General features: G+C 30.5%; 8 protein-coding genes and 1 non-coding gene across 12 annotated transcripts; 5 read left to right on the forward strand and 4 right to left on the reverse strand.

Annotated features, from left to right (window-relative positions):
- Positions 1–10,034: 10,034 nt before the first annotated feature.
- Positions 10,035–14,712, reverse strand: LOC103828791. Its single transcript, XM_009104428.3, has 2 exons — positions 11,407–14,712; positions 10,035–10,173 (listed from the first exon to the last, which is right to left on the reverse strand). The coding sequence occupies exons 1-2, from the start codon at positions 11,603–11,605 to the stop codon at positions 10,157–10,159; spliced, it is 216 nt and encodes a 71-aa protein (XP_009102676.1). The 5' UTR covers positions 11,606–14,712; the 3' UTR covers positions 10,035–10,156.
- Positions 14,713–15,116: 404 nt separating this feature from the next.
- Positions 15,117–17,845, forward strand: LOC103828792 (GTP-binding protein ERG). 3 transcript variants are annotated; one of them, XM_009104430.3, is made up of 8 exons: positions 15,117–15,958; positions 16,041–16,127; positions 16,204–16,349; positions 16,529–16,687; positions 16,761–16,935; positions 16,995–17,134; positions 17,218–17,287; positions 17,533–17,845. In XM_009104430.3, the coding sequence occupies exons 1-8, from the start codon at positions 15,512–15,514 to the stop codon at positions 17,569–17,571; spliced, it is 1,263 nt and encodes a 420-aa protein (XP_009102678.1). In that variant the 5' UTR covers positions 15,117–15,511; the 3' UTR covers positions 17,572–17,845. The 3 variants fall into 3 exon arrangements, with proteins under 3 accessions (XP_009102678.1, XP_009102677.1, XP_009102679.1); XM_009104429.3 differs by having other exon boundaries at positions 15,119–15,958; positions 16,041–16,130; XM_009104431.3 differs by lacking the exon at positions 17,533–17,845 and having other exon boundaries at positions 15,120–15,958; positions 16,041–16,130; positions 17,218–17,451.
- A 3,220-nt stretch (positions 17,846–21,065) lies between these two features.
- On the forward strand, positions 21,066–21,836 carry LOC103828795. Its single transcript, XM_009104434.3, has 2 exons — positions 21,066–21,446; positions 21,514–21,836. The coding sequence occupies exons 1-2, from the start codon at positions 21,233–21,235 to the stop codon at positions 21,639–21,641; spliced, it is 342 nt and encodes a 113-aa protein (XP_009102682.1). The 5' UTR covers positions 21,066–21,232; the 3' UTR covers positions 21,642–21,836.
- Positions 21,681–24,238, reverse strand: LOC103828794 (peroxidase 7). The gene is made up of 2 exons (XM_009104432.3): positions 23,015–24,238; positions 21,681–22,800 (listed from the first exon to the last, which is right to left on the reverse strand). Exons 1-2 carry the CDS (start codon positions 23,306–23,308, stop codon positions 22,039–22,041), a joined length of 1,056 nt encoding a protein of 351 aa, XP_009102680.1. The 5' UTR covers positions 23,309–24,238; the 3' UTR covers positions 21,681–22,038.
- Positions 24,239–26,844: 2,606 nt separating this feature from the next.
- LOC103828796 lies at positions 26,845–30,627 on the reverse strand. The gene has a single exon (XM_033275838.1). The coding sequence runs from the start codon at positions 29,969–29,971 to the stop codon at positions 29,210–29,212; it is 762 nt and encodes a 253-aa protein (XP_033131729.1). The 5' UTR covers positions 29,972–30,627; the 3' UTR covers positions 26,845–29,209.
- A 145-nt stretch (positions 30,628–30,772) lies between these two features.
- On the forward strand, positions 30,773–31,384 carry LOC103828897. Its single transcript, XM_009104536.1, has one exon. The coding sequence runs from the start codon at positions 30,773–30,775 to the stop codon at positions 31,382–31,384; it is 612 nt and encodes a 203-aa protein (XP_009102784.1).
- Positions 31,385–36,574: 5,190 nt separating this feature from the next.
- TRNAV-AAC lies at positions 36,575–36,648 on the forward strand. Its single transcript has one exon. It is a non-coding gene; the product is annotated as a tRNA-Val (tRNA).
- Positions 36,649–36,720: 72 nt separating this feature from the next.
- Positions 36,721–38,984, reverse strand: LOC103828797 (actin-related protein 2/3 complex subunit 2A). 2 transcript variants are annotated; one of them, XM_009104436.3, is made up of 10 exons: positions 38,700–38,951; positions 38,434–38,500; positions 38,162–38,369; positions 37,911–38,080; positions 37,767–37,844; positions 37,562–37,694; positions 37,389–37,480; positions 37,237–37,293; positions 37,065–37,130; positions 36,721–36,967 (listed from the first exon to the last, which is right to left on the reverse strand). In XM_009104436.3, the coding sequence occupies exons 1-10, from the start codon at positions 38,756–38,758 to the stop codon at positions 36,941–36,943; spliced, it is 957 nt and encodes a 318-aa protein (XP_009102684.1). In that variant the 5' UTR covers positions 38,759–38,951; the 3' UTR covers positions 36,721–36,940. The 2 variants fall into 2 exon arrangements, with proteins under 2 accessions (XP_009102684.1, XP_033131559.1); XM_033275668.1 differs by lacking the exon at positions 37,767–37,844 and having other exon boundaries at positions 38,700–38,984.
- A 6,807-nt stretch (positions 38,985–45,791) lies between these two features.
- On the forward strand, positions 45,792–50,811 carry LOC117126766. Its single transcript, XM_033275814.1, has 2 exons — positions 45,792–45,799; positions 48,701–50,811. The coding sequence occupies exon 2, from the start codon at positions 48,706–48,708 to the stop codon at positions 49,702–49,704; it is 999 nt and encodes a 332-aa protein (XP_033131705.1). The 5' UTR covers positions 45,792–45,799; positions 48,701–48,705; the 3' UTR covers positions 49,705–50,811.
- The last annotated feature ends 21,278 nt before the right edge of the window (positions 50,812–72,089 follow it).

Below are 72,089 nucleotides of genomic sequence, written 5' to 3' on the forward strand. Positions count from 1 at the left end.
ATACATTTCATCGTAAGATTTTCAATATTTATTTTTCTTAACCAATACATTTCATCGTAGAATGTGTGGATAAAAGTGTATGAGGTTAAAAATTTTATCCAATAAACTAACCTGATCCTAAATTCAAATATAAATATCTGTAAACTCTCAAGGTTTTTAAAAATTTAATCCAGATTCATATACTTTCATTTTTAAGTCTTCACATATGAATCAGGTTTCTTATTTATAAAAGAAAATTAAAAAATATCTTATATGTGTGAACATACATATAAGAATCAATACTATTAAAATAGCAACACAACTGTGGACCCAATTTGTTTGTAGGTAAAGTATTTTCTAAATATACCATATAATAATTAAGTCTAACACATTAATATTAATAAATACACACTCTAAATTCTAGCCTAACTATAGCATGATATTTTATAAGCATGAATTCTAACTTACCTCAAACTGATACAATTTTTCAAACTTACCTAATTCAATTTTTCAAATGTACTTTTAAATAATAATTATTTTCTTAAATACTTTAAATTTACTATGAAAAATACAAAATTAGCCCTCTTAAATTATTTATAAATGTTTAAAAGTATTTATAGAAGTTTATAAACTAATCCCCACCCCCTAAATACTAAACTCTAAATAATAATCATTAAACCCTAAACCTAAATGTTAATTTTTTTTATTGAGTATATATATTTGAAAAGTGGTATCCAACTTAGTGTTTCTCAAGCAATTTCTCATTTTAATGGTTTCCAATGCAATTTTAGTTATATTAAAATATATGAATCGCTAAAATTAAAGAAACTAACAAATATCTAACAACTTTGAATATATATATCCATACATTAAATATCTACCGAATACTTTCCAATATCTAATCAAACATATATGTGAAATATATTGAATTATTTATTAGAAATGTACCAAAATATCAAATTGAGATTTTCTACCTTATTAAGTAGATATTTTCACCCTTTAAATGTATATTTTCTTAATATTTTACTTACAAAGTATAGATAAAAAATTTCAAACCCTCTAATATCTCAGTGCAATTTATTATGTTGAGATATTTAACCGTGTGATAACGATAACAAACTTAGAATTTTAGTTTTACTATCTCAAAAAAATATATTAATAATATGGCGACTAATATCCTATCCCAAATGTATTTTTTTGAAGTGAAATATTTCAAATACACTTCAAATATATTTAATTTTTTTTTACAAAAAATGTTGGCACTTTTATTCAAAATCCTTTAAATAAGTTTGAACGGATCTAAATTAACCAAATTAATTATCATTGATCTTAATAAAATAAATAGGTAAGAATAGAGTTCGAAGTTTAAATAGGGTCACCTTGTGTTAAAAAAAAGAGAGATGAGCTTAAATTAGACGGGTTTAAATAAAGCCGATTTGCTGGTGCTTTCGCAGTGTTGTTTTTGGCTTGCGGGTTATGACCGAGGTGGGCCGTCTATGACCTATCCTTTCGTCTCTCCAGTGCTCGCTCATCCTTTGCTATCCTGATCTTCGCCGCTCTGAAGTCGATGTGCTTTGTCTGATGTAGGTGCTGTCTGCTCCGTTGATGTCTCACCGAGGAGGCACATTGGAGCTTGCACTGGTTCTCAGTGTCTGCGAGGCGTGGTTCTCGTTTCTTTAACTGGTCTTCGGTGTTCTGATTCTGCTTTAGGAGACTCGTGTCTTGTTTGGTGTTCCCTGCTTCTTTGGTGGTCCACTTGGTCTCTGGTGGTGGACTATCTGATTTTTCAATGTGCAGGGTTGGAAGAGCTTTGTTATGATGTGGCTCAAACTGCATCCCGCTTTTAGCTTCGGCTCTTTCCGGTTTTGGAGCCAAACCTAATAAATGCGGTTGTGTTGTCTAGTGTTCCTAGCCAGTTGGCTCTTCGGGGCTGTTCTGCTGCGACTTGATGTTTAAGCTCTCAGGTTCCCATCTCCCCTACCGGTGGTAGTTGCGTAGTTTTTGGTTCACCTCGGTCAGGTTATGGCTGATATATGGTGTTTTTGGTACCATTGTGCATTTTCTTTCTAACTGGTTTTCATTGTTTTATCGAGTTATTCCAGTCCTTTTAGAGTCATTTCAGCTTTGGAGTGGATTAAAGAGTTAAAGGAAGAAGCTTGAAGAAAGAAGTAAGAATTGGAGACTTTCCCCGGGGAACAATCATGCAGAGCAGTCTGACGGTTGATCTCACCAGGAACAGCCAGGGGATTGTTCCCGACATTTATGGAAAGTCTATATCTTTCAAAGATTTGCTCTAATCACTTATTCCCTCCTCTGAAGTCGATGGCGCCTCCATATAAAAGTCATCCCTATCTTTACTTTCTTTTTACGCTAGTTTTTGCAAGAGACCTAGACCTATTCTTAGATATTTGCTATTGTAAGGGAGACGGTTCCTCTTCTTGACAGAGAAGATCATCCTGAACCCTATTGATTTATCTTTGGATTTATATGCAGTATTATTCAGTTATCATGTCTATTTCATCTTGTTTAATGGTTGAATAGTCGGTTAGCTTGTCTAGGGTTCTTGGGTGTTAATCGCAAGGCTAAACATAAATAAGTGACCTTATTGTGTCTTCGTTTATCTCAGTTCTTAACACTAGCTCTAACCTGATCACTTACTGCTAGATCTTAGGTTTAATCTGCTCGCTAACCGTGTAGTAGATTGCTTGATATTGAATAAATGAGTCGAGCATCCCTAGTCAGCGAAAGTAGATACTCGGATGCTCGGTGAACCTATTGGACTTGATCTCTATTGCTTGTAGTCGATCCTTGATCCAAACGACATTTTAGGCATCAAGGTCGAACCACAAAGGGATCAGCAACACGACAGTGGGCTGTTCTACTGGAGTGATCCGTGTTCTAGATTGTACTTCAAAACGCTTGAATAAATGTTTGGTTAAGCATTGACACCCGATTAAAAACCCTAGATCGGCTTATTTTTAATATTGAATTATATTCTTCGGAATCATTTACTTTACCTTCCCGTCACCACTTAATTCAAACTACACTTTTAGTATTAACTAAGTTAAAAACTCATAAGAATAAAGTGTAAACTGGTCATCTGGATTGAATCTCAAATATTACAATTATCACTATTAACATTGTAACATTGTAATTTCTGTAAAAAAACTTAAAATATTGGTGTAAAATTTAATATTTACATTCAAAAAGTAAAAAAAAAAGAAAAATATAGATCGTTTTTTGCCATGAATAGCAAATTTTTTTTAGAAATGAGATATGGAAAAAGAGGAGAGTGGGATAAAAGTACCGAAGAAACAAAAGAGGGGCCAAATCATTGTCCTCCTCCATTGACCATTCCCCACCTTCTTCCTCTCTCTCATCCCATTTATTTTAATTTTTCATCATTAAAAGTAATTGTATACTTTCTTCAGATGAAACCAGAAGAGAGATTAAAGGAAAAAAACTCCGATTTTTTTTTTTAAATGTGTTGCAATCTAAGAGTTCAATGATTTTTGGAGACCATTTTGCTTGGTGATGGCTTTAAAATTTAGAGCATGTCCAAACAAATTTCAAGGTTTATAAGAATTGTGTTACGTAATTCGATGTTTCAAGTGTTTCGTTGAGATTTGTTCTTTCCATTTGTTACATCATTAGAATATACTTAACGAAATAAAATAATAGTTTCACAAATAAAATAATAATTGCTAGTTTGACGAATTAATGTAAAATGACAAATGGTCTCAGTTATATGCATTTCCAGAAATTTTAAAGCCACCACCAAGCAAAATGGAATAAATAGTGCTGTCAGAGCATTTTTTTTTGTTAATACAAAATTTCAGGAAATTATTTGCTAATAAAATGATAAGAAATACTGTATCAGAAAATTAAAATTATTTATAAACCATGATACCTCATTTTCCTTTTGTATTGATTATATAATAATTAAAAAGAAATTAATATCAATCTGGAATATGTAATTTCTGTTTCACCAAAAAAAATGTAATTTCTGTTTTTTTTCTCAAATTGGTACGCTCCAATCGTAAGAAATATGATACGAAGAGAAGGACAAAACAATAAGAAAATAGAATAAATAGTAGTTTTTGTATAGAACAAGTTCTTTTTTTTTTTTTAACACAAGAACAAGTTCTTATTCGTAAATGATTGTTAGTCTTCGTACGAAGCTGTCACGGTGTAAAAAGAGTACTATACCGGTCAAATCCGGTCCTACTCATTATCTAAATTCATTTGTAGTACTGTATGTATATTTTTCTAGTCAATACTAATTAACAGAAGTGTCCGTTCGGTTCATTCAAAATCGAGGCCCCAACGAATTCATGAGCCATTCTCAAAACTGACCCGGCTCGAGTCCATCGAGCCGTTCTATTTCTGTCCAATTTTTTTTGAACATACCAGACAGGGTTATCAATACTATTAAAAGGGAAATAGTCTTAAAAAATCTACCTATAAAAGTTGTTTGAACCATTTCATTTATCTCATTATTTTTTGGTCTTACCTTAAATATAGACTAACAATATATTACCATATATTTCTCTAACAATAATTTATTCAATTCATTTATTTATTCAAATTTCACTCATAAATCCTAATCACTACTATTATTATATTTACCATTTTGATTTTTAATCGTAAAAGCATTGAAACTAATGTTTTATATTATTTTTTTATCATATAATATATGATTTAAAACAAGAGAAGTTACATGATATATATGTGTACATTCTAACTTCCTCTTTCCTTTATAATAAAGTAATCATATCATATTAAACTTTTCCACTAAAATCTCATATCATATACTAAACTTTCAACCGTCTATAGTTTGATAGATATTTTTATATTTTAAAATAAATTTTCTGAATATTTATGTTGCCTTCAGAAAAATATAGAAATTCATTGGTTGTGTTAAAATTAACCCGACTTCACGATATCAATATTGATTATTCACGATTTTAAAAATTATTGGTGTAGATATTATACTTTTATATCTAATACTATTAAAAGAGAAATAATCTTTAAAATATAATATAAAAAAGTTGTTGGAATCATGTATAACTATTTTTTTCGGTAATACCATTAATCATTCTAACCATACAATATTTTAAATATTTATAACAGATCCTAATATTATTACTTATGATACCTTTACTCAGAAAAATATTTCATCAACCATGTTTTTGTACAATAACGTTAAAAATCTATATCAAAAGGTTGTTGGACCTGATATGGATGTAATGGATCCACATATTTTTGGGTATTTAGGATCCTAAAAAAAATCGAAATGTCTAAAAAATCTTAAAAATATTCGAAACTCCAAACAAATATCCAAAAATTCAAATACCTAAAAATTCAAAATATGATACGATGAACTGAAAAATACCCAATTTTTTTTTTAATTTGAAAATTTACATGAAATCAAAAGCGATAATCATAAACCAAAAACTTAAAAAAATATCTATAATACTGGAAAAAATATTCAAAATATCTAAAAAATCTGAAAAATACTCGAAACTCCAAACAAATACCCAAAAAATTCAAATACCTAAAAATTCAAAATCTTATTCAAAATTTGACACGATGAACTGAAAAATACCCATTTTTTTAATTTGAAAATTTACATGAAATCAAAAACAATAATCGTAAACCAAAAACTTAAAAAATATCCATGTCGAAATATCCAAATATACCTAATAAACATAACATATATATGATCGGGTCTAGGGTAGGACCCGGACTCAAACAAAGGCCTGCGGTTCAAGAAAAACCGAATAGGTTATCTTCTCTGGACTTGAACTAAACCTATATTTTTGGGTTGGTTTGGTTTGTTTTTTTTTGTTCCGGATATAATTTTCATGCCTAAAAGAAACTTACGTAAAAGTGTACATATAAAATCTCAACTAAACTAATTCGTAGATTATATAACAGTTAAAAACTATATTTTTCGATATTCTAAAACTTTATATTATAATATAATCCAAAAAAATCCGCGCTTTCCAAGCGCGGATCAAAATCTAGTACCTTATTAAAATTCAAGTACAAATTATATTTGTTCGGAAACATGTATAACAACTTTAAAAAAGATTGTTTGGAAACATAGATTGTAGTTAAAAAAAAAAAGAGTTTGGAAACATAGATTGCAGTTTAAAAAAAAAAAGTTTGTTTGGAAACATAGATTGTAGTTTTAAAATATAGGCTTGTTTGGAAACATGGATAGCAGTATATTAAGAGAAAAAAAATAATGAATTTATATTTTTAAGAAAATTTGGAAGTCCATTATATTATGAGAAACTATCTATCTGATGCCTAATCCAGTTCAGTTCAGGTCTGTTTGAGTTTCGGATTTTTGGGATCAAAGATTTCAGCCTCATTCTAATATTTCTAAATTTCGGTTTGGGTTCTCTTCGGATTTTCGCGGGTTTGGTTTGAGTTCGGATAACCTACTTAAATTACTTTTAAAATTTTAAAAATCATTATATATTTATATACTTTAATTTCTCAAAAACTATAAACAAAATAATATTAAATATAAATTTGAATAACATATGTCAGAATACCTAAACTTAACATATAAATTACATTAGTTCAAATATTTGGATAGATAATCAATAATTATTTTAAGTATTTTTGGTGTTTTAAGTATACTTTTACTATTTTATATATTTACTACTGATTATTTGTATATATTTTCAAATATTTAAACCAGCTTAAAAGTATCATATATTCTAGATGTTTTATATAAATAATATATATAAGTATACAAATCTATTTTGTACATTCGGATACCTGGAATACTTAGGTTCGGATCGGATTTGGTTTCGGTTCTCAAAAAACCAGAATTTTGAATAATTCAGATATTTAATAAATTTCGGTTTGGGTTTGGTACTACTTTTTCGGATCGAGATCGGTTTGGTTCTTCAGATTCGAGTATTTTGCCCAGCTCTTATATTATTAACATGAAAGACAAATAGAAACATATTTTTGAAAAATACACTTGCACGGGCGCGCATGCCAAATTCTAGTTATGAGTTTAGGAGAACTAAAAGTTAATAACATATGTATACAATATTAACAAGAATTAGTTTAACAATTAACTACTTTTTAAAAAATTGTCGTTTTTTGAGAAAAATATTTATATATAATAAATTTTAAATAAACATATATATTATCTATTTTGTATACTATCTTTTTACTAGTTATGAGATTTTTATTTACAAAATATTTCCGGATTAAAAATTTACTATTTTCTTTTCAAAATAAAAATTACTAATTATTTAATTTAAATTGTCGAATCAATATATTTTTCTTCTTCTAATGTTAGTTTTAGACAGCAAATACAAATTATATAAAATTTTATAAAATACCGACAAATGTAACGTGAATAACCAAATTAAACGAAAAACAAAACTATTCACATTTTAGCATAATTAGACACAAGAAAAAAGTTAGTTCTATTCAGTTTAATTTTTTCAATTAAATACGCTTTAAAGTAAATAATCAAAATTTTTGAATTCTTATACCAAAAAGGCTAATTATATGTCAAACTAAGTTAACAATATAACTAAAAATTTTATTTATTCTAAAAATATAAATTTTACACCACATTGTTATAATATGTGTATGACTTCTTAGAATATCACTGATTATATAGGTTGGTGCAACTCTAATTAAATCAACCCTTAGCTCTTATTTTTCTACTTCTTCCTTAAATAACATATATATTAAATAATAAATATTAAAAATATATTTAATATATATTAAAAAAAATAATAAATATTTTTATAAAATATATTTACAAACTAATAGAATGAATCAAAAATATAATAAAAATCTGATTTTAATACATTTAAAACCAAAATAAATTATGATTTAGTAGAAGAAATATACCGAAAAATCGAACTTATGTAAATTGTTATATATGAAATCATATATCAATATTTAGATAACATTATAATTTTATTTAAAAGATAATATTATATTTGCTTTCATGCTTATAGATTATAAAATAATTAAAAATTTCTAATATTTCTAAATTTTAGTTTGTGTTTGCTTCGGATTTTCACGGGTTTGGATAACCCATTTAAATTACTTTAAAAATTTTAATATTCATTATATATTTATATACTTTAAATTTCTCAAAAAACTATAAATAAAATAATATATTAAATATAAATTTGAATAATATATGTCAGAATACCTAAACTTAACATATAAATTACATAAGTTCAAATATTTGGATAGAGAATCAATAATTATTTTAAGTATTTTTGGTGTTTTAAGTATTTTTGGTGTTTTAAGTATACTTTTACAATTTTATATATTTACTACTGATTATTTTTATATATTTTCAAGTATTTAAGCCAGCTTAAAAGTATCATATATGTTCTAGATGTTTTATATATATATATATTAAATCTAAAAATAATTAATATATATAAGTATACAAATCTATTTTGGTTACACTCAAGTAGTTGGAATACTTCGGTTCGGATCGGATTCAGTTTCGGTTCTCAAAAAACCAAAATTTTGAATAATTCAGATATTTAATCAATTTCGGTTTGGGTTTGGTAATACTTTTTCGGATCGAAATCGGTTTGGTTCTTCAGATTCGGGTATTTTGCATAGCCCTTATACTATTGACATGAAAGACAAATAGAAACATATTTTTGAAAAATATATCCGCACGGGTCAAAGTCTAGTTATGAGTTGTTGGAGAACTAAAAGTTAATAATATATGTATACAATATCAACAAGAATTAGTTTAACAATTAACTACTTTTTAAAAAATTGTCATTTTTAAGAAATATATGTATATAATAAATTATACATAAACATATATGTTATCTATTTTGTATACTATCTTTCTACTAGTTATGATATTTTTATTTACAAAATATTGCTAGATTAAAAATCTACTATTTTCTTTTCAAAATAAAAATTACTAATTATTTAATTTAAATTGTAGAATCAATATTTTTTTTTCTTCTTCTAATGTTAGTATTAGACAGCAAATACAAATTATATAAAATACCTACAAATGTAAGGTGAATAACCAAATTATGCGAAACAACAAAATTATTCACAGTTTAGCCTAATTAGACCCAAGAAAAAAGTTAGTTCTATTCAGTTTAATTTTTCAATTAAATATGCTTGAAAGTAAATAGTCAATTTTTTTGAATTCTTATACCTAAAAGGCTAAAATTATATGTCAAACTAAGTTAACAATATAACTAAAAAAAATTATTTATTCTAAAAATATAAATTTTACACCATATTGTTATAATATATGTTTGACTTCTTAGAATATCACTGATTATATAGGTTGGTGCAACTCTAATTAAATCAACCCTTAGCTTTTATTTTTCTACTTCTTCCTTAAATAACATATATATTAAATAACAAATATTTTTATAAAATATATTTACAAACTAATAGAATGAATCAAAAAATATAATAATAATCTGATTTTAATACATTAAAACCAAAATAAATTATGATTTAGTAGAATAAATATACCGAAAAAATCAAACTTATGTAAAATTTTATATATGAAATCATATATCAAAATTGAGATAACATTATAATTTTATTTAAAAGAAAATATTATATCTACTTTCATGCTTATAGATTACAAAATAATCAAAAATTAATTAACAATTGGAAACGATATATTCAATAACTATAATTTTATCATTTTGTAAAATTTTATATTTGTGTATGAGCACGGAAGACTTAGTTAATAATAAAAGAGGTGTTTGTCTTATAGCATTGTTCACAGTATTTAAGAAGGAATCAACATAATCAAAAAGACTAGAGGATCAATATTTTTTTGATCAACGAATCTCATTGCATCACTATCTTATTGGATTAACGACTCTATTTATCTACATAACGGTCGTTCCAACTAACTGTATTGCAGTTGCATTGTAGATATGATCTACTTGATTATTTTATCTATTGAGACGACTAAAATCTTTCATAGTATTCATTTTTCAAATTTGTGTGTTTCCTTTCCGCTCTTGTTCTGATGTATTGTTCCAATGTACTGTTATGAAGAAAAAAAACATCTATTTATTTAATAGGGTTACACAATTGATGCCACAAGGATATAGTAGAAGTAATTTGAAAGTCCCAAGAGTCCAACACTGATTCATGACTATTTCTTCTATCCTCTTGCTCCCGCTGCACAGAGTAAAAACCATCCATTATATAATTAATTTGTGATCGATTCTAAAAAAAAAAGTAGCAAACTTTAAAATTTTGACCAAAATTATATTTTAAAATAAAAATATATAATATGTCTTGACTAATATCTTGTGTTTAGAAAATAAATCTCTTGGGGATATACCAACATGTTATTTGTTAAAAACATTGTAGTGATTATATGGATGGAATGCAACATTTTGTATCACAGTAAACCAGACAGAATTGTAATCCTATCAAATTTTCATTCAGACTATTCATAATGTTTTCACGTTTAAAATAAAAAAGATATTCGATAATTTAAGCACTCATTTATTCATTTGAACTAGTAGATTATTAGGTGTTTTGCCCGCACATGCGGACATAACAATTTTTAAAATACTTATATGTTCTTTATATATTATTATAAACAAATATCATCATCATAATTATTATTCTCAACTAATTTTTTAATCAGTTTTGTTTTATCTAACTTTCATATCTTTCTTTATCTATTTTATTTTTATCTTCGTAAAACTATGAAACTGATCACATATCAAACATGCAATTAGATAAAGTAGAAAAGTAAACCTTCATATTTTAACTCTTATTACGTATGTAAATTACTTGTTTAACCCATCAGTATGTATGAAACTTTAAGAAAAATAAAATAAAAATAAAAACAAAGTAAGTAAATAGAAAATAAAACTAAAGGTTGATTAACTTAGAAAAAAACTTTAAAATACGGAATTGAGATAATAATACTATTTTTTGTTTAGTAGATAAACATATACACAAACTTATCTTATTGTAATTTAGTTTTTTTTTTATAAAAGAAAATAGGTGATGATGATAATATAAAAAACAATAGATAATATCAAACAATACATTATTGTCATGCGTATTCTTTGTCTTTTGATCAATTTTATTATAATCAATTCATTAATTTATGATTAACAACATAAAAATAAATATAATAATTTATTAAGTGTAACAACGACATTGACCATTTTAACTTTTAATGTGAGAGTTCGAATACGAAAAATCATTTTGTAATTAATAGTATAGATTATTCAATCTAACAATACATTCTTTGATAAAAATAGGATATGTATTTTCTATAGTTTGAAAATATCTCAGTAATCATAATAATACATTTGTTTGATATATTTCCAAAAACAAAAATCATCTTATTGTTTTTCTTTCTGCTCAAAAAACCATTAAAAACGTTACCTTTTATAGCAGGTGGTAAGCCACGGCATCCACGGTAACAACTCTGGAGGCATTGGTACGGAAGTGCGCCAGTGGTGGCACAACCTTGAATGCAATCTTCACGGCATTGTGGCAATGTTTCTCCGCTGATATTTTCCATTGCCATTATCATCGCCACCAAAAAAACTATTGCAATCATTGAGTTCCATTTTGCACCCATATCTTTTGATTTCTTTTTCAAAGATGATTTTTTTTTCTTTTTACATGTGAGAGGTAATGAACAACCATCCTCTATTTATAAAAAATATTTTTTTCTTGATCCTATCCTTAATATTTATTTATCCTTAATATTTATTGTTTGACCAAAAACAAGGAAATCAGATACTTTTTTTGTGCACAAATGGAAATCAGATACTTAGCTTCTAAATATACAATGATAATGGAAGGTTGAGTAGATTGACTAGAAAAATGACAATGATTAATGGAAGGAAATCATTATCATTTTAACAAAAAAAGAAAATGATAATGGAAGGTTGACTAGATTGTTTGACCTGAATTGTTTTCAATCCTGAGATAGATTTGAGGTGGCTCGAGCTTAAGAAAATAGCAGTGTTCTAAAATGCGCTATACGCTAGTCGGACGATTGACAACTGTATAATACACAAACGTATATACGGATGTTTATGCTGAGTGTCTACGGTAAATATTTTCTTTTGAAAATTTTATACACGCCAATTATATATGGTATAAAGTTAAAACTATTGTATGAACACAAAGCTAAACAAATTTATAACTCTTATTTGATTATATATTAAAATATTTTCGCTCATGCTATAATTATAGAACTTATGAATAATATAAGATATGTGTGTATCCCATATCGGTTTATGTGAAAAGATGAACTTAACAAGAGCTTAATAAATAAATGACTCGATGTGCATGTCTTAATGACAAATACTTATGTGGATTCAGTTGGTTTGTGAGCAAGCCGTATTATTTAAATGTACAAGTAAAAATGGTATAGTAGCCGACCGCTCAGCGCATAGGCAACCAGGGACGAATCTACAGTATTTACAACGGGGGCACGTGCTCCCAACTACTTGTTAAAAACTTAGTTATAGGTGCTAAAGCAACACTTTTGTAGCTCCGTTGGTATAAGTGATCCCGTTTGATTCCAATGTTACAAGTTCGATGCACGCATAACATGAATTTTGATGCATATTTGCTGTTCTATTTGGCATTTGATACGTTTTATTTTCATTTTTTTACTATTCTTTTCCTATTAACATATACTTATTTTCTCTTTACCTAGCTTTCTTTACTTCTTTTCATCTACTCTATTAATTTAGAGTCCTATATTTTATCTGCTATTGACAAGTCATACTATGATCATTTAATTAAGTACTTAATGTGATATATTTGATTAGTTACATTAAGTTTTAATAATCAATAAAGATGTTAATAGTAAATCAATTTTAATTAGATATTTGAATTTTATTTTTAATTATAATCAAATCGGTTGAGAAAAACTCTAACAAAATCTTACCAAACTTTTAAATTTTTTTTTATTATAAATAATGCATTATAATTTCGTAATTAGTAATATAATATTATTATAAATTAATTATAATCAAAAGTTTATCGTAAGACAAATAAATTTTATAATTATAGTCTATATTAAACTAAAATAGACGTTCTCTATAGATTAAATATAACAAGTTTATATTAAATTGCTAGATTAACAGACTTTTTATGTCAAAAAACAGATAAAAAAAAGCAGTTTCATTTAAATACATTATCATTCATCGGCAAAACGGGTTAAAATTCCTACACTGTGTAATATTTTATTTAAAAACTAAATTATTAACATATGTTAAACTTTTATATTTACAACTATATATATTATCAATTTTTGAAACTCACAGCAATATATTATCTATAAATAACTATAGACAAAATATAATAGTATATAACTTATCTTTAATTCAAGTATTACTTTACAAAATACTAAAATGATAGATGTTAAAGTATTACTTTTAAACACAACATGAAAATATAAATTATCATAAGCAAATATCCATATACAGTATAACTAAATAAAATTGAACATGTATTGTAGAAATTAAAAACTATATTAAAGGAGATTGTATATTTGATTATTTCAGATTATAATTTATGTATAAAACTCAAATATATGTTATTATTATGTAATAACAATCAATAAGAAAATAAAATGCAAAAAACAAATTATTATATATTAATAATGACGAATAAGAAGCTTAAACAATAAGATTATAGAGTTATTCCATATATAACACTAAATGTAAAGCATATATTTATTATAATATCAAAATTATATATTTATAAAATTAAAAATATCCGTACGAAGTTAAACTCTAGTTATATTTGCATTTTCAGCTTCAGATTTTATTTCCCAAACAAGATTTAGATAAATTTTCTTTAAAGTCCACATCATCTTTTTTTTTTCAACAAAGTCCACATCATTTAGACTTTGGAATGAAGCGTATAATCTCAATAATCCAAGGGTCGTTCCTGAAGTTCAAGGCAGATTGCCCTTAGTGACCACATGTAGATGGTGTTTTACGGATGGTTCTTAGAAAGATAAAGATGGTTTTTCAGGCCAAGATTGGCTCAGTACACTTCCAAGGTTTGAGAGACTGTTAGGGGCAAGAAACGTAAGGGCAAGTTTATCACCTCTTCATGCGGAGATAGAGGCACTGACTTGGGCAATGGAATGTATGAAAAATTTAAGACAGTATCAGGTTACGTTCGCAACGGATTGTTCTCAACTGGTGAAGATGGTTTCGGAACCAGAGGAATGGCCAGCATTTGGGAGTTACCTGGAGGATATCAAGCTTTTGAGAAGAAGTTTCATCAATTCAGAAGTTATTTATGTATCGAGGACGGACAATAAAATGGCGGATCGCTTGGCACGCAGTGCTAGGATACAACCGTCGTTCGTCATACACATGGATACAGAGTTACCACCTTAGTTTACGGAGTCTTTATGAATCTGTAAATTTTTTTGCTGTAAAAAAAAAAAAGTCCACATCATCAATTGCTAGTAAATAAACTTTGATTAATATTTTTTTAAAAAAAACTAAACAATCTATTCATTTTTTATTTAACATCTTAAAATTTAGTTCGATATCTTAGAATTTAGTCCGACACGATACGATAACAAAAAATATGCAGTATTATATATACTAATTTCCTTTTACAGTGTATTATTATAACTAATAATATTATTTTTTTAATAAATTACATATATATTATAAATATAATACTATGATTCCAATAAAATTTATTGTTTTATATTTATAGCTTATAATAGTGGGGAAATTACATGTTTACCAATTTCATGGTACCACTTTTCATTTTTACCACCACTAAAGAGACATTTTCAAAAATACATTCTTCATTAAGTGGCAAAAGACTCTTATGCCCTTGTTATTTATATATATAATAAATCATTATTTAAATAAAATAAAATAAATAAAATAAATAAAATAAAAAAATAAAAAAAAAGTAAAATTTTTTTTTATGTTTTCGAATTATACTTTTTCAAATTCGAACTTTTTTATGAACTTTTTTTTTGAAATTTTTTTTTCGAATTTTTTTTATTTTTTTTTTCAAATTTCTTTTTGAAAAACGAAAATTATGTTTGAAATTATTTTTAAATTTTTTTTAAAATATTTTTAAATATTTATTTATATATTTATTAGAATCCTAAATTTTACATTCCAAAAACCCTACCCCACCCCTCAACTCTAAACCCTAAGTCTAGATTAGTTAACTCTAAGGGTATAATTGTCTTTTATCCTTCATTAAAAGTGAGGGTAAAAGTGGTTAGTGTAAACATGAAAAGTGGTAATATGAATGTGGTATTTGTGGTAATTTCTCTATAATAGTTGCACTTGTAATATAATATGTATTATTTATTTTAAATTTAAATTTGTGCCCCCATCAAATAATTTTGTCTGGATCCGGCCACTGTAGGCAAACACATATACGTCCGAATTGGCCACTTTCATCCTCCGCAAAAACAAGTAAAAACCTCTAAAACCCTCCGACTCCTCCTCTGTCCCATTGTTGCTTAATAAAAATGAAAGCTTTTAGATCTCTACGAATTCTAATCTCCATCTCACGAACGGCGACACCTTTCAGTAAAACCCATCTTCCTCAGAGCTTCATCCGCCGGTCTTACTCGGCGCAGGCGAATCTAGACGAACCCACTTCCGTCAACGGAGACTCTGTTTTCGATAGCAGTCAGTACTCAATCGAAGACCCCGTGAAGAAGCCCAAACAACAACCCAATTGGGATAAAGGGTACAGAGAAAGAGTAGAGAGAGAGCTGTTCCCACAAGAGAAACAGAGTTCCGAAAAGAAGGATCGGTCAAGGATTCTCGCAAAGGCTCTCCTTGAGGCGGCGCTTGAGTCGGCTGATGACGAACTCGGTGATGGCGAGGTTCGAGAAGAAGACCAGAAGTCTCTTAACGTCGGAATCATCGGCCCACCAAACGCCGGCAAATCTTCCCTCACTAACTTCATGGTTCGATCCTTTCAAAGTTTTCATTTTTAATCGTAAAGTTGCTTACTTTGGCTGTGTGATTGTGTTCTTGCAATGTGCACAGGTTGGAACAAAGGTTGCAGCTGCTTCACGGAAGACCAACACGACGACCCATGAAGTGTTGGGAGTGTTGACAAAAGGGGATACACAAGTTGTAAGCTTTCTCTTTGTGAGGTTTGCATGAATGCAATCATTTGTAGACTGAAATATTTGATTTCTGTGTTCAGTGTTTCTTTGATACTCCTGGTTTAATGCTGAAGAAAAGCGGGTATGGTTACACAGACATCAAGGCTCGTGTGCAAAATGCTTGGACCTCCGTTGATCTATTTGATGTCCTCATTGTTATGTTTGATGTCCACAGGCATCTCACCTGGTTAGTCACTTTGCAGATCTTTTTTTTGATAAATCTATCTCCTAACTGATCTTAGTATAGTTTTAAGTATTGAGGTTAGCATTTTATTGTTTGAACTGGACTTTGTGACTGCAGTTTTGCGCTATTTTAGCAAGTAGATGTAGAGCTCTCTCAAACTTAATTATGTATGATTAATGTAGTCCGGATTCAAGAGTTGTACGCTTGATTACATACATGGGAGAGGAAGCAAATCCGAAACAAAAGCGCATTTTATGTATGAACAAAGTTGATTTAGTTGAGAAGAAGAAAGATCTGTTAAAGGTTGCTGAGGAGTTCCAAAATCTCCCGGCATATGAAAGGTAGATAGATAGCTCATTACACCTAAATTACAACGAACAGGGAACTGAAAAAGATATGGTTCCTCTGTTCAAGGCACTTCATGATATCAGGACTTAAGGGATCTGGAGTCAAAGATCTCAGCCAATATTTAATAGACCAGGCAGTAAAAAAGCCATGGGAGGAAGATCCATTCACAATGAGTGAAGAAGTGATGAAGAACATCTCTCTTGAAGTTGTTAGGGAGAGATTACTAGACCATGTTCATCAGGTAATAACCTTTTACTTTGAGTAATCTTCTTTATCGGTTTCTAACTTACACGAACTTAGGAAGTACCATATGGGGTGGAGCACCGTCTAGTGGACTGGAGAGAGCAGCGAGACGGGTCTCTGAGGATCGAACAGCATCTTATCACTCCTAAACTTAGCCAACGCAAGATTCTTGTGGGGAAGAGCGGTTCCAAGATCGGGTAAGAGCTGAAACAAGATCACAGGCTGCTTCATTCTTTCAACTTAGTGATCTCGTGACTGATCTTTATGCTAAATTTGGCAGGAGGATAGGAATAGAGGCTAATGAAGAACTCAGGAGAATAATGAATCGTAAAGTTCATCTCATCCTCAAGGTATTGCTCAAGTGAAACCACTTTCCCTCGGCGTTTTCAGAGGATTTAGGATTGGTTTTGTATACGAGAGATCTGTCTGTATATTTGATATTGTCAAAGATTAGACATATTACATTAGTTGGTTAGAAATATAAACTTAATACAAACAGAGAGAAGAACCACACGAAGTAACAGAATTTTGGAAAAAAAACAACAACAAGCAGTCTTAACGACAGATATGGAAACGACGTGTTGTCTCTTTACAGGAAGTTGAAGTGTTGACTGATCGTGTCCGAGAAGGCTAACCACCGGCGTAGTAAGTTGATAAATGAATCTGTGATCATAAACTCCACAGTGGAGATACCTTCCTCGTCATCCTAATCCTCTGTTTTGGCTCCATTATTGTCAAAAAAGAAAACTATTTATCAACTGTCAAGATTCTTTTGGTGAATTTATGTGGCTGTGATGAAATCTAAAATTAGCAGTATGCTTTTTATTGTTAGTTTTAGGGGAAAAGTAAGTTTAACCCTAATTCATTAGTTAATTACTATACTTTAATTATATTTTTTACTAATTTAATTTATGTATCTGTTCTAATTCTTTTGATATCAAAAAATAATTATGAAAATGCAATTACTCATAAACTTATTTTTTCACATTTTATATAGCCACAAACTTATTTTTATTTTTTTTGGTGAGATATTTATCTTAAATGCTATGGACTTAATTAGATTTCTTCGTTTTTTTATAATAAAGTTTTCAAGTTTAGTCACATATTTATAAAATTTTCACAGATTTAGTTAACTTTAGTTTTCTTTGCCAACAAATTTGCTTAATTTTGGACAGATTTTTATTAAATTTGATATACTTTTATTCCTTTGCTACCGATTTATCCGTTTTTGACAGATTTATTTGGTTTTCAATAGATTTATTATCCTTTGGCTGCATATTTACGTAATTTTGACAAATTTAATTATGATTTGATATATTTATTTATTTTACCACATATTTACTTCATTTAGTCAGATTTAATTAAAATTTGATTAAAATTTGATAGATTTATTTTTCTTTTGACCACATATATACTTTATTCTAACATATTTAAGTAGTATCTGATAGATTTATTTTTCTTTTACTGAACAAGTTTATTTCATTTTTGACTGATTTAATTTATTTTTTGGTGACAGATTTATTTTAAATGCTATGGACTTAATTAGATTTCTTCGTATTTTTTATAATAAATTTTTCAAGTTTAGTCACATATTTATAAAAAAATTTACAGATTTAGTTAAATTTAGTTTCTTTGCCAACAAATTTGCTTAATTTTGACAGATTTTTATAAAATTTGATATACTTTTATTCCTTTGCTACCGATTTATCCGTTTTTGACAGATTTATTTGGTTTTCAATAGATTTATTTATTTTACCACTTATACTTCATTTAGTCAGATTTAATTAAAATTTGATTAAAATTTGATAGATTTATTTTTCTTTTGGCCACATATATACTTTATTCTAACATACTTAAGTAGTATCTGATAGATTTATTTTTATTTTACTGAACAAGCTGATTTAATTTAAAGTGTTATTTTTTTTATTTTCATGCATGAACCATGTTTGGGTTTCAATTCAATAATATTGTTTGGTTTTTATTTGAAAAATGTTGTTCTTTGCTTCTGTTTAACTTTAGTTTATAATATAGATATTACATATGATTCAAACGTAATATGATCATTTCTCATTTCAACTTGTTGATGTTTGGTCTTTGCCTCATTGTGAGTTTTTATTTTAGTTTTGGTTATAAATTAGTCTAAATTCTTGTTTTGAGATTAAAACCCTGACGAAGATTTGAAACTCAAAAATATATGGGATTCAACCAGTTTTAGAATATTACTGAACAGAACTCGACTAAATCCGAACCAAATTCGAACTGAACTTTGTGGTATCCGAATGAGGCTAAAATTCATAACTCCAAAAAAATTAAAACCCAAACCGAAACTTGGTTGCGCAGCTCTAGCTCTACACATATTTAGAGCTCGATCCTGAATCCTCTTCCCGTATGAAATACTATCTTTGTTTCAAAATGATCGATGTTTTTGAAGAACAAAAACTGTTTCTCAAAAATCAGTTTTTCATATCTTTAATGTATACTAGATTTTGACCCGCGCTCTGAAGCGCGGGTTTTTTGGATTATAAAGAAAAACACAATTTGATATGAATTATCATTTTGAGATTGTTTTACATTATTACGTTACAGAGTCGTATTATATCAAAGAAGGATATTTATTTAGTTTTAATTAGCTTATTTGAGATTCTCTATGTATATTTTTATGTAAATTTCTATTAGGCATATGTATTTTATCCGAACACAAAAATTTGAACCAAAACTGATCCAAAAATACATATTCAGTTTGGTCAATTTCTAAAACAAAATACTTATTGGGTATACTTTTGAACCCGCGGATCTCAGTTAGGTCCGAGTTTTATCTGAGACTTGATCGGCTAAACAAAGTACCCAATTGTTTTGTGTATATTAGGCATATCTGGATATTTAAGATTGGTATTATGGATATTTTAAGTTAAAAGGTGATGCTATCAAAATTTACTTATATATTTCAGGTATTCAAGTAAAATTTTGGATATTTTCTGTTTTTTAGTTCATATTTTGGGTAAAGTTTTGGGTTATATAAGTTATTTGAACTTTTAAGAGTTTTATTTGAGTTTTCAAAAAATTTCATGTTTCAGGTATTTTTGTGTTTTCGGGTATTTCAAATCTTTTCGGGTTTTAAATATTCAAATCGGTCAGACCCGTTATGTAATAAAAAATTATAGTTATTTGAATTACGAATCTGAACCGATCCGGAACCAACACGAATCCGAACTGAAACTTTCAAATATCTAGTTGGTTTAAATGTCTAGGACATAAAAGGAATCGATCCAACTCGGCCCGAAGATCCAAATATTAAACTTTACTCTCTCTCATTATATTTGGTGTGCATTTTATAATATTTTTATTTGTTGAGTTGCTAAGACTTAAGATTTATTTAGCATATTTTAATTTAGTATTGCAGTCCCAAATATATAATCTAATAACATAATATGAAACCTTCTATATTGTCCACAATATCTGATATAATTTGTTTTGTTAATAGTGTTGATATTGGTATAGCACGTTAGTTAACTGTAGATGTTATAAGTTGTAGATCGTATAAAGGTCAATTACGTTTGGTATTATATGTAGATAAAAAAGTGGATCCAAAAAAATATTATAATTAAAAGAGAGATTACAATATATTTCTAAATGTTGGAAAATATTATTTGGTTGCTATATAATAGGAGTTCAGTTATAATATCTAGTTATATATAATAGGTTGGATTAAAAATGAAAAGGTACAGTAACCTTGTATAAGTAGATTTTTCAAAACTGCTTCCCTTTTAATAGAATAGATTTTATTAGGTATAAATGATAAATTGTAATTTTTGAATAAATTAATTGTATTTATTGAATTTTTAATTGGCTAAAATTATAGAAAATAGTTAAATATAAGAAATAATATTTTAAAAATCAAAATTTAAAAGATCTTCAAGAAGGTAGAAAATCTCGTATTTTCGTCGCACAAAAAAAAAAGTCGCACAAAAAAAAAGAAAAGAAAATCTCGTATTTTCTATGTTGTTCGTGTTCCAAAATGGTGATGAATTGGAATTGCGATCCGTCCAACCCTTCGATCAGCTCCTAATTGCAATCAAATTTTAATATATGTGAAAACTTCAAAATATAATTCTTTTAGAAATGGAATGGGTATTGATTTTGGGGCTACAAATATTTGGAATATTTGGGGCTACAAATATTTTGGGGCTACAAATAGGTTTAGACAATATAAACAATCAATCCTACGCTGAAAACAAAAACCCCTCTTTTCCCTCAAAACCCTAATTTCTTGCATCCATCTCCTTGAGCGCAAAACAATGGCGAAATCTATGAGATGCAAGAGGGTGAAGAGATTGAGAGCTATCAGAAGAGAAATAGTGGAGAAGGAATCTTTCACCCTAACGAGAGACGACGCCAAATCCGCCGCCATCGAAGCCGCACTCGCCGCCCCCAAGTTACCGGTTCGTCAACCACCACCTTCTCCGTTCATGGAAGTTGCCTCGTCTACCACCGAGTCCGCCTCTGCCTCCGGTATGTTCGATTTTTTCTGCCTAATCTTGGGATGTTGTGTTTTATATATAGATATTGTTGTTTGCAGATGTGGAAATGGATGGTGAGAAGCATAACAAGTCTCTAAAACCCATCGGGAGGAAGCTGAAGAAGAAGTTTAAGATGGGGATGAAGAATCGTCGCAGCAAAGGTTTCCTTCGAGGCAAGCGTGTCTAAGTTCCTCCCAAGTCTTGTTTTGTACTGTTTTTTTTTTAATTTTTTGGCGAGCTTCAGTATATAGAGAACATAGGAACATGATCTTGAACCGAAAGTCTGAATCTGATTATGTCTCTCATGTTTCACTTCTTCATCAAAAGCTATTCTCACAGCTATTATTTACTTGATTTATAGATAACATTTTTAGGATTCATTTTACATTATAAACCTTCAGACAATTTCTAATCATGTTGGATCGATTAAAACCATGATCAGATATAATGGTAAGTGTATAAATTCTTTGATTTTAATCAAGATTCACATTTTAATCTTCAGACAGCGAGTACCAAAATTACAATTGAAACCAAACAAGAAGTTATTTCAAGATTTATTTATAAACTCAGCTCCCATTTTTCGGTCAGTAAGGTCTGGAGTTAGATTTGCTGCAAACCTTCCTGATCACTCCAATACGATCTTCGCCAGTGATGACACCAACATTGGCCAGCTTAACCATGGACACAGCAAACTGCTGTCTGAACATGTGAGGTGGCTGCTCTGCGAAAGCCTTCACAAGTGGAGCGGTCCTAGGGTCCTTCACAAGCTCCTGATCAGTGGTCAGGACTCCCATGTTCTTTTGAAGATTAATGTAATACTGGTTGTCGAATTTCACCGGAGTTGCAGCGTCTAGGTAAACGGTCTCTGAGGCTACACGACACTTGCGACGCAAGAAATCTGCGTATTTGGAGTCAATCGACGGATCAGTTCCATAAGTTGCGTTGAAGTTGTAAAGCCTCGACTGGATGGTGCCACAGTAGGCTTTGCCTATGGTGTGGGCTCCGGAAAGGACAACAAGGTCGAGAACATTGAGACCGTAAGACTGAAACGTCTCGAGAAGGGCAGTGATGTCACGGCGGCCTGAAGGGACTTTCTCGACATCTCTAGCGTAAGAGTCGGTGGAGTCACGACGCCCATAGGCGTTAGGCCAGTAAGGACCACCCAGTTGGAAGGTTGCGTCCCGGCTAGCTGCGGTTAGGATGTCGGCGCAGGAGACTAAGCCAGGGCAGGCTTTTTCTATCTCAGACTTGATATCGTCGATTAGCTCGAAGCCTCTTAGGGTTTTGCTCGCTGGGGATCTTCTCTCTGATCCTTCGTGGTCTAGAAGAACGGATGCATCACATCCCTGAAAGTTTTATTCATTTACAAAAGATTTGTTATCTTCTCGTTCAAATGTATTATATAGACTAACCATCCACTAATCAGGACATTTTCAAAATTATGTAAACTATAATTTTATATATGAACGATAACATATAGCTTTTGCATGAGAGTATGAAGTTAATATATATACACTGCTAAGTAACGATTAATGTTGAATAAGTATATAAGTGCAATACCGTGACACCGCAATCGTGGAAGAGAAGGCGGAGGAGGGCTGGACCAAGGGAGGAGTCCTTCTTTGTCCATTCTCTCACTTTGGTAGCAACGATCTTCTCAAAATCTGGACAAATCCTATCATAATAACTCAATGACAACTGATTGTCCAAAGGAAACCAAGACTTTGTGTCATTGTCATCGTCCTCGTCGCCTCCGTATCCTCCAGCTCCAGGTAAGTCTTTCCTGTCAGCTGATACCGGCCAGGCTACGAAAATCACGAGTAGGATGAGGACTGATACCACGGCCGCCTTCATTATTTTTCCTTTTCTCTATGTTTCTCAGTTTGATTGGATTTGAATTTGTTTTTATGGTCGAGAGATGTGTTTATATATTGGGTTTCGAAATGTGATGGTTTTACGTGGGAGACACACCTTTAATATCTTTAAAAATTCAAATGACTTGCTTGCATGTCGTGAGTGTTATGGTTTTGATAATTAATATATAATTCCTTTTCATAAGAAAAAAAAAAGAAAAAGCAATTGCTATCTCTATTATTAAAATAGAAGTATCAATATAAATTGTCCATTAGCTTTCAAAGTTATTTACATTTGAATGCCACTGAAGTAATAAATTTACCTACCTTTTAGTATTCTTGTCTTTTATAGTTTAATTAATGCATTTTCCTAAAATAAAGTATAACAAATTATATTTATTTATTTAAAAAAAGTTTTCTATAATCTGGGTAAACAATAAATTATACTTAATCAATGTTAAAAATGTAACAAGATTTTATTATTACGGGGTGGTTATTTTTTATTTTGGTATACTAACTACGTCTAAAAAACATAAAAGTGTTATAAAAATACACTAGATCTCGACCCGCGCAACCGCGCGGGTGTTTATTTTCATTTATTTTTATATAAATATTTTATTTTTAATTTTACATTGGTATATATTAGTATAATATATATGAGTCTATCATTTTTAAAACATAATAATTTTATTGTATATAATTTTTTATTGAATTGGTTGTTTTCAGATCACGTTTTTGGCTTGGAAAAGATTGATAATTATTTAATTGTAGTAAACATATTATTTAGTTCCTATAATCTAGAAAGTAAGTTATTTAGATCTATAATAATGTAAGATTATAAATTAAATGTAACATGACTTTCTAGTAATAGGTCCATTAGGTCCATTTTTTAAAAAATCACACATGAGTCAAAGTTGTGACTTCTCTTTTAATATATAAGATAATATAAACCACAAAATTTTAAATAATATATTGAATTATTTAATCGTATAAATCAAATATAAAAATAGATAACCGTTTTATTTTACATTAAAATTTTGATCCATAAAAAATACATTTGCACGAACACACGAGTTATATTTTTAAAATAGGGTTGTAACAGTTGACGGATCAAAAAATAAAATAAAATTACTCATTATAAATTCTAAAATGATTGTGTTTAGAAATATATTAAATAATCATTTAATATATATATATATATATATATATATATATATATAAAAATTTTAAAAACATATATTACCATTTATATAAGATAAATATTTTTTTTTTGCAAACCAAAAATGAATACCCGCGCGGGTCAAGCTCTAGTATTCTTTACAAGAGAAACCTACTGGTTCATGCCTTAACTTATGGTGCATATTTGCTTTTTCGTTCATAAAGTTTACAATTGTGCCCAAAACTTCTTAATTTTCTTAGAAAATTAAATTTAATACTCATGCTTACTCTAAAAAGCTCTAACATGTTACTAATCAACACCGAGTTAATTAATGGAGAATTTTAACTTTACCTCAAATTTGATATTATTTTTAAATTGCTTTTAAATGATAATTATTGTCATAAATAACTTAAATTTATTATGAAAAAGACAAAATTAATCATCTTAAATCATTTATAAACATTTAAAAATCATTTATAAATGTTTGAAAATTATTTATAAAAGTTTATAAATCTAACCCAATCCCCTAAATACTTTTTTTTGAACACCCAAAATATTATATATGAAAGTCTAACCAAACTAATTGGTGAAAACATAGTACAAAGCCGCTTTGGCCAAAGAGTCACCCGTAGTCCCACCCCCTAAATACTAAACACAAACAATAATCACCAAACTCAAATGTTAGTGTATTTTTGATTGAATATATTTTGAAAAGTGGTATCCAACTTAGTGTATTTCAAGGAATTTTTCTTAATTAAGCTGTAAAGTTTATCTGTAATATGTTGAGGTAAATTTCTTTCTTTTTAGGTTAGTACATTTTAGCTCATATAATTCTAATTTTTCTAAAATGCCTCAAACAATTAAAAATGTATCATATTTACAGTTGATATTTTTAAAATACATATATTTTTCAAAAAGAAGCTAACCTTTCTTAAATATGATTAAATAAAATTATTTACATTTAATAAAATTACATATTTTATAAAATAAAATATAAATTAGAAATATTATATATTGATGTTTTAGAAGAATAAATATTTGAGATCAAACATCTTATTTTATTATTTAATATTCTCAAAATAAAATTTTGATATTAAGATATTTATCCAATTTAAAAAAAAAAACAAAAAAATGCTAAAGATGAAAAGAAAGAAATAAGTAATTCATCATAGTAAATCAAATAACTGAAATTAATGTTCGGTCATGGTTCAGTCTAATTAAATGGTTATAGATTTTTGTTTGCTTAACTGTACAATGAGTCTTTGCGAGCACAAGTGATTAAGGTTGTATTGTTAAGCGAGGAAGTGAAAAGTTAGAGTCTTCTTTCAAGTATTTTTACTCGTTTCTATTATAAATAGGTGTATAATTTAGGACTTGATTATTAGAGCATTAACATTTGTTAGAAAAACATTTAGAGAAATGCATTTACCAAATGCTAATGTTTTAATAAAATTAAAAAAAAAATTCAATGGGATCAATACTATTAAAAGGAAAGAAGTTTAAATAAATCTACTTAAAAAGTTGTTTGGACTTTTCATTTTTTTTTATTTTTTGGTCTTCCTTATATATTATATACTATCCCTATTTAATCTCACTTTGTTATTAGCAAAATAAATATTATTAATTGGGCTTTGGGCGTTTAACTTAAAAAGGATAATTTAACTGATACAACCCATTCAGAAAAGAAAATTATAAATCCAATTAACTTTTGTTACAGAAAAAAAAAATTAACCAAATTAACTTTAGATCCTTTTTTTACAAAATCCCAAATTATGAAAACCATTTTATACATAAATACATATAAATGTAACATTATTTAAATTGTATGGATTTCTAATAATAAAATATCTGTCACAAACTGATTTTTTTTAAAAAAAATTGATAATAATTTGATAGAAAATTAAAAAAGGAAAAAAATAATACTTTCTTCACTATTTTGGTAGATTGATAATTAATATATTTATAAATAAACTTAACAATATTTGTTAAAAGAAATTTCTTATACAAGTCAAATATATATTAATATATCAAAAATTTATAAAACAAAAAACAAATTATATTTTTTCAGTGGGTTAATAACGGTCTTTTTGATTTTCAAATACTTTTAATATATTCATTTTATTATATTCTATCCCACTATATATGAGTTACTAGATCTTACGGTTCAACTACAAGTCTGATTCGGATATGAAAACTCAATGAAAACATTGTACCGGACTGAAATAATAATAATAGAACGGCTTTTAAATATTTTAGATATCTAATAATAAATATAAATTTATTTAATATTTGAGTTTACGGTCACCAAAAAAATACCCGTGCTTCTTAAACGCGGGTCAAAATCTAGTTTAACATTAAAACGGTAAAAAAAATATGTTTTTTTTTGTCAACGTTTTTCCGTTCATTTAGCCTAGTGGGCTAGTTTACAAGGCTTCTACGTTACATTGAGATCCAATAAACATGAAATACATAAAGAAGCCTAACAGCTTAAGGCCCAAGATGAGGATCGGTTAATGCTTGCTGTCCATCCACGTGTCGGTTTATGAAGAAGCACGAGACACGTGCTGATACGTGTCTATCATGCGAGACGGTGAACACAACCGCCGTAGTTCTTCGCCGCCGGGAATGTTCTGAATCGAACCTCCATCGTTTGCTTCTCAACAACGTAAGATTCATGGATCTCTCCTCATGTAAACGGCAAGACCTCTTGTCTTCGACTTTCGCTCCAGCCTTTGCTTGTTTTTGGAAAGCCCCATCCACCGTAGATGATAACACAGAGGTAGATCGAAAAGCCAACAAAAGATTTTTTGCCAGACCATCTTCTATAGAAGATGCTGACTCTACTAAATCTTTGCTTAAGCCAATCGATATCAACCCAAATCCACAGCTTCCTCTATGCAAAGACACTTTAATTTAAGCTAATCAGCCTCACAAAGAGAGTAAAGATTGACTCTCGCAACAAAGGATTAAGTGCATATCCCTGGAGAAACAGAGCATCCAACACAAGCAAACAGGATGTAACAATTTATTGCGAAAGAGAAGATGGAAGAAAACACATATCGCCAACGCGAATTTATTAAAGTTCAACCACAAAACTGATAAAAGAAGAGAAGATGAAGAACGGATCAGTTTAGGGTTGAAATCACCACAAAAATCGCTTACGCGAAATTTAGATCCGCTGACGGAAAACAAAAAAAATCGATCCTTGGATCGAATATATTACAACAAAACATAGGAGCTAATCTCGAAACCTTCCCTCTGAATGATCTTGTATTGGTAAGAGGGAGAGGTCGAGAGAGAAAATCATCAAAGCTCGAACTTTTCCTTACTTCATGTTTTTCGATTTAAACAGAAATCTTTTGTACAAGTGTCTTTAGTAAAGTTGTTAGATGTTCATTCATCTCTGCCGTCGTGTTCCCCTACGTTGTAAAGTTGCTATGGACTAGCCTTGTTGATCCAACTGATGATAAAAAAAATCTCTTCTTCTTCTCAAATCACTCTTGTCAAATGGTGGTTTCTCCTTCTCTATACATTTCCAAGGTATTGGGAGGAGATTTTGTGATCAAGTTGGTTTGAGCAACAAAACAACAACAGAGAGAGTGTTGAATGATGCGCCATTGTTTTCAACCCAATAATCAAAAAGCAATGTGGCAATTAAGTACAGCAACAAAGTCAAAGGAGTGGTGGGAACTTACTGTTGATGTTAGTGCAATGAATATTGAGTTTTAAAAACTTAAGGAAAACAACTCTTTAAGATATTTATGTACCAATCCCAAAGTACTATATGAAGTAGTATAAGAAGTGTTACATGAACCGAAGCTATGTAGCTGACTTGAAAATTAGAATTTGAGTTGGCCAAAAGTTGAACTAGAGGTTACTTTGAAGCCAAACAACCAAAGAGTTACATTGATGAAAAAAATTCATCAAGGGATGAATTCCAAAAAGCTTTGAACAAGATTTAAAAATATTCTACAAGAAAAATTTGGGAATATTTTTTCGTTGGAAAGTTGGCTAGGGTGGTGAACCACAAACTCTACTGAATATAAATAGAGAGAGGCATGCACTTTGTTAGGTACCACTTCAAAAGAAAGATAAAAGCATAAGGTTTTGGGGTTTAATGTATGTGAACACAAAATATAAGGGCTATGGGTCATGAGAGGTTCTTGGATTGTGAATAGATCTTTGAATGTGTCAGGCTAGAGTCTTTCTTTGAGTGTGACATGTAAGTTAACTTGAAAGGGAGTTAGTAATACACTTTTTCTTTGTTAAGAAAAACCTTCTTTATTATTCTGTTATAATACTTGGTGACATAATAATACAGAGTACCCATCTTGCACTTTCAGTTGCTTCTTGTATTAGTCTAAGCGTAGAGTTGATATATGGGTACTTATTTTGTAGTTCAAAAGTACGGTTATGGTATGGAGAAAACAAAGATTAGTGTTCTGTTTCTGTATTAATATGTAGTTATGGTATGGAAAGGACAAAGATTAGTGTTCTGTTTTCTGTATTAATATTTACCAATGTTGTGTAATGTAAGCAAAAAAATCACTTCTCTACCTACTTCTGTCCCTCTCTTCTCATAAGATTTATGCACAAATAGTTCCTTTGTTTTTCTCTTTGTTAGCCAAGAACAAAACAGAATATGAAACAAACATGAAGATAATCTCAGATTAATACACATAAATCATACACACAACATACTTCCATTAAAAAAAGTCTTGGTGTCTTTTTTTTCTTGCTTATTCAAGCGTCTTGAGCGGATAAGAAGGCATTAAAGTCATCCCTAGCCTTACGCAATCGTGGGGTGATACAAGACCGCGGCGAAGTAGGGCAAGAAACCGAAGCCGAAGAAGGTGTGGAAAATCTCACACGGCGTTGCGGTGAAGTCTCAGCCGATCTCTGGTAATCTCTTATTGACGACCGTGAAGTCACCAGTTCTTGCACATATCTTCCTCCGTTATCTTGCATCAGGGCTGTCGTCGAGGCCCAGGAACCGCATTCGAATATCTCGACCGAGGAGCGTGTTGAAACAGTGGAGTTAGTGAAAGAAGATGTACTGATCATCTTCTTCTCCATCGAATCTTGGCGTTTCGACTTTTGTTTCCCGAAGCCAGGTAGAGACAAACAGAAGGCGTTACATTTGAAATCTTCTTCCTTGTAGAAGGTTTTGTCCGAGTAACGAGACTTCCTCGTAAAATGGGATGATTCTTGGGGGCTAAGTTTCTTCCGGATCCTCATCGGCTCAGGGAGCATAGGAAGCGGTACGGCTGAGTCTCTAGGCGGAGGCATGGCTGGAGGTAATACCATTCTGAAGCTGTCTTCTCTTTCCGAAGGACGGGAGAAAATAGGACCCGTTGTTTTCTCACCCTCTAGAATTGCCTTCTTCACCAAGAAATTAAGATTATAGTTAGGGTTACGGCAAGGGTTTTCTTCAGGGAAAACTGTGAAACCCTTCCACTCGTTATCTGAGCCATCATCAAATGCAAGCATTGCCGGAGGAGGCATACCTAAATTTTGATTTTTTGAGAGATAGATTTTGTAATTTGAAGTGAAAATATATGCAGAGGATAGATATTATAAGTAGTAGAATAAAAAAAAATTAAAGAAAGTGGGAAGCACGTCCAGGGCCGCGTGGTGATAGTAGTGACTTACATGTTTATAGGTCCTGTCTCTGTCTTATGATTTTGACATGTGGTTACTATCATGATTCATGTGTGTGTATAGATGCGAGGATCTTGTAATAGAATGAGGATTTAAGGAAAAAGAAAATATTTGATTTTTCAACTTTACGATGTTTGATGGAGACAGACAAAATGGTTTGCACGTATTTGTGACCTGATCCTTTGAGTTTTAAGTACATTTTGTGTGTGTGTGTGTGACCGCTGCTGAAAACTGAAGAGAGTTCATCTACGTCGAACCTACTCATAGAATGCCAAGACTTGGATTAAGCATAAAAGAAAATAAAACTTAATCCTTTTGAAATTAGAAATTAGAATTTATAATATGTTTAGGAGTTATCTAGATATGTTAATTAATAGGATTACGAGTTATCAGACACTATATAAGAAGATATCGAAATGTAACATAGCTAATAAGAGTTTAGAGAATGAGAACTTAAGTTTTGAGTTATTTTCTTATACTAATAATAAGAGAGTTTAAACTCAGAAGCTTATTAAACTCAGAAGCATAGCTCGAGAGTTCTATAAGAAGGAGATAAAGAATGTGAAGAGTACCTCTTTCTGGTTTGATTGTTGGTCGGAAGCGGGAGTTCTTTTTGATATATTTGGTGAAAGAGGGTTCATTGGTATGAGTGTTAGTTCGCATGCCACAGTGAATGATGTGATTATTCATCATAGGAGGAGGAGGCACAGAGTTCAGAGATACAATGATGTTGAAGACATTATTGATTCCACGAGAGAGTTGATAGCGGAGGGTGATGATGTTAGCCTATGGAAAAGAGGATCTGACTATCACACTATGTTCTCTACCTATGAGACTTGGGAGCTCATCAGGGTGGTACAACATAAGTGTGGTTGGGAGAAAATTGTTTGCTTTTCTCAAGTTACTCCTAAATACTCTTTTATCACATGGCTGGCGATGCATAATAGGCTCAGTACAATGGATCTGCGATGGAACATGGCTATACCACCTCAGTGTGCGCTCTGCAACAATCTGGTTGAAACTAGAAACTATTTGTTCTTCTCCTGTGAGTTCTCATCCTGGATTTGGCGCAACCTCACCAAAGGTATATCACACTCAAATCACATGTCTTGGAATGAGATCATTAGATTACTCTCTGGTTCACAGATGGATTTCAAGTCGCGGCTGTGTATCAGATATGCTATGCAGGCTGCTATCCATATGATCTGGTGTGAAAAAAACAAGCGCCTACATGGGAAGGCTCCTCGTTCAGCTTAAGTTCTCCATAAAATTCTGGATAAGAATGTGAGGAACCGACTTGCTTTGCTAAGGTCCACAGACAATAAGAGGCATGTAAGCCTTCTACAATTTTGGTTTGCCACTAGATTATCTTTGATTAGTTTTGATTCAGTCCACAACTTGTCAACTTGTCGTATCATAACAAAGAAGTTAGGTATGGACAAAAAAATATTTCTTTTGGTAAGGGTTTTGATACAAAATCCGTGTCCACGTTTTGTGGTATAATTTTAGTAACATGAGTCTATGTATTGTTGTATAGTTTTATGAAATCAAAACAGAGAGTTTGTCCACGTTATTTACTATGAACACATTAACATCGCATGTCCACACATTACTCATCACTCATCCACACATCAACCGTCCACAAATCACCCAACCACGCATCATTCGTCCACAAATCACCTATCCACATATTACCTCAGTGTCCATAAGTGTCGTTTCCATTAAGGGCAAAATTGTTCACAGTTTGTCGCTGGTTGTTCTGTCTAGTGTAGAGGCCGTTGCAGTATCCGTTGTTCTGTCTTACATCTGCCACGCCATTGGGAGCTTTCTTCGATTTCCATTGACGAAAACAATTTTTGGACCGTTACTAATCGGATGTTGATGAGCAGAGGATGGATTCATGACTGAGTCCTGAACCAAAATAAGAAAGAAAAGAATGTGAAAAGAGTACTATAGATAGAGACGAGGATTGTGCATAGATGTTTATTCATTTTGTGAGAAGGGTGTGAGGGATAGTCTTCTAACTAAAGGAGAGACGGACACTTTTTTGTCAAACCCTAGGTTCGCAAGTGTAATCGATATTCTTCATCGATATAGTGCTCTGTTCATAACATATACACAGACATCTAAAGATCATTTCAGATTTATCAAATATAGCATTTCACTGTTACATAAACAACAATTGTACATTTTTGTTTGTTTGTTTGTTTGGCACAAATTGTAGTCCGATTTATGCATTAGTTTCATGATATTAATGTGAGCTGGACATATATATACACAATAAATTTGTCAACAAAACATAGTACAGGATTCAACAGCAAACCAGAACGTGACATGTTTACACTGGACACTACAAAAAAAACAAAATTTTCATATTATCTAACCACTTCAACAAAATTACTGAAAATCCAATGTAGCTATTACAATTATTGTCCTTTAAAGATTAGAGTATAAAACTTAAAACGTTCAACCAATTAACCATCTCTTACTGAATCTAGGAAATTAGTTATAAGACTTTATTATATACTTAACTATATTGAATATGGATCATTTTTACAGAGAAAATGTGATGAGTAGATTTATTTAAAATTTGTGGAAACTACAGCTGACTTTGGAGTGACTTGGGAAACAGAAACAAAACACAGAACAGTTTTGCTTTTACAAGTTTTCAACTTCCTTTTGAGTACTTCTATTTCTCATCAATTTCAATGTTTTCAGTCAATTTTTGTTATTTAATTTAACTTTTAGTTTATCTCTCTGTGCAGCTGTGTTTCAATTAATTGCTTCATCATACAAAAACTACCTAATGTCAATACTATTTATATCACATATTATGCTTCTCTCTTATTTTCACACTGAATGATCAATTACTTTTAAACATTACTAATTTTCATTATTAAAAATAATTTATGCATTTATCATGGGTTAATTCTAATTTTACCACAATCTTGATACAATTTTTCAAATTTACCTTTTAAAGAATGATTATTTTCATAAATATTTTAAATTTGTGATGAAAAATATTAAACAAACCCTTTTAAATAATTTATAATTTTTATTTTTAATAATCCTACTATATAAAAGGGACTAAATTCAAGGCTTTTGAGGCTATCCACCTCAGCCAAAATATTCTCATCCAAAAAGAATTAAAAATAAATGTCATTTAGAAGATAATTAATTAATATAAAACTTTTGATATTTCTAAAAATTTTAAATTTGTAACTGCTAATTTATTAATAGAATCATATATCTATATTGAATTATGTTCTATTTTTAATCGTTACTTTAAGAGTAAATAAATTATTAATTTATAATATATATATAGTTTATAACTTTATATTGTAGTTATAAATAAAGAGAAAATAACCGGGAAAGGTGAAGAAGCTCATATAAAATTATGTAATTAAAATGGTAAAATGGTGAATATGATGAAGTGAATCTAAAAAAATTTGTTGTACAAATTATGGTGCTTTCTTCGTCCACTATAATGATTTAAAATAATATATATTCATATAAATAAGTCAATATTTGTTGTTTTTTCTTTGTAAGATGTTAAGATTATCATTTTCTGAAAGGTTACACTGATCCAAAGAGATTAGTTTGTGGAGCTAACCAAACGAGGATTATAGTGTTTACTTTGGAAAAAGTAATAGGTTGAACGATAGATGGCGTGCGTGTTTTTTCACATGGAAATCTGCACATATATTAAAATTGTAAGATTTGAATCATAGAGAAAATATAGTGTATATGACTGAAGTTGATTCATTCTGAAACTAAAAATGGCTAAAATTCTTCTTTGTCAAAATGCATAGATGTGAATCTTATATGAATAGAGTTCTCAATTGCTTATAGCAGTGTAATAAATTCCGTGTGTAAAGGAAAAAAAATGTTAAATAAGTGAAAACAAAAATTATGATTTTTTTCTTGTGCCTATAGGCTCTTCGCAATTTGAAGAAGAAAGAACATATTGTGTGAAAATCTTTGGCTCGGTCAAATTTTATCGAGTTGTTTATAAAACTGTTGTTATATGATTCATGTAAATTTTCAGTGTTGATTTAAAAGCCCAAGAAAACCCAGCTATACTGACTTTTTGATTTTTTTCTGTGATTTAAATTTAAAAAAAATAAAATTTTCGATAAGTTATGTAAACTCAGAACAAGTATTTAACTTTAGAAACCATTTACATGTTTCAAACTTATAATATATACATATATAATGTTTAAAATTATGTATATAAAACCTGTATAAAATGTGCTTAAATATGTTTCTCTTCTTTAATGTGTTAATTGTACTATATATAACATTATTTTAAAATTTCAAAAAGTTTATGTCACATTCAAAAACTATCAATAAAAAATATAATTCTCCATCTACAACCAGAAAAAAGAAAAACTATAAACATATAAATTTAAATTAAGAAAAACTAACATTGGAAAAACAAAAAATTAATGTAAAAGAAACAAACCGACAAATAATATTATAAATAAAATAAATTTATAAGACACAATCCGCGCGAAGCGCGGAAAAAATCTCTAGTCATGTATAAAAGTTGTTAAACTCAACACTACCCCTTAAATACTAAACCCTGTACAATAATAACTAACCCTTAAATTTAAGGAAAATTTTAATGTTTACCACATTGTTGATACCATTATTCATGTTTATCTCCATTAAAGGAATCTTTTCACAAATACCTTCTTCATTAATAGGCAAAAAATTCTTATAAGTTATATACATGCTTTATATATATACAAAATAAATAATTAAATAAATAAATAAATCTTTTTTATAGTTTTCAAAATATACCTTCTTCATTAAGAGGAAAAAAAATTATTATAGGTTATACCCTTGCTTTATATATATATAAACAATATAGTTTTCAAAATATACATTTTCAAATTTGAATTTGTTTCGAAATTTTTTTATTTTTTTCAAGTTTTCATGTTGAAATACGAAAAATTATTTTTGAATCTATTTTTATAAAAAAATTCAAAAATTTTAAGTATTTATTTATATATTTATTAGAATCATAAACTCTACATTCCAAAATCCTACCCAATCGCTCAACTCTAAACGCTAAGTCTAGATTAGTTAACTCTAAGGTTATAAGTGTCTTTTTACCTATTTAAAAATGAGAGTAAAAGTGATTAAGGTAAACATAAAAAATAGTATTCGGAATATGATAATTTTGGCAATTTTCCTAAACTTAAATGTTAAAATATACTGAATACATTTTTGGAAAAATGGTAGTTAACTTATGATATTTCAAACAATTATCTTTATTATGTGAAAAAATTGAACAAAGATAAGAGTCAAAGAAAATAGTATCAAAAGATTTAGCGAACAATATTACCATACCAATTTTCTTATAAAAACATAAAGAAAAAATAATTTATATAACTACAGTATTTTTGGATACCACATTTCAAAATTCCAATAAAAATAAAATTTTAAAAATCATACAATTTACATGTTAGTTTTCTCTTTTTTTTTGTAACTACATGTTAGTTTTCTCTTTTCTTACCTTTTTTATGGACACATGTTAGTTTTCTCTTTTCTTACCTTTTTTATGGACAGTTGCAAATTAAATTGATGGGAAAATAATGTGTTTATTTTCATACCTACAAGATCAGTAGTAATGAGGTGAACTTTTTTTTTTGAAAAAAAAGGGTTAAACGCAAGTTTATTAAAGAACAAGACCTAACCCATGGGTGTGAGGTGCAGTCCACGACATGCCATCTCTCGGGTATTCATACAGACGGATCTACAGCCGTGGTGAGGAAAACAATGTTACTTAATTTGCTATCGAAACTGGTATGTTTTTGCATTCAGAGCCCATCAATTACCACTGAACCACGAGAGGTCCCGCTTGTAATGAAGTAAACTTATATAATATGATCTAGAAAATACATGCATAGATAGATGTTGAGGGGGATCTTATCACCGGATCCAATATTGCAAGATGCGACAATGAGATTGTAGCCATGAAGAGAGAATAAGATAAGACTGGTCTCGTTCAAAGGGATCAAGCCGTGGAAGCTGACATATATTTTTTGCATACAAAGAGCTCTCGTAACAACGACAATGAGAAGTATATAGAAGAATGTGACTGAAATTGAAGTATTGATCTATTTCTTCAGAAAAAAAAAACTTGAGTATTTTTAAATTTTATATAAACCTTTTTATATTGTAATAAATAGTAATATTTTATAAAAGTTTTTTAAGGTAAAAAACTATTCAAATTTATATGAAAATATTTCAAGAGTTTAATACAATATCAAAAACCATAGAACCAATAGCCCAAAAAGTCCAAACTGTATAATGCACTAAAATTTTTAGTTTGGGAACAATATATATATATATATATTTTTTTTTATTAAAATAAATTCATTCTAAAATTCTACCAGATTCAGAACAATAAGTAAGATTTTAATACAAAAGCAAAAAGGTTTCGTGGTGTAGTTGGTTATCACGTCAGTCTAACACACTGAAGGTCTCCAGTTCAAACCTGGACGAAGCCAATAAATATTTTTGTATTATGTTACGTTGATTTTGTGTAATACTAGGACTTCGGAACAAGAAGAATCGTCATATATGGTCTCCAAAAGTCAACCTGGTGGTCCTCTATAACTTGTTGAAAGATGAATTTCTTACAGTTTATAACTTCATTATTACATGTGGTCAGAAATAACTGAAAGAATTGTACTAAGAAAACCAATCTCAAACCAACACTACTCACAAAGACTTAATTCAGCAAAAGCATGTCTTAGCTACTCACAAGGTTTTACAAAAAATGCTTCATGAGAGATGGAACTACTTGGAATTGACATCGTTGAGTCCCTGTGAGGAAGGAGCAACAAAAAAAGCTCAAAGACTTGGACGATACAAAACTCAAAATGGTAAAACTGTGTCGAAAAACATTGGTTACAAAACTTACCAGACGTTTAAATGACTTATTGTTCATGGATCTTGTTTTCTCCAATGGCTTAGCTTGATCTAGAGCCTGAGAGACAACAAGGTTTTAGCAACAGGAAACTAGAACGTAGTGAAACCTCTTTCGGCAGTTGAAGAGAAAGGAAAAGATAAATCAGGCTTGGTGTGTGTTTTACCTGAATCATAGATTCCACACGACGTCGCATCCTGGTATGCATAAATCCCTCTGAGCACTGTATATAAAAACAAAACACAAACTCTCTTTTAACTATGGCAGAGAGAGAGAGAGAGAGAGAGAGATTGTAGTGAAAAGGAAAGAAAGATGAACCTTGACGTGGTAACTAACATAAGCATGAAAGGTTGACAAGTTCCAGACAGTACGATCGAGCTTTTCCCCCTCCACATGCCGAGGCATAATGACTAATAAATCAAATGTTTAGTAGTTTCTTTCAGCTTTGGTAATATGAATGCAAAAAAAAAGACTAGTAAAAGACCACATACCAAAAGTTACAAAACCGGCATTAGCCGACAGTGTTTCTTTAGGAGCTCCTTCCAGCTCCTGGGGTGCGGTTGGAGACCACGAACAAGAAGGAGCACTACTCAGAGAAGCCGCACGCCTCGCCTCTACAAATTGCTATACGATGAAGATATCAAAAAGTTACACTTGTTCCAACATTTAAAAATCTTTTTGATCATTTGTGTTTACCTTTAGGAAGGACGTCGCTAGAATTGTATCTACAGAGTCTTTAAACCTCATAGGAAAAGCCACCGTCACTTTATCCGCCTAAGTTCAATTCTCTATCACTCTACATTCTTACTTAACATTAAACGCTTAATAGATTAGACATACCTGAGGCACAAGGAAAAATGTTTCGTTAGGTCTATGCATAATTGCTACGAGCCTATCCAGCTCAGGAGCAACCGTCCTTGAAGCTAAATGTCTGAGGATGATTTTCAACGGCGCACCCATCACCACCTCTCTAATGGAAGCTAGCTTCGTTAACAACGAGTTTCTGTACGCTGCAAAGACATAGACACTTCCCATTAGAGAATGTAAACAAAGATCCCAATCAAAAAATCATTCAAGGATCTTTTTATAACCTTCGTCTGGGCGAAGTTTGGAGAAATTAAGCTTGAGGGTAAGACTAAAACCATCTCTAGGAGGATCAAGGATCTGAAAGCCAGTCCCGTAAGCGGTTTTAATAGCTTCTATAGCTCCCAGTGGAAGTCCATCAAAGGACATTGCTTCAGGTGGTGGGTTTGGTAACGAAACCGAAAGCAACAAGATGCTTGGGTTCTTCATTGTCACCTATCAACACTCACAACATCAGAAGCTTGAAAAACAAGAGTGTACAAATGAATCTCAGAGTCACCTGAACATGGTAGCGAACATCATCGAACTCGATCCATTGGTAATCTAGCTCCACTGCTTTATCAAGACTGAGGACAAAAAAAACAATAATCAGACAGCTACGAAAGCTATAAAAACCAAACCTTTCTTACAAAACACAGTTCAGTTCTTGAGGAAAGGTTTCAGATTTCTTGATAGAATCAACCAACGGAACAAACCCACATTCCAGAATCGAAGAGGGTCTCTAATCTTAGAGCTAGGCATTGGATTAAGGATGGGATGACTCACTTCTGAGCACGCGTCAACAGCGTCTGAAGGAGGAACCTTGAATGCGACTGCAACATCATCGATGACACTAGAATTGAATCCTAGGGTAACCTTACGAGTCCCTGGATTCTCCAACGGGATCTAATCGGTGGAGAAGAAGAAGAAGAGCCACGTGGGAGACAACAGAGACGACCGAGATTCTCTGTCCCAACTTGAACGTTTCTTCGATAGACTTTTTGGATTCTCAGCGCTGCAAAACGATGACGTTTTGTGTTTTAGTCTTTTATTGAATTTAATTGGTCCAAATTCGTATATTGGGCCTATTGTTAACAATGCATACATAAGCCTAGCCCAGCCTGGTTAGTATAGAATGTATGAGCTTTAACATTCAAAATACTTTATTGGATGTTGTTTTGATTCTAGAAAATTTGCTTTTTTAGATTAATTCAATTCCCGGATCCTCTTCTTGCAAGAGTGATGCGAGTAAGGTATGATCACCAAAGCTCGCAAGCTAGCGATAACTACAAAATCTCAATCTTATTTTTGGACGAGTTTGATGGCAGCTAGGTATTTACTAAGGTTAGAGATCAATCATAAAGTACACTCATGACACTAGATATGTGTTTGGGAGGATCTTTGGATTCCTTCAATCCATGTTAGTCTAGCTCGGTCAATTGTCCTGGTGGTAGATCCACGTATGATGGTGAGCGAGTTAAGTCATGGTTCTCCAAAAAAGTGGAATGTTGATGATGGAAAACATTATTGTTCAAGAAGACATACCTCTCATTCGGAGTATGGCAATAAAACAATCTAATGGATATGATATGTACAGATAAAATTATATAAAGAATGAGATGTACACGGTTAAATACGGATATTGGAATACAAGAAACATTTGTTTACAAATAACAAGAAATTATAGTTTAAGAGCCGAGTATCACTAAGTTAAAAGCTTATGCTTAGAAATTAAATGCTCCACCTAAAATCTGTCATCTTATATGGCAGTTGGCGTCTGGTTATGTTGCTGTTACAGGGAATTTAACACGGTGTCATATGCGTTGCGGTAATCATTGTCCTAGATGTGGAAAATCCGATGAATCAGTCAATCATGCCATTTTGGATTGCCCACCTGCCTTGCCATTTTCCCAACAATGAGCGTTTACACCAACTTGGATTATTTGTTCTTGAGAAAGAACAAAATGGAAGATTCAAAGCTAAATAAAAACCTCTATCCATGTATTCTTTGGTACCTATGGAAAGCTCGTAACGACAAACTATTCTGAGGAATCACACGGGATCTACTTGAGTTGATTAGACACGCGAAAAGTGAATACCATGCATGGTTTGATGCAAACGCAAATACCTCAGTCGAGACTCAAACAGTACACCAAACAAGGAATATATAAGTCCTAAGCTTACAGAATATTTGTTTGGTAGATGGATCACGGACTGCTGAAGCGCAGTATAATAGATATGTTTGGCTATGGATGGATGGATGAAGAAATAAACAACTATTAGAGTTGATAAACAAAGAAAATCATATGTCTTCTTTGCACTCAGAACTGGAGACGTTAATTTTTGGCAATGGACACCATGCTTAAATACACGAATTGCCAACATTTAGGACATAATGCAAGGATATCATATCGATTTCTGAACTTCAAGATTTTCCATATACCAAGAGAGTAGAATCAGATATCAGATGTTTTAGCTAGGATAGATCGTATTTTTCATCCCAATTTAATTTTTATTGGTTGTTCTATTGATGTCTGGATTCCCAGACCACCTCTAGTTTGAGTAATATAATAGTTTATTGATGTAAAAAAATCTTTTTTTTTCATTGTTGGAACATTTTTTAATATATATCCTTTTGGTGTTTACAATGGATGTTAAAATAGGTAAATCCGACCCATTTAAACTCACTCCATGTAACACTCATCCCATTTAGAACTTATACACGTTTACACTTATATAAAATAAGGTCTAATAGGAATGCCCAGCTTTTAACATTGATTTAATTTATTAGAGGTGGTCCAACAAAGGATAATATAGCAAAATAATTTTTGGGTAGAACACTCGAAACAAATGTAACAACAAAAGCATTAAAAACAGTAAAACAATACCAGTAAGTACCATCAAACACTCGTATAGAATACCCCAAAAGAGAGAAAGGAGATCTTATGCAGAGCGAACATAATCATGAAAGGGATGAAGACCCATTAGATTTACAAGTAGAAACTCAGACGAAAGTCCTAGTCTTGACGGTAATGACATGATTTAACCAAATCGTACCACCGCATGCTAGTAAATGTGAGCAGCATTATTACTTCCAACTACATTACCTCCAAAACGTTTTATGAAACCTGAAAGAAGGATGAAGACCAAAATCTTAATCTGAACTTAAGGAATAATGAAATTCCACGAGTTAGAATTCTGAGAACTGCAAGCTCTACTATTATCCACATTAGCGGCTTGAGAAAATACAACATGATTCAAAATCCGACTGCAACTGATGAATCCCAACACCCATTCAGACCAATGACAACCCAATATACACTGAGGCACTGTTGTGACTACAATAACAAAACCACATTGTTGATCTTCTGATCCGGAAGCTGACTGTTGAGACCTACAAATTATACACCGATCCATTAAAACCTAATTAGACCCATTTAAGTTTTTTTTTTAAAAATTATACTTTTCTTGTTTTTATTCTATTATAAAAAGATTTATAATACAAATAATTTCTTTTTCAAAAAATCATATTTTTATAAAAGCATTATATAATTTAATTAAAATAAAATAAATGATTTATCAACTCTCCAACTCCAACTTGAATGCTTAAGAAGTCTTTTTCACCTGTTTTCCAATCTCTACTCCTACAAAATTCAACCATTATGTAATTCAATAGTTGCATAATCAGAAAAAATGAGCATTAGAATAAAAAAGTTAGTAACTAAAAAAACAACAATTTTTGTTCTCATTATATTTTTCAAACTTAACCAAAGAGAGTTTAAATAATGTATCATGGTAAACTTAAATCTTCTAATATTGAAGATCCAACTCCTGAATACTTGCAGTCTTCCTATTATCTTCATTTCTCAAACATCTTCTACAGTACCTACAATCCAATGTATGAATTAGTTTAAAAACACTTGACTATACAAAGTTTTTTATGAAATTTAACTTTCACATTCTGAAAATTCACGTTTCCAATTACGAGTACAAAGCAAAGCTTGAACGTTCTTGGGAAGCAAGTAGTTTCCGTAAGGAATAAACACCAGAGATCCAATGCTAAAAGTTGATTCTAATGCGACTGTAGTAATTGTGATCTAAATATATTACGCACGATAGTCAATAAATCACCAAATCTAAGTTGGTTAACCTTCTAGTAGCTTACAACATAAAAATTAGGGAAATACTTTCTATCTAGCCTTATCGCATCCAAACACACATCTAAATGTCTTTTTGTATTTCCCATAGTACTTCTAAAACTTTTTTGGAGTCCAAAGAGATCCTAATATATTATAACGCAAGTTAGAAGAAGCAAGCAAAGACAAACATGTGGATGCAAAATTTGAGTAAAATGTTTAATATTTACATTTTCTAAATCATCGTCAAGAGGAGATTCAGTAACTAAATCATGTGGAGTTGGTGCAGATGAAATACTTGAAGAACTGTCCCAAGTTCTAGCATGATATTCTTTATAAAGTGCAGTCAAATTAATCCTAAGTTCTTCAGTTTTTAAGCTAAAAGTACAAGGATCCACTCTCTCATAAGCTTTTCAAGCACTTCCAACTTCATTTTTGGATATGAGATTGCTTGCATAGCCAAAATAATGATGTAATCTTCTCAATACTTAATAAGCTACTTATCCCTAGCCATTTACTTCACATTATAATCACCACACAAATTTTTTCAACAATAACTCAATCCTCCAAACTTGTATGAAGTACACACAAGATATGAGATACTTAGATCTTGAGAATGAGTGGTAATAATATTGAAAGGTCCATACCAGCAACTCATTTATTTTTTTGTCCAAGATTTCATTCATCTTGTGAAGTCAGTAATTTGTCATTTCTATCAAAAGCCTCCAAGTTTTTCAATGCTTTCCTAAAATCAATGACCTATCAAGCATTTAATATGTAGAATTTCATCTAGTAGGAACATCAAATGATAAATCAACTCTATTTTTAATCCCCATTCGTTTTACACATGCTGCAAATGCTTTAATTTTTGTCTAAAAATGATTTCACATATCTAACACTTTCTCTGATGTCATGCAAATTTTTTTTTTGCTAATTCTAAACCTTATTTCACATGCAAAAACTTGTCATCACATAACAAGCCACAACCATTCAAATCTGAAACTTTTCCTTTGAGCATTCACTGCATATTATCATTATTGGTAGAATTTTTCGAAATAGTAGAGACTTCAAATCACAAAAAACATTACTATATAAGTTCCAGCTGTCATCTATAAGGAGCTGTTAGTGGGAGTTAGATTTATGATGATTGTTAGAATTTATAGAATCTAGTGTTATTGGGTTACACAATTTCACATTCTCATTAAAATCTAGTGTTATTGGTTTCATGATTTAGTAATTCTATACACAATCTTTTGTTATTCAAAAAGTCTAGATTTTAATGATTCTTTAAATCTATTAAAGTTGGTGTTATTGGGAGTTGTATTCTTCACCATTTAACTCATAATGCAAGATTTTGAGAATACTACTTAGGGGGTGTTAGTGGGAGTAAGATTTATATAGAGTTTGTTGATTTTAAAAGTTGAAAGATTTGTTAAATTTGGAAAGAGTTGTAGAGAGTTTTGTATATTGTAAAATTCTATGAAAATACATTGATATAATGATTCTAAGAATCTAAGGTATATAAGTAGTATTCTCAAAATCTTATGTTATGAGTTAAATGGTGAAGAATACAACTCCCAATAACACCAACTTTAATAGATTTAAAGAATCATTAAAATCTAGACTTTTTGAATAACAAAAGATTGTGTATAGAATTACTAAATCATGAAACCAATAACATTAGATTTTAATGAGAATGTGAGAATGTGTAAACCAATAACACTAGATTCTATAAATTCTAACAATCATCATAAATCTAACTCCCACTAACACCCCCAAAAGAAACTCTATAACTTCAAATATAGAGTTTTTTGCTCTCCAAAAAGGAACTTCAAAACTTCAAATTTGAAGTTTTGAAGAGCGAAACTCCAAATATAGAGTTTCACTTTTCAAAACTTCAAATTTGAAGTTTCATCTTTTTATTTGCATTTTGGTCCTTACAATTATACATCATATTTATAATTCTTAAATATTTTTTTTTTGTTTATTGTTTTAATCCTTAAAACTTTTATATCTCATAAATATTTCAAATTTGTTATATAAACTTAAGTTTTACACATGAAATTAAATAAAAAAAATTAAAACAAGATTTATAATATTTTAAAACTAGAATTAAACAACAAGAATATTACAAAAAACCATAATAAAAACTTATTAAAAAGACACATGAAGACATAATTATTACTCAAATTTAAATATTATAACAACACTAATAGTCTGGTAAATTTGCTCCGGAACCTCCAAAATATTGTTCAACAAATTTTGTGTAACCGAAGATGATTGTTGTTGTTGCTCTTGACGCATTTTTCGTATGATTCTTTCTTGTTCAGATCGAATGTATTCACGAATATTAACGTCATCGATAGAAGCTAAGTTTTTTAGCAATATTTTATTTTCCTCTTTTATTTCTTTAAAAGCTAACTTTTTTACTTCATTTTGCAGTCGTAATTCAATCATCTCATGACCTTTTTCCCTGCTTTTTGTACTTTCGTTTAAAAGATCAAGGATTTTTTTCGTTTGATGATATCAAACTATCAGCAGACATATTATGAGGATATCGGGTTTCAACAATTTTTGGCTCGTAATCTACAAATAAAAAATAAAGAGAATCATTTCTTACTTCGAAATAGTTGATCATATATGGGAGCATTATGGAAATAATTTTATGCAATAATGTAATATTTGCTTGCAGTTTAATATTTAATTATGTACTTTTATTTATAATTTTATATTTTAGTGTAATATTTTTTTTTAATTAATATTTCTGTAATATTTATATATATGTATTAGTTATTTATAGAAGTTTTATGAATTTACAACAACTATGACAAACATAAGGATCATAGTGTAAAATATAAATAATTTTGAAGTTAGGTTTGAAGTTTTACTTTTGGAGAAGAACACATTGAAACTTCAAATATAAAGTTTTGGAAACTTCAAAATAGAGTTCCTTTTTGGAGATGCTCTTATATACTTTAGATTCTTAGAATCATTATATTAATGTATTTTCATAGAATTTCAAAATATACAAAACTCTCTACAACTCTTTCCAAATTTAACAAATTTCTCAACTTTTAAAATTAACAAACTCTATATAAATCTTATTCCCACTAACACCCCCTAAATTGAGCAATAAAACGGATATATCCATGTTTGCACATGTTTACGTTGATTGTAATGTGATGAATAACTTTTTATCAAGCACGTTATAGTATCCTTAAGTGCTACTCTTTAGAATATGCTTTAAAATATAGTTTTAGATTCCAGATATATATGCATAATTAATTGGATATCAACGACAAAAAATAAGTGGAGCAGTGTTTTCTAATATTTAACGTCTTCGTCATAATTTTATTCAATAAAGAATTTGGTAGTGACCGTTTAATTTATGCTTTTGAAATTACGAAAATGTAAATAAGATACTTTCAAAAGTTTCCAAAATATGGCAATTTGTCTCTGTTTATCTGCCTTCTGTTTGGTATGTTTTGATACTTTAAGGTTTTGGTTATCCATAATAAATAACTTCAGTCGGGACAAAAAACGGAAATTGTAAATTTATATCCATCGCTGAATATATAAAAGATATTTGATCAATACATTGATATTTTCAAAATTTCAAATGACCAGAAATGGAAAAAGACAAATAACATATGCATGTAAACTATTTTTCTCTTATTTATATTATATATATATATATATCGCTTCTAAGTATTCTACAACTATAAATTTTAACTTTAAAGAACTTCAAAAGTATATTTACACAAACATTTTTTTTTGAACATTACAAACATTTAGTTATTCGAAGTTTTTAAAGTCTTAATTAAACTGTTACGATTAATAAAACGGAAAAAGAGTCTCAAGCTTTTAAAATATTCATTTGAAGTTTACGCAAAAAAAAAATCATTTGAAGCTTCCTTTTTGACGACAAATATTTATTTAGGTTAGATTTGAAAGCTACGTTTCTATATGAAAAAAGAAGTAATATAATTATATTGAGTTTTAAAATGTCTATTGAGCTTGATCGTGTCCCGACGGATATCTGAAGGAGCCTCACAAGACAAAATAACACACGTATCTATACGCACATATATACATATACAGAGCCCTACTGCATGTCTGCATCGACAAAAAAAAAATGTTAAAACGCATGGCATGAATTTGCTTACCTGATATATGTTTATATATATGCGAAGTATGTGTATCAAATGAATGACGTTTTCTCATATTGGTCGTGAAATGGCGTTGACAAAAGAGAAAGCATCCAGCGTAGCTTCTTATTAAAAAAAAGTGGGTGTATCTTCTTCATTGCATACCAAGCATGATATCCCTTAGAAAATCTATAAAAATATCGAAAATAAAACTAGTTGTACGTGAGTTAACTTTTCTGTCCTTTTTATAATCAGGAGATCACATATCGAAGTTCAAACTATTCTCCAAAGAGGCTTTCAAAAATCGGACCTTTACCATTCAAAAGTTATACATAGGCCTAGTTATACATAGCCAACCGTAGATTAAAATTTCAAAGGAAATATTTTAACAATATTTAAAATAAATACTTATATAGTCAAGTAAAATTGCTAACCTATGAGATTATATGTATTCTTATTTGAATAATTTTCAAGAAAAATAACTTATGAACTTGTGAGATTTACTACGGTTTTTTGTTAAAGATTTACTACGTTTATTAACACATATATTTGTTTTTATTTTGTTTCATGGCTATTTTTAAAATATTAATGGCTCAAATTTAGCAAAAAAAATAAAAATCTTACCTTCTGAAGATTGCCAAAAAACTGTGACCTTCTCGAGTTATAGAAGGAGTACTGTAAAAGGAATATCGATAATTAAGGTGAGTCATCGCCACGCATGTTGTCGAGTACGTACAACTACGAAGGCCCATCATTTTTTTTAATTTTTTTTTCGCAACGTCAAATAATCGACTGTCTAACTCTATACCTGCTATATTATTTTTTATAAGTTACTTGTATGTATATTAACTTAGGTTTTGATGACGGACTCCTGCACCATCACGAAATGTGACAAAAAATCTCTACATATATATATATATATATATATATATATATTTGTTATTAGTACAAACATTACAATTCTACATATTACCATTCAAAGCTTTAATAAATGGCATATTTTTGTAAAATAGTAAATTCCAGTGAATAGAAGTGTCATTCAATCAAAATTTTAAAATTATTTTTTAAATTTTATATTCCAACAAATTTTAAAATTTTAATAGTTTAAGTTGATGATTTCTAAAATCTTTACAATATTCTTTAAATTTTAATTTCAGTCATTTATTCATTAGTCTCCATAATAAATTATTTGAAATCTATTTAAAATACAAAAAATTTAAAAATCTTGTAAAATTGAATAACACTAAATTTCTAAGTACTGGATTTAAATTATACATTAACTAACACAGAATTTTAAATAAAATTTACAAATATCATATTCAATAACTATAGATTTTAAAATAGAATATATAATTATTATTTGAATAACAGTAGATTATATTATAATTAAAATTCATTAACTTATTTTTCATAGCCTAAACATTCTTTCAGGGTTTTGAGTTATATGTGAGCCCACTACAAGAAAACGTACCAGTAACAACGACGGTTTACGGCGAAATTATTTCCTCGTAAATTTGCATGGTCTTTACAACGCAATTACGACGAGACAAAATTTCGTCGTAAACTCCATGGCAATTTACGGCGAAATGGTTTCGTCGTAAAGTCAATGTAAGTGTACGACGAAAGTACGTGGAAAGCGAAATAGTCGTAAACGTTACATCGACATTACAACGAATCATGTTATCGTTATATTTAGGTGAAAACGTGTATTCAATGTGCTTTAACTTACATAAATTCGTTGTAAAGTCGTTGTAAATGTACCATGTAAAACTTTCCTTGTAAAATCGTTGTTATATTTCTCTATATATATGTCATTACCTACAACTCTCTTCCTCACAACACACAACTCTCTTCCTCTCGAACACGTTTAGACTCTGTTACTCATTCAGCCACCAATTACTATTTCGAAGATGACGATAAGGAACCTGAGTCATTCGTCTGTCTGCCAATTCAGTGGAGCGACAAGGAGAAAGTGGACGGAAGTGCAGTTGGTTTATACTTGAGAGGAACCTCCGACCATCGTCAAAGGTTCCTCTCAAGTACAAACCAGCTGCACTTCCGTCCACTTTCTCCTTGTCGTTCCACTGAATTGGCAGACAGACGAACGACACAGGTTCCTTATCGTCGTCTTAGAAATAGTAATTGGTGGTTAACAACGCAATTACGACGAAACCAACGAAACCAAAATTCATCGTAAACGCCATGTAATTTTACGACGCAAGTACGTCGAAGCGAAAACTTTACATCGACACTACAACGAATCATGTTATCGTTATATTTAGGTGAAAAACTTACCTAAATTCGTTGTAAAGTCGTTGTAAAGATACCATGTAAAATATTCCTTGTAAAATCGTTGTTATATTTCAACTACCCAACTCGAAAATTTCTCTATATATATGTCATTTCCCACAACTCTCTTCCTCACAACACACAACTCTCTTCCTCACAAGACCCAAACGGAAAAAAAAAATCAGCAAAAATTTTTTTTAAAAAAAAATACAAGAAAAAATGGTCGGTGGCGGTAGTATTTACGAGTTACGAAGTTGGATGTATTTGCACAAAGATTCCGACGGGAGAGTGACGAATGCATTTCTGAACGGGCTAGAGACATTCATGCACCAGGCGGGCTGTACACCGATCACGCAGGAAAGCGGTAAGATGTTCTGCCCCTGTCAAAAATGCAAAAATTCGAAATTTGTACGTAGTGAAACTGTATGGAATCATTTAGTAAACAAAGGATTTACACCACAGTACTACATTTGGTATCAACATGGAGAGGGTTATGGGGGAAATGAAGCTAGTAGTAGTAATGATAATTTTGAGGATGCTCATCATAATGAAGAATCGAATCATGTGCATAATGAATATAATTATCATGAAGAGGAGCAGATGGTAGATCATGATAGGGTTCAAGATATGATTAGTGATGCATTTTTAGAAACAACTACAACAATAGCTGATGGAACTGGAAATGTAGAAGAACCTAATTTGGATGCAAAAAGGTTTTATGAAATGCTAGATGCTGCAAATCAACCAATCTACACTGGTTTTAGAGAAGGTCTCTCTAAATTGTCTCTAGCAGCTAGGATGATGTATATTAAAACGGATCATAATTTACCTGAGAATTGCATGGATGCATGGACGGAGTTGTTTAAAGATTATTTGCCAGAAGACTACGTGTCTGCTGAATCTTATTATGAGATTCAGAAATTGGTTTATAGTCTTCGGTTACCCTCGGAGATGATTGATGTTTGCATCGACAACTGCATGATCTACTGGAAGGAAGATGACAAGTTAGAAGAGCGTCGATTCTGCAAAAAACCACGATTCAAACCACAAGGCCGTGGGAGGAATAGGGTACCGTACCAAATGATGTGGTACCGACCAATTACAGACAGATTGAAAAGATTATATCAATCTGAGAGGACTGCTGCGTCGATGAGGTGGCATGCCGAACATGTCCAGAGAGATGGTGAGGTTGCACATCCATCAGACGCAAGAGCGTGAAAATATTTCAACAAGGTACATGCAGATTTTGCTACAAATATTCGGAATGTCTATCTTGGGTTATGCACCGATGATTTAGTCCATTTGGAATGTCTGGTAGACAATATTCTTTGTGGCCAGTCATTCTTACGCCGTACAATTTACCGCCGGATATGTGCATGGAACAAGAATTTCTATTTTTGACCATATTAATCCCTGGGCCGAAGCATCCAAAAAGGTCTCTTGATGTTTTTCTTCAACCGTTGATAGAAGAGCTAAAGCAATTGTGGTCAGAAGGGGTGAGGACGTACGATTGTTCCTTGAAAAACAATTTTACGATGCGAGCAGTTCTGCTGTGGACGATAAGTGATTTTCCTACTTATGGGATGTTGTCTGGCTGGACAACACATGGAAGATTATCTTGTCCGTATTGTCTTGGATCCACGGATGCTTTTCAACTGAAAAATGGTAGGAAGAGTTGTTGGTTTGATTGTCATCGTCGCTTTCTTCCACTTGTCCATCCGTACAGAAGAAATAAGACATTGTTTCGACATAAAAAAATTGTCAGAGACAGTCATCCTCCATATTTCACCGGCCAGCACATCGAAGCGGACATTGATTATTACGGAGCTCAGGAAACAGTTAAGGTTGGAGGAAATTAGTATTTTCCTGGAAATAGGCCTGATGGGTATGGTGTCTCTCACAATTGGCATAAGAAGAGTATATTTTGGGAGCTACCCTATTGGAAGGATCTTCTCTTACGCCACAATCTGGATGTCATGCATATCGAGAAAAACTTTTTTGAGAACATCATGAATACATTACTTAACGTCCCTGGAAAGACAAAAGATAACAAAAAGTCAAGGATGGAATTACCTGATATTTGCTCAAGAAGTGAGTTACATATCAAGAGCAATGGAAACGTTCCTGTTCCCATCTTCCGGTTGTCATCAGCAGCCAAAACAACCTTGTTTAACTGGGTTGCATCGGAAGTTAAGTTTCCTGATGGTTATGTTTCAAATCTGTCAATATGTATTGAACGAGGTCAAAAGTTCTCCGGAATGAAGAGTCATGATTGTCATGTGTTTATGCAACGACTGCTTTCATTTGCTTTTGCCGAGCTCCTTCTAGCAAATGTCTACGAAGCACTTGCAGGTAATTATAAATTTATAATATATATACATATGTTATGAAATGTTATTAATTTTATTCTTTTTGAAATATACAGCCATCAGAGCATTTTTCAGAGATCTTAGCACACGTACGTTCAAAGAAGAAGTCATCGAACAACTTCATTAGAACATTCCGATCATATTGTGCAACCTGGAGAAGATATTTCCTCCTTCATTTTTTGACGTCATGGAGTATCTAGTTGTCCACCTACCGTATGAAGCATTGCTTCGTGGACCTGTTCACAATGGATGGATGTATCCGTATGAGCGACAGATGAAACATTTGAAGGGGAAAGCAAGAAATCTTGCAAAGGTTAAAGGTTCAATAGTTGCGGGGAGTTTGACAGCCGAAACATCTAACTTCACATCATACTACTTTGCTCCAACTGTTCGTACGAGAAAAAGAGTTCCTAGGAGATATGATGATGGTGGAGTACCGACATCATATCCAATTGATGGTGTTCCTGACATTTTCTGCGAAATTGGACGGTTTGGTGGTAAAACGAAAGAAGTATGGTGGTCATGTGAAGAAGATAAACATAGTGCCCACATTTATATTCTGGTCAACTGCGAGGATGCAATGACCCGTTACTTTGAAAGGTAAATATTTTTGTGAATGTTAATTATATGAATTGAAGTTAATTATGTATGACTTGATTATTTGTTCAATTTGCAGCATGTTTGTATCTTAAGTTGAAGAAGCAATACCAGGAATATCTGCAACTGATGTGGACACACGTAAAGATAAGCACTTTGTCAAGTGGTTAAGATCACAGGTACGTAATATATCTCATACTATTATTAATTAAGTGTTTAAGAATATATATATGCTTTTTGCAGGTTGATTATGACGATCTTTATTATCCCGTATGGTTTCACGAATTGGTTCAAGGTCCAGTTGCAAAGGTCACCACATCACCTATGTATTTCACACGAGGATTTACCTTTCACACATACGAGTATGGGAGACATCGGGCAACGAGTAACTACGGAATATGTATGAAAGGTGAAACAGACTTTTACGGGATATTGCAGGAGATTATTGAAGTGGAATTTCTGGGATTATTGAAGCTAAAATGCGTCCTCTTCAAATGTGAATGGTTCGATCCTGTTGTGAACCGAGGGATTCGGTATAACAATTTGGTGTTGTGGATGTCAATTTTGGGAGAAGATACAACAAATTTGAGCCTTTCATTTTAGTTTCACAAGCCGAGCAAGTTAGCTTCCTTCCTTATCCTCGGCTTCGAACTTCCGGGATAAACTGGGTAACTGCTATCAAAATTACACCTCGTGGACGCATTGTCGTTGGAGAAGAACCGCCCTTGCAAGAAGAAGACGCTATCATTGAAGTTGAGGTACCAGAACAACCAACTGATAAAATCCTTTTGATCGACCCGCAAAACTTTCAATATGAAGATATTCCCGAAGATGCGACAGATGAAGCACGTGAAGACGAGTTCGAGAGAAGCGACGATGATGATTATAATGATAGTGATGAGAACGAAAACGATTTAGAGTGATGTAATATTGATGAGAACGAAAACGATTTAGAGTGATGTAATATATGTATCAAATGTTGTATTTCTCTATTGTAACGTATGTTAAAAGAAAGAGTAAGAAGTAGTAAAGAATAAGATATGATGTTAGATGATATGTGACTTTGGGGTTTAGGGATTTCATTCTCGGTGTTTAGGGTTAAGCGTCGTAAAATCCATGTAAAAATAACACGGAAGTCGTAGTTTCGTCATAAATGGAAAAACGCAGGCTTGGTAAATTCGTCGTAAATGAGAAAACGCGGGCCTGGTAATTTCGTCGTAAATGGAAAAAACAGGCCTGGTAAATTCGTCGTAAATGGAAAAACGTGGGCCTGGTAAATTTGTCGTAAATTTACGTCGCGTTTACGACGAATCCTTATCTATATAAGGAGACACCGAGAGTGAGGCTACCTCGCTCATTCCTCCCAAATTCCTTTGTTCTCCCTCTTAGGTAAACTCTCTCTTCTCTCTTTTTTTTTTTTTAAATTAGTTTAGGTGATTAGTTAGGTAACGGAATTAGTTTAGGTGATTAGTTAGGTAATTAGTTTAGGTTATTAGTTAGGTAATGGAATAATATTTTAATTATGTCGTAATTGATTAAATTTATTTTAATTTTTTTTAGATGGCTCCTAGAAGAAAATCAGCAGCACCTAGTTATAGATAATTGTTTGGCGATGATGGTTCCGGTACATCTTCTTCCGGTCCATCGTCTTCTGGTCCATCGTCCTCCACCGCAGTTCCAGACTCGCAGCCTTCTCAGAGAGTTGCTTGGAGTCTTCCTCCACCGCAGATGCCTCCACCGCAGATGCCTCCACCTCCTCCTCCAGCGGCTGCACCTCAGCCTGTCCCAGAAGGTGCAGTTCATCCGGATTTGCGTGTGACTTCATATGCCCCATTCGCGAGATATACGGTGGAGGATTTGCTTGCCCAACCTGGACGGGAGGGTTTGGATGTTCTAGACCCCGATAGACCCCGAGAAACTTATTGGTAAGTTATTAATTTTTATTACATTAAAATTTAAATTATTTTTATTTTCAAACGGTTAAATTGTTTTCCTTTCAGGTTTGGAGCTAACAACCATGTTGGCCGGAGCGTTTCGAAAACGATTAAGGGTTACTACGACGGGGCATATCCGAACTGGAGCAAGACTCCAAATCACGTTAAGATCACTTGGTTTAAAATGTTTGCGGTAAGATTTTTAAATTTAATTAAATTTTTACTTTTAAATATGTATATATTTTTTAAATATTACGAGTTAATTGTAATTTCTTCAAATTTTTTGTGTTTCAGCAAAAGTGGCATTGGTCTTTGGGAATCACCGAGATGGTGAAGGCGGAATTCGTTGCAAAAGCAAAGATCCGCCTCTGCAATACAGTCTCCGATTGGAAGGACAAGTGGGAGCTCGACGGGTACGAGGGAAAGCCCACTGAGCTCACGAAGGATGTGTGGGATGGCCTCATCGCCTATTGGAAGCACCCCTCTTCGATCAAAAAGGCTAATTCGTGCTCGGCTTCTCGAAGAACGAAGGATAAAGATGGTAATTTGCCCATGCTTCACAGAACCAGCCAAAAACCACATTCAGGCATCCGTCTAGAAGCTGTAAGTTTTGTTTTAAATATTTATTTTAAAATATTCAATTAATATAATTTTTAATATTTTTTTTTGTAGTTGGAGAAGACGGGAGTCTTACCATCTCTGTCTGACCTATTCAAGATGATTCACGCCACATCCGACGGAGTTTTTGTGGATCCTGCATCTGAGAAACTCTTCCAAGCTGTGGCTACTCGGATTGAAGAACGGGAGACGCAACTAACTCAGGAGTCTCCCGATGGATTACCCGTCACATTGTCCACCGAAAACGCCGACAGAATCTTCGAAGAGGTACAACTTAAAATTTTTGTTTACATTATTTTTAATATTTTAACATAATTAACTATATTAATATATGTTTTAATTTTATAGCTGGCTCCTAGAAAGAAGGGACGAATAGTCGGTATATGCTCTGTTAACGAAGTTGCAAGGACAACTTCGTCATACACTTCGAGACGGGATGAAGAGACTTCTCAGATGAAAGCTCGAATGGATAGCCAGCAGGTTCGTTTAGACTCTCTTGAGGATTTGCTAGACGTGATGGTCGTGGGAAACCCGGTTATGCAGAGAATGTTGAGTCAGAGACGAGCCGCTCTTGGGTTGCCAGTACGAGATCCCCAAGAGTCCGATCCAACCCGTCAACAGCCGAGCAACCCCACCGACTACTTCGATGATATGTAGTTTTTTTTTATATTTCGGTTTGTATTATGAATTTAAATATTATGACTTTTAAATGCTTTTTTAAAATATGTTTTTTATTTTCATATTTCGTTTTAAAATTAAAATTATTTAAAATTCTGAATTTTAAATAAATTCAAATTTATATTGAGGTTAAAAAAATATTCAAAATCTATATTATATATTAATAAGAATCGATGTAAACTCGACGTAAACATTTACGACTGATTACCGTCGAAAGATTTACGAGGGTTTTACATCGAAAATTTTACGTGTTCTTTACATCGAAACCGTTACGTGGAGTTTACATCGAAATATTTACGAGGGTTTTACATCGAAAAGTTTACGTGTTCTTTACAACGAAAGTGTTTACGTCTGCTTTACATCGAATCCATTACGTGGAGTTTACCACGAAATATTACGTCTCGTTTACGACGAAACTGTGCACTGGGCTTTACGAGGAATATGTTTCGTCGTAAACTTAACAAGTCATTTACGACGAAACGTCGGTTACGACGGGCGTTTTACGACGAAACGTGTTTCGAGGTTAATTCGTCGTAACACCCCGTTTACGACGAAGTTACAACGTATATTGCCCTTGTAAAAAATATGTTTTCTTGTAGTGGCCTAGTTTTTGGTGGTTGGTTTAATTTCTTGAAAGAAATTCACTAGTATAAAAATAAAAATTGTAAGAATTATTTAATAAACACATGCTTCAATTTTCTTAAATTAAATGTCAAATAACCGACTTGCCGAATGATAGAAAGATATAAGGGAAAATTACATGTTTACCACTTTCATGGTATCATTTTAATTTTTTCCACCACTAAAGAGACATTTTCAAAAATACCTTCTTCATTAAGTAGCAAAAGACTCTTATGCCCTTGTTATTTATATATATAATAAATCATTTTTTAAATTAAAAAAAAATAAAAAAAAATTAAAAAAAAGTAAATTTTTTTTTTGGATTTTCGAATTATAATTTTTCAAATTTGAACTTTTTTATAAATCATCTAAAACTTTTATGTTTTTGAAATTTTTTTATTTTTTTTTTGAAATTTCTTTTTGAAAAACGAAAATTATGTTTGAAACTATTTTTTAAAAAAAATTATATGCTTTTTAAGTATTTATTTATATATTTATTAGAATTCTAAATTTCACATTCCAAAAACCTTACCCCACCCCTCAACTCTAAATCTTAAGTCTAGATTAGTTAATCCTAATGGTATAATTATCTTTTACTCTTCATTAAAAGTGAGAGTAAAAGTGATTAGTGTAAACACAAAAAGTGATACTATGAATGTGTTATTTGTGACAATTTACCAAAATGTATTGAAATTAAATTGAGGGAGTACATCATCAGTTTATTGATCACGTTATGTTATTATCTGATTATGAAAATAAACCGAGAATTTTACACCAAATGTGACTGTAGTTTAGATGAGTGACAAACCACTAACGCAACTATATAGTCTGACAATATTAAAAACTATATAGTCTTGACATATGATAAAAAAATTGTTTTAATAATTGAGTAACAAATTGCAACACGTACTGATACCAAGTAAGCTCGAACGTCACACATGTGCTTAATGTGTGAAAACAGATAAATTCATATCTGTCTAGTGAAAATGATCCGAGTGATCACATGGGCTACCTTTAATTTCAAACCTTGTAATTTTGTCACTTTACATGTCGGATAAATCCCCAAGACCATCTCCCATGTATTTATTACTTTAGTCAAAAATTCTATAATAGATATAGAACTTATTTTAGGGGGTGTATTAAATCAGAAATTTGAAATAATTTAAGTTTAGTGAATTTTTAAATGATTGTAGGTGAATATTAGAATTTGGTGTGTTTTTATGTTAAAGAACTCTAGAATCTCATCTAAAACGAAAAGATTTAAATTTTTACTTTTATAACTAAGAAACTCCTTTCAAATTCCCTAAAAACATTTAAAGTACTTTAAAAAACTCCAACTTAAATTTTGTTCAATAACAGTGGATTTCAGAGTGTTTGCTAAAATGACAAGTTTAATAACACTGATTTTAAAGTGTTTTTGTTAATATTCGTTTGAATAACAATGAATTTATCATTTTAATACAAATCATCTGAAACTCTTAGTTGAATACATTCCTCTTAATGTATTTTAAAAAAATAGTTTTTACAAAATATATAATAAACATAGATATTGTTATTTCTACTCTTAAATATAAAAGAAAATTAGAAATTTATATTAATAAAATAGAAATGAGTTTGAGTTTTGACCCGAAAAATAAATAAATGAGTTTAAGTAATTTTGATTCAAAATTATTATTTTTTTGAAAAAGGGCATTTTATTCTAAATGTTATTGTAAAGTTAAAAATATCAATTGTTGGGAATGCAAGCAACCCTAACTAATCCCTTGTATATTATAATGCCCTTAATAACATTTTAATTTCAACAATAAGAAACCATATAAATTTTCTTGTTGCGAGAAAATTGGTTAGCTAGCAAGCAACCCTAACTAATCCCTTGTATATTATTATGCCCTTAATAACATCTTAATGACGAGGATAGTTTATTACGGGAGTTATTGAAAATGCGTTGTATAAATATTATTATACTCATTCTGTTCCATAAAGATATACTTTTTAATATTTTCACACACATTAAAAAAATACATTAAACTATCATAATAAATATATCGTTTTATGTAATTTTTAATTTTCAAAAATGTCAGTTACTTTTTTTTGAAGTTTACATTTTTTTTCATAGAAAACAAAAAAAAATACATATTTGTGAAACAAATTTTGTTTTTTAAAAAAACTATTTTAATGGAACGAAGGAATATTTGTTAGGAGTTTTTGCCAAAACTAACCCACAACTTGATTTTAATCCCAAACCTATACTCAAACTTGAATCAAATGCAAAACTAACCTAAAAGCCTAGTGAAATTACAGCTCAGCCCCTTGTGACCAAACAAAAAAACAGAAGCCATTTTTACGAATATAGCCCCAGTAAATCGTCTAGCCCCAGTAAATCGTCTGAGTCGTCTGAGATGTTGGAAGTCGTCTGGATGACTGAAGTTTAAGTCGTCTGGTACCAGTTTATTTTAAAAATAATTTATAAAGCTTGTAAAAAAATATTTTGATGCGTGAAAAATAAAAATCAAGTAATTATAAACAGTTTTAAGTGATATAAATTAAGATATGATAAAATTGATTTGTTTTTAAGATAGATGAGTGGAAGTAGTGAATCATTAAATACTTTGGTTTAGGAGTTTGGCAAACATATGTTGTAGTATTGTATGTATTGTTAGGGTTAGATTTTGGAAAACTAAAATGTTTTTTTCAAAAATTAGTTTTCACCTATATGTGTTTATTTCTGTGTATAGTAAACACTTTTCAAGTTTGATTTGGTTTTATGAAGTGTTTAATTAGATAATTAAGTTTAGGGATTATGTTTAGGGTGTGGACGACTTATATTTCAGTCGTATGTTGAATAATTTACTCGGACGACGTATATTTCAGTCGTCCACATCGTACCGAACCTTTAATTTTACCAATGTACGTTTTAACCTAACCGGATCATTTTACTCGGACGACTTACATTTCAGTCGTTTGGTGAAGAAATTAAAACAGACGACTTACATGTAAGTCGTCCAAATATTCCCGCCTAAAATTTTTTAAAAAAATTATTTTCCCGCTTAAATAATGTAAGTCGTTTCGAAAGCCTTCTATTTTAGTTTTCCGCTAAAATTTTTTAGTTTCCCGCTAAAAATATTAAACTCTTCTGGACGACTTACATGTAAGTCGTCTGGACTTCCTAAAAGTCGTCTGGACTTCCTGTAAAGTCGTCTGGAAGTCGTCTGAACTTCCTAAAACTCTTCTGACAAAGTCGTCTAAACTTCCTGGAAGTCGTCTAGACTTCTTAGAAGTCGTCTGGACTTCTTAAAAGTCGTCTGGTCTTGTCTACTCAAGTGGAATCCAAGCTTGTCTTTGTAGAGGAATGATCTATAATAGTTTTGTTTGTGGTCTGTCTTGTGAATTGCATGTCTACTCTTTTAGTTGTGAATTTTTTGTAAAATCAGTAATAATGTTTTCCAAGATGTATTAAATGTGCTAACAATGTGTTTACACATTTACAAATCAATGAAATAATAGACTTCAGTAGCCTTTTTCTTATCTTTGGATCTCTCATATGCAATAATAAACTCCAATGGCCTTTTTCTCATCTTAATAAACAAGAATGTTGGTAGCTTCATATTGATACAACATTTTAAGAAGCATTTAACCCTTCTTCCAACTCATAACAATAGTCATCATTATTGTCTATAACAATAATACTTAAGAGATAGAAACAAACAATAGTAACTAGTCAAAGCATATCATATTTTTTTATAAGTTTGTGTTGAAAAACTTAGTCAAATTTAGTAAAACTAAGGGAGAGAACATATTTTGTAAATATGAGTTTTACATATCTTGAAGTTACTTATCACTCTTAAAAATACAAGTTATTCAAAAACTAACGTAGAAGACTTAAAAACTAGCGGAGAAGACGCGGACGACTTCAATCTAAGTTGTCTAGACGACTAAACTATACGTCGTCTGGTCAACGCAGAGGTTATTTTTGCAATTGACTTTGAAATCTGTTATTTCGGACGACTGAAAGTTAAGTCGTCTACTATTGTTTGGTTAAAAAAAAAACTCCAAAAAAACTAGACGACTTACATTTCAGTCGTCTAGTGAAAATTAAAATAATAATATTTTTTTAAAAGTAGACGACTTACAGTTAAGTCGTCATAGGTTAGTTTTGCAATTGAAAAAAAAAACTTCAAGATTTAATTATATACAGACGACTTATAATTCAATCGTCCACGAGACGACTGAAATGTAAGTCGTCCAGGATTTACCAGGTTTGACCAGAATCTCGGAAATAAATCCTGGACGACTTACAATTAAGTCGTCTGGTGGACGACTGAATTATAAGTCGTCTGTGTATAATTAAATCTTGAAATTTTTTTTTCAATTGCAAAACTAACCTATGACTACTTAATTGAATGTCGTTTACTTTTAAAAAAATATTATTATTTTAATTTTCGCCAGACGACTGAAATGTAAGTCGTCTGGGGAAGTCAAACTTCTGAAATTATCCAGTCAAATGCAAAACTAACCTATGACGACTGAAATGTAAGTCGTCTAGGTTCTTTGGAAATTTTTTTGAAACCAAACAATAGTAGACGACTTAACTTTCAGTCGTCTCAGGTTACATATTTCAAAGTCAATTGCAAAAATAACCTCTGCGTTGACCAGACGACTTCCAGGTAAGTCGTCTACAGCCAGACGACTTCCAGGTAAGTCGTCTACAGCCAGACGACTTCCCAAGTAAGTCGTCTGACGAACAGATCTGGAAAAAAACTCGATGTCATACCTTAAATTGGTGAGATAAGTTCCTTAGCATATATAAGGCTTCTCCAAGCACACAGAATCACAAACGAAAGTCACCCACCCAGAATCGTTAGCTTCTATGACTCTATGAACCATAAAAATTTTAGAATCAAAATCTTGGGTTTTTTTAGCTCATTGTGGAGAGAAAGTGAGAGATATGTTGTGTTTAATTCACAAGAATGGAAAAAGAAAAAGGGTAAATCGATTTTGGGAGCATTAAGAGCTTCAAATTGGTTGTTCATGGTGGTTGTGGTATTGATATCAATGGCAATCTTGTAATTACTTGAAGATGATGAGGGTGAGAGAGTAAAGATGTCATTTTCGAACAAAAAAAAAAAAAATTGATGGCATTTTCGTAAATTATATGAACTTGTGGGGTGAATAGGGCAAAACCAATTTTCAAAAAAAAGGGAGGTTAGTTTTGTGTTTAACTTTAAGTTGTAGGTCAATTTTGCAAAAAGCCCTATTTGTTAAGTCTATGTGGTTTGTAATAATACGTACTGTCTCATTATCGAATACACAAATTATTATCACAGCCCCAGATTAATATTGACACCATTAAACTTTCACATATTATCTTAATTAGTTCTAATTAACCAAAACGATATAGTATCTGATGACATAGAAAATTAAAGATTCCGTCTAAGAAATGCTTTATCATTTGATCTTGTTGACTAGATACATTTGGTTTTGCACCGATCATATCAAATCATTTATTCACTTGTCATGCGCTAACCTCAACGTTTATCAACTAAGTAACAATAATTTGGAATCATATTTTCTCAGCAGTAAGAACTTGTTTTATTGATTTTTTGGTCCCTCCGTTTGTTATCTCACTTTCACCGTAAACTAAACTAGATTTGTTGATTCGGAGATCTTGTAAATCTGGAACTCATGCCATATTCACTTCCAAATGTTATAACGAAGGAAAAAATGTTCCAACTCATTGTTATATCCAGCTTTAAAATAAAAATTGCTATTTTTTTCTTCTATTTAAATCACTTCCAATGTATTTTGCTATTTTCGCCTCTAAAATAGAGTAACTCTATAATAGAGGTGAAATATGCTCCAATGTATTCTTTTAAAGTAATAATATCTAAATATAGAGTAAAAAAATAGAAAAATGCTATTTCTTCTTCTATAAAAGCCATCTCCAATGTATTTTGCTATTTTCACCTCTAAAATAGAGAAATTCTATAATAGATGTGAGATATGCTCCAATTTATTTCTCTAAAATAGTAATCTCTAAATGTAGAGCAAAAATAGATGAATGTTATTTCTTCCTCTATAAAGAGAGGGAAAAATAGAGATCTCTATTATAGAGGAAGAAATTGAGATGAGTTAGAGTAATTTTACCTCTAAATGTTATTAACTTATTATAGAAGTAAAAATAGTAATGAGTTGTAGATGCTCTTATATAGGAAAAAAATAAAAATCTCTATCATAGAGGAAAAAATAGAGGTGGAATGAAACAATTTCACCTCTAAATGTTATTATAAAGGTGGAAATAGCAATGAATTGAAGATGATTTTATTTAGGAAAAAATAGTATTCTTCTATTATAGAGACATACGTTTTTTATTTTCAAAATAGTTCTTCAACTTTTAAACTTTTAAAATTATAACAAAAAAAATTATTTTATAGGAAATAAAGTTTTTATAAACATAAAATTGCACTTTTTATTTACCTAACAATCTTATAATGAAACTTTAATTTAAACAAAATTATAATCTAAAAAGGGTTGATTTTCAACTTTCATAAATAAAAAATACTTGTTGTAAAATAAAAATAGAATCTTTTACAAATTTTTTTTTGAGACAAAAATAAAAGAATATATTGAAGATAAAATATTTATATTTTAAAGATGGTCCAACACAGTGAGTAGCTAAGACTTCAAGATCACACGTGACGCAGCATTGACTCATCAACGCGAAATTTACACGGCTTGGGTTTATTATGGATCCATGAACTTCAGATATATTTATTTAATAATAGCAACCAAACCAGTACAATATTTAGAAACGTATACATCCAAAAAAGAATAATTATTCAAACAAACTACTTCCGCAGTATACATAGAAAACAAATTCACCGAACCAGCCTAATGACTTTTGCTAATATTACTATGGTGTCTTAATATATATTTAAATATCAAAAAGTGCATGTTTTGCAAACGGTAAATGTGATATATTTATAAAAGTATTTTTTTGTCATCATTATAAAAGTAATTAGTATTATAAAAATATTTAAATGTGACATATTGCTAAAGTAAATTATGACTCTAAATTAAAAGATATATATGATAAATACGATGTGATTACCAAAATTAAAAATTGTGTTTAAGTGAAATAAATTTAAAAGAAAGAATTTAATATCACTTTTACATGTGTTACAAATATCATAAAATATGAAAAGAAAGGAATAAAATAAAAAAATTAAAATATTTTATAAATTAAAATGGTGGATGAAATAATAATTTTTAATTTTACTTACCTATTAAGTGGGGCTTCCTTTTTTTTTTTAAATATATCTTTGTGTATCATCTTATTTTTAATTAATTTACAAAATTTCCTGAACAAAGTTTTCTGAAGGGTATAATGGATAAAACACCATCCACCACAGCACCACATATTTGATTCCCATTCAAAACCTATTTATAATTATTATTTTTAATTATTTGCGATTGTAAAATTTTATTGATGTGTGCAAGGACAGAATTTTTTTAAAAAAATATTAGATTTTGGCAGAAGAAAACACATTGTATATAATTTCTTGTTAAACTTGTGTAGATGATATATTTAAATTTTCTTCATTTTGTGTGCTAAGCTATTGGACTTTGAAGAAAATTATTTGTGCTACACATTAATTTTTTTTTAAATTTAAAGTTACATGAGAAATAATCATCAGAATTGTAATTTTTAGTTTTATTATATGTTCGTGGATATAATCTGGTTTAGATTTAATGAAAATTCCATTAATTGAAAATATGGTATAACTTTTAAATTCCAAAAAAATTCAGAATTAGTATGTGACTGGACACCAGTTGATATGGTAAAAACCTAAAGAAAAAAATCTGATGATCATTTCTTATAATAACATTTTGACAAACTTTTAATTAAATATTAAAATTTATCAGTTTTCCAAAAAACAAATATTAAAATTAGTCAAATAATTTTTTATGATAAATAAAACGTATATTTTTGATATTATCTTATATGTTTAATTAAAAGGATATTATATTTATATATAATTTATATATTATTTATTTATATTGATTTGTGGTTCAACCACAGTCTACAGAGATTATATTTAAACTAAATTAAAATAGTTTATTTATAACACGAGATTATATTTTAAAATAAATTAAAATACTTTATTTTAAATAAAAACTACGTTATAAATTTATTATATTATTTTACAAAATAACCCTTGATAAATCTAACATAGATTTCAAGTAAGACCAAATTATGTTTCAACATTCATTTTAGTCTGTATAAATACATAATGACTATTATTTAATATAAAAGATCTCCAATTACTATAATAGGTGTTATAGATTGTTATATAATAATATTAAAAATACAACCTAAACTACAAAGTTATTATTTATTACCCCTTATATATTAAAAAGAAACATTACAATATTTTACCGATGACACATGTCATTACTAAAATGCTTTTCAAAATCTCTAAAAAAATATGTTGGTCTATTAAGTATATATTAAATTTTTCATTAAACTATTCAAAAAATTAATTAATAATTTACAGTTACTATTTTTAATTTTTTACTTAAATAAAAGTTACGGAATAACCTAATATGATTAATATATATATAACAATTAATAATTTTAATAATAAAGATTTGATAACAATTTGTGTATCCTCCATCAATTATGTTTAATTTTACATTATTAACAAAACATAAACAATTATATTAACCGTATAATAAAAATTTTCTCATCATAAAATGAATATAAATAAAAAGGTATTGCTTTGATGTATTTACTCTAATTTAATTATATATTTAATAATTCATTTTTTTCAATCATTCATATTTTCTATGCTTTTTATTGCACAATTGATTGATTGCATTAGTTACATTTTTGTCCGTTAATGATTACTTTTTTCATAAAGAAATTCTATAAATTATATTATTTAAATTGCTATGTTTCGGGATATAATTTGATCGACATGTTACATATTTTATTAATAACTATGAATGTAATATGTTGTTCAATTACTTCCTATGTGTCATATTAATAGGAAAGTGGAAGCAGGTGGTGTATCAAGCTTGCCATATTTTTTTTGTCAACAAGCTTGCCATATTAATAGGAAATATCTGTTTTATCAGTTTAAATAATTACAAAAAAATTAAAAAATTAAATGGCATTGATACTCCTCTAAATACTAAACAAAATAAAAGGACTGTAAAAAAAGCTGTTGTTTTAATTTTATTGATTGATATTACTAGTAGTCTAGTACAATATTCTTTTCGTTTCACTTTAGTTGTCGTTTTAGATTTATATACAGAGATTAAAAAAAATTAACTTTGCATATTTCTAAAATAAAAACATCATTATCTATACATTTAACTATATTTTAAATTAATAAAAAACTAAATTTGTACAATATTATTAATAAATTTTACACTGAAAAAATAAAACGATACGAAATAAAATTTTAGCTCTAAGAAGATAACTGATAAAAAATGGAAGGGGTATTAATTAAACTAAAAACGCAGTCGTCGGCAAAGATTTAGCCAAAGTGGGGCCAGCCCCGTAAAATAGAAGGGTCAACTGCCAGTTGGTCAATATGAGTGGAACCCAAAAGGATGTTACACATTGGTGACGTGGCCCAACCGTTCGTAGCCGACATCAACGGACCAACCTCATTCATGTATCTTCCGACTAGCTTCTTCCGACATTCACTTTGGTTCCTCTCTAATCTTCTTAACCTTTTTGAGTTCTCAATTTCGATATTTCATGATTTCATCCCTACATAATTTTCTAGTAATCGCTTTTTTTGTTCATACAAGAGAAACGTTACTATTTATTTGCATGTTCGTAACACCACACATTCACCAATATATTTCTCTAGTGTCAATTATTGGCCCACAAACTCATAACTTTCCAATCATGAAAAATACTGATTTACATCTACTACTTAATACTAGTAGAATAAATTTCTCCGCACTTTCTTATAGTACAGTGTGACTCAAATGTAGTATAAACGACACTATTAGGGAATATCAGGACTTTATCGGTTGAGACAAATCACTTTCAGGCGTAGCACATGGAAAGATGCAAACGACGAGTTTGATTACCTTACGTCATGTACACCTGCGCAGAGAGTTTTTTTTTTTTTTTTTTTTGACGAAAGGCTTCACCTACGCAGAGATTAAAAAGCTACATGTATTTTTGTGTGTTTGATTTAATTACTTATATTTATAGAGAAAAATGAACATGGAATATGCACATCGTGGAACATGAACATCGTGTTAAAATGATTTGTTTCAACCGGATCAAATCAGCCAGAATTCAAAAAACAAAATTCCTAATTACTTCCTGTACATCTATTTTTAATCAAAAACATAAGTAAATAAAACACAAAACGTTTTTAGCAAAAAAAAAACAATGAAAAAATAATATGCTGAGATGAAGCATTCATCATTATTTTGCTAAACTATCTTTATATATTAAATAAATGGACTGAATTTATTATTCATTATACTACAAAGTAAAGAAAAAAAATCAGAAAAATACCATGGCAGAATCTCGTTATATTGCAATAGGAACTAAACTATTACGTTCAGTTTTGTCATATGGTGCTAAAATATTTCATATTTTTATAAAAAGACAAAAATTATAAGTAAAAGTTTGTTGGAAAAGTTTATGATCTAGAGGCTAAGAGTTAATAATTTTTTAGTGCTTTGAGGTTCCATTCTTAAAATATAATTTATCTTGGTTTCATACTATTATCATAATCTTCCAAATTATTTAAAATATACAAACTTCGGCTCTGAACTTGAACTTTAACGGTAAAAAGAAATATTAATGATTACATCAATTACAGTTCCCCCATTTGATACTATTGTTCATAAACATATAAAAGTGCACGATTAAGAATTTTATCCGTTAAATTTGATTCGATATATTATTTTTTTCGATTTGATCTAAAAAATCTGCAATCTGTAAAGTTTCAGAACAAAGCAAATACTAAAAATCAATATCCGTTAGAAATGAAACAAATCACAAATACTAAAATTTGAAGAACTGGATATCTGCTCCGCTTCAGTAACTATATAAATACATACATATATTGATTAAATGTAGAGTTTTAAATGTATGCGTTTATATAATTTTTATTTAACGTATGATTTAATACTTTATTCACATTGTTACTTATAAAAGTATTACAATAGAAAAATAAAAGATTTTTTTATGATAGTTATAACTTTTTCTTAAATTTATCTTTCTTATAACTAATTTAAAATTTGCAAAGATATAATTTCACTGCTTTTTTATATCATGTAAAATATTTTAAAGAAAAATTTATTCGATTTTTTCTATATTATTTGTATTAATTAAAACAAAAGAATATATTCGTAATTATTCGTAAATATCCATAAATATTTACATATTTTCTGCATATCCATATTTTTTTAAGCAAAACAAATCAAAAATTTAATATATATAACATACAAATCAAATCACAATACCTTTGAAAATAAGATATCTGATCTGTATCTAGCCCTATAAAAGTGCATTGATTAAACCAGTAAGCACATTTGACCAGAAAGAGTGTACATGTGGAGCTGACAACGAACCTACACGACGCTAACTAGGGCCACACTATACACGGCTCCTCTAGTCACGACCACGTCGCCCTCTCCATTTTAAGAAGAAAAAAAACCATGTCATCATTTTTTTCAAATAACTTTGTTTCTTTATTTCTGACATCAATTTTTTTTATATTTAACTATATTCCAATCCAAAACACAGGCAACTTAATACTCTATCCGTTTCAGTTTACTTGTCGTTGTAAAGTAAAATTTTCGTTTCAAAATAAGTGTCATTTTAGAATTTCAATATAAAATTTATTGATAATATTATCCAGTCTATTTTTCTATTGGTTAAAATATGGTTAGGTGTATTGGTAATGATGTTTTTATTTTGAAAATATGCAAAATTAATTTTTTTCTTAATATGTATGCATAAACCTAAAATGATAATTAAAATGAGTGTTAGTTACAAATCGAGTTGAACAAAATCGTCCAAAATCAAATGTTACATTACTAGCTTTGTTACTCTATCCTCTTTAGACTCATTTTGCTAATTATCTTCAAATTCTTCGAATATCGGTTCCATGTTCTCATCCTTCAACAACATCCACTAGTAGGTGGGATTGGTTTCGTTTGCTCGGTTGTCAAGACTACCCATAGCATTGTCGAAGTAGATGGTTTTTCTATAAACTTGTCGACCATGTAACTTTCATGCGCGACAAACAAGAGAAAAGAAAAGACTATGACGATCATATTTGGCGTTCCTAAAATCCAAACACGTCTCCATCGCTGAAATTTAAAAAAAAAGAAGAAGCAAAATTCGGATTTAAAATGATTGTTGCCATGCTATCCAAAGTAATTCTTGAAACTTACACAAAGTGGATAAAATAAAACATATTATCACAGATCAAGGACCAAATGATGGCACTAGGACAAGTTTCTCCATAACAAAAGGAGTCAGCAAAGACCACATAGAGTCGTACACAATACGAGCATTATATGTCATCGCCAATTGTCGCCATTGGAAAATCAAGGACGAAACATACATACGATAAAAGAAGAATTCGGTTACAAAAAAATCCAGCATTTGATATGAAACACAAGAGCTAGCACCGGAAAAAGTCACCACTTCCACATCGGTGAAAAAGACACCAAAAACACATGCAAGGGCTTGAAGAAAAGAAGAATGGAAGAACTTCAGTCGATAAATCTATAGACAACCTAGGACATGAAAGTAAGTTGGAGCTTCACACACCAAAACATCCCTCCTCGGCACGTGCCGCCGAGAAATAATCTCCAATACGATGAACAAAATAGAACCATACCGAAGTCCTAATTGTATGACTTTGGTATGATGTCCTTCTAACATGGATTCACACAGAACATCGCGACACCATACTAACATGGTATATAGGAGAAATATGAGGCCCAAACTTAGAAGTCTTGGACCCCCTTGAAATGGGTGCATGTACATCACACCTTCTATAGTGGTTGCCAAAGCTCCAAGTGATCCGGAAACTCCAGTGCTCTATATAACCGGAAAAGACGCCTCGAACCACAAACCGCATTCATTCTCGTCTGCTTCTTATTTTGGTGACGAATACACAAGAACAAGCTCAAACCACCACCATATGCAATAACCAAGAGACATATATAGACGACTGAAAAATGGATTTGTTCTAACAAACCCTACAAAATGACTACGTTCCCCACCTCCGCCGAATACCTCGCCTCTGCTTCATAACAGATACATGCCACCGGATCTGGTTACCTCTCGAGCGGTGCTGAGTTTCATCGACGATTGACCTTCCACAGACATCGAACATGTCGGAGGGGAAGAGGAGGAGAGAAGAAGCAAAACTGAAAGAAGAAATAGAGAAGACGATGGCCGCTCACACCGATACAAGAGTAAATCCACTGTCATATTTATATAAAATCACATGTGACTTTTGTTTCAATATTCAAAAGTGGATAGAATTTCTATACAAAGATGAGGTATCATTTAAAGTTGGACTTGAGGTTTAATCATTCAAAATTAGTAGCTCTATGTGCAAAACATTACACATTAGGAACCACCACAGCCCACTTGAATTAAAAAAAAATATAACATAAGAACATATAGATAATGAAAACAAGCTAGAAATGCGCAAATCACACCATCTTGTAACATAAAAAAAGTTTAAATATTCCAACTGCTGATTGTGCAGATCTCAGTCCTATAATATTCACTTTGTAACATTATCCGCATGACTTTTGTTGTATGGATTACGGGTCAAAGTTCTTCTGACGTAACAAGCTAACCTCATCCATTGCATTAATTTAAATGAATTCTTAGTAAAAAAAATTAAAGCTTAGTTTATTATAAACTTGTATAAAGAGAAAAATTTAAAGCTTAGTTTATTATAAACTTGTATAAAGAGCATGGACTTTTGTCATTCTGTCTCAATGGATCTGACTGGTTTTTCCGTTACCATCCGCAAACACAACTTTTGGGTTGGTAACGGTTGTCGGCATTTTGAAACAATCACACAAATCGTTACAAAATCAAAAACTGGTTTCCGCTAGAGTTTACGGTTGCGAGTAAAGAAATAAATATAAAAAATATTTTTTTTTTGAATTTAAAATTTAAAATTAAAATATTATAAAATATATATATATATATTAGTTTTAGTTTAAATTCACTAACAATATCATAATTTATTTTATAAGAACTTTAAACCAATATTATTCATTATAATTTTTAAAAATTAATATATATATATATATGTGTGTATATATATATGTATATGTATATACATAAACGGAAAAATATTCTTTTAAAAGTACTAATATAAATCTTCAAAAACAAATCTTATTGACATTATAACTTCCATTTAAACTACAAAAATAACAAATAATATAATTTTGTTATTAATTTTATGTTAATAGTTATTATTATATTTTACTAATAATTATAATATTTATCATTATAGTATGTTTTGATATTTTTATAATGTTGAATGTGTTAATATTGTTAATTTATTATTAAACCGCTGTAATATCTCATAATCATCCATTCACAAATATCCGGCAAATACACCAATTTTAACTGCTATATCAATCGTATGAATCACTTATTAATGCTAGAAACCGTAAGTACATACATCCGTAAATTTCTGCAACCGCTACATTTCAACTTCAGGCCTTATACAGGAATATGATAATCCAAAAATCAACGAAGCAAATGCAGGTGAAACGTGGCGCTTAGTTGGGCACATTGACGGGTTTGGTGAATGACAGACCCACCGGTCCATAGGAGGGGTCTCACGTTCGTGGCTCGTCGGTTGTGAAGATGTTAGATCTTTTGAGATGGTCAGATGTTTGATATATATGCGATTGGATTCTAAACTCAGTCATCACAGTGAGATTGAAGATGTTTGGGAAAATTTCAAATTCCATGTTAGTTGTACCATTATTTATGGTCATGGACATTTTCAAAATATTTTCTTCATTAAAGAATCAAAAGACTTTTATACCTTTGCTTTATAAATAAATAAATAAATATATATATATATATATATATTTAACTAAATAAATAATAACAAATAAAAATCATAATTTTCTTTACAATTTTTGAATTATATGTTTCAAATTCGATTTTTTTTTTAATTCTTTTGGTTTTCTTTCAATTTTTCTTTTTGAAATTCGAAAATTATTTTAGAAACTATTTTAAAAAAAATATTTTCAATTTTTAGTATTTATTTTTTAAAATCCTAAACCGCACCCTCCAAAACTTCTCATCAAATCTAAACCTTAAGTATAGATTAATTAACCTTACGTGAATAAAAATTTATTTACCTCCTTAAAGTTAATAGTAATACGGTTAATGTAAACATAAAAAGTGACACTAAAAAAATGGTAGATCATGCTTCAATATGTATTGTTGACTAGTTTTAGAAGTTGCTAGAACATGTAATGATACGACCAAATGATGTATCAAACGTTTGTAGTGTTTCATATGCTAATCCTGAAGTAGTACATGAAGTGGTACAAGAAGTTATACAGAAGTTAAGCTGTATGGCAACTACTGAAATACATACGTGAACAACATGAGCTCGACTTATATAAGCAAAGACATGGCTGATGAGTTAGATAATTATCTTAAATAATATATTTAATGTGAGAAAGAACTTCTTTATTCTGAAAAGAAGAAGAAAAAAGTAAATATTGCTTGGAGATCCTAGGGTTAGAATTTACCAACCATAATAAATACCAGAAAGCCGTCAAAAGAAAAAGCACACACCCAAAGTATTCTCGATTGATGCACACATGTGTGGAGAGTTGTCCCACTAGACAGATGGAGAGATCTGTTGTTGGTTTAGTTGTAAAGAACTATACTCGTCAAAAAGATAATGAGTAGTAGTTGTTCTAATCATTGTAAATCTAGATAAGAGTGGTATGCACAAATGTTGTGTGCTAGATACCTTATAGAAATTGTAGGTTATGACCTTTTCTAATCAATGAATTATGTACGTGGTTTCGGAAATGTAGAAAATAAACTCCATTAACAAATCTATATGTGTTCTTTACTTTATACTCATACATATTCTATATGCACATAATATTAGCCACAATATGCACTTTTAGGTTGCAATGACAATAATGAATAATTAAATATATTGATGAAAATTAACTCTAGCAAAATGAAGAACATACGTGATTACAAGTGTTCGATTGATATATAATGGTCATGATTTGGTAACCTTATGAAATGGCTAATCTGCAAATATTTTACCAATAAAAAAAAATATTGAACAAAAAAACATGAAAACGTAGGTAAATTTTCGTTGAAAAAACATTAAAATCGTAAGTTTACATGATTGGTCGCCCTAATTTTCTCTCAAGCTTAGCTATTGAGGCGCCTTCAGGTGTTGGTGTAGGCCACCAACGTCGCCTCAACACCGCCTCTCTTTGTTATTTTTTTCAAGTTTGATCTCCTCGTTACAGTTCTATCAGCATTTGTTGATCTCTTTCCACTGATTGTGGCGCTGATTTTGCTCACGGTGGTTCGCTAGGGTTCCAGTCCTCATATCAGATCTGTTCTCTGCTCTGGTGAGTCTTAGACATCATGCTCATGCCTTGCCCCTTACCACTATTTTCTTGATGCCAGCTCATATCGCATCACATTACTCAAATATATGAACTTCAATGTGTCTCCTCCTATAGCGCTAAATCTCAT

The sequence above is a fragment of the Brassica rapa genome, chromosome A07, assembly GCF_000309985.2.
Source record: "Brassica rapa cultivar Chiifu-401-42 chromosome A07, CAAS_Brap_v3.01, whole genome shotgun sequence".
Taxonomy (NCBI): domain Eukaryota; kingdom Viridiplantae; phylum Streptophyta; class Magnoliopsida; order Brassicales; family Brassicaceae; genus Brassica; species Brassica rapa.

Coding starts and splice junctions, on each gene's coding strand:
- LOC103828791 (XM_009104428.3), bottom strand. CDS start 11,605: ATGGGTGCAAAATGGAACTCAATGATTGCAATAGTTTTTTTGGTGGCG.
- LOC103828792 (XM_009104429.3), top strand. CDS start 15,512: ATGAAAGCTTTTAGATCTCTACGAATTCTAATCTCCATCTCACGAACG. Junction 16,688..16,760: donor AATCTCCCGGCATATGAAAG/GTAGATAGATAG, acceptor CCTCTGTTCAAG/GCACTTCATGATATCAGGAC. Junction 17,288..17,532: donor AAGTTCATCTCATCCTCAAG/GTATTGCTCAAG, acceptor GTCTCTTTACAG/GAAGTTGAAGTGTTGACTGA.
- LOC103828795 (XM_009104434.3), top strand. CDS start 21,233: ATGGCGAAATCTATGAGATGCAAGAGGGTGAAGAGATTGAGAGCTATC. Junction 21,447..21,513: donor CGAGTCCGCCTCTGCCTCCG/GTATGTTCGATT, acceptor TGTTGTTTGCAG/ATGTGGAAATGGATGGTGAG.
- LOC103828794 (XM_009104432.3), bottom strand. CDS start 23,308: ATGAAGGCGGCCGTGGTATCAGTCCTCATCCTACTCGTGATTTTCGTA. Junction 22,801..23,014: donor TCCACGATTGCGGTGTCACG/GTATTGCACTTA, acceptor TAAAACTTTCAG/GGATGTGATGCATCCGTTCT.
- LOC103828796 (XM_033275838.1), bottom strand. CDS start 29,971: ATGCCTCCTCCGGCAATGCTTGCATTTGATGATGGCTCAGATAACGAG.
- LOC103828897 (XM_009104536.1), top strand. CDS start 30,773: ATGAGTGTTAGTTCGCATGCCACAGTGAATGATGTGATTATTCATCAT.
- LOC103828797 (XM_009104436.3), bottom strand. CDS start 38,758: ATGATGTTGCAGTCGCATTCAAGGTTCCTCCTTCAGACGCTGTTGACG. Junction 37,294..37,388: donor ATGTTAGTTACCACGTCAAG/GTTCATCTTTCT, acceptor TTTTATATACAG/TGCTCAGAGGGATTTATGCA. Junction 37,131..37,236: donor GTGTGGAATCTATGATTCAG/GTAAAACACACA, acceptor GTTGTCTCTCAG/GCTCTAGATCAAGCTAAGCC.
- LOC117126766 (XM_033275814.1), top strand. CDS start 48,706: ATGGTCGGTGGCGGTAGTATTTACGAGTTACGAAGTTGGATGTATTTG.